This window comes from Suncus etruscus, chromosome 6 (assembly GCF_024139225.1).
Source record: "Suncus etruscus isolate mSunEtr1 chromosome 6, mSunEtr1.pri.cur, whole genome shotgun sequence".
Taxonomy (NCBI): domain Eukaryota; kingdom Metazoa; phylum Chordata; class Mammalia; order Eulipotyphla; family Soricidae; genus Suncus; species Suncus etruscus.
The window spans coordinates 7817502-7889590 of NC_064853.1; the positions used below are offsets into that span (position 1 = coordinate 7817502).

The window sequence follows — 72089 nt, forward strand, 5'->3', positions numbered from 1 at the left end:
TAGACACAGAATAGTCTCATTTATCTATGGATTTTAAGAAAAATAAAAGACATTATTGTAATAATGCCCAGAGACAATAGACATGAAGGTGAAGTACTGGTTCATGATATGAAGCTTACCACAAAGAATGGTGAGTGCAGTTAGAGAAATAACTACACTGATAACTATCATGACAATGTTAATGAGTGAGAGAAGTAGAATGCCTGTCTTGAATACAGACATTTGGGGAGGAGGAGGAAGATGGGGGCTATTGGTGGTGGGAATGTTGCACTGGTGAAGGGGGAGTGTTCCTTTTATGACTGAAACTCAACAAAAACATGTTTGTAATCATGGTGCTTAAATAAAGATATTATTCAAAAAATAGCACTCTCTGCTGGGTTGAGATTAGGTGAGTCTATTGAGCTGTGCTTGGATTTTGAGTCTGAGAGACAGTCATCAGCTCATCTTCAGCGTTCCTGTCATCTGTTATGTTAGTCTTGGCAGATGACAATTTCTCTAGTTTAATGACAGTGGTGGGCAGTGAATTATTAGCTTTTGGGTGGCTTTTATTTTGAATACATATCACCACTGACAAAGTGCTTTTACTTTTCAATGCTTTTCATAAAGTTTGTCCTGTACATGTCATAATACACGATACATAAAATAGGACCAGAATGCATAAAGCCTACTTATAGTAACACCAAACTACCTAGTATACATATTACTGCTTTTGTAAAGAACATAGTAAAGGAAGTGAAAAGGGTGATAAAGGACATAAAGAAAGGCCAAGATTATTTGTTCCAAAGCCAGGGCACTATCACAGCCTTGATTCAAAGGGGTATTATGGCCCATACCCAATGGGGAATCATCCACCTAGTTATCTACATGTTCCACCCAAGAATAATATCACTCACTATTGTTGTGGTTTCTTTTTAAAGAGCTGAAATATATCATTCCTCATGACTCAATACCAAAGAGAAAGGGGGACAGAAGTCTAGAATATGGCCTCTGCGGGAAATAATCCAAACCAAGCTGAGAAGACAAACAGATTGGGGAATGCTTCCACTATGTGGAACATGAGAGATCTGCTGGAATTGAAGTCTTTATTGAGAAAAATAGGACCACCCCATGGGTAGAGAACAGATTGAGAAAAAGAGCCTATACAAAGGTTCTTACTGCTTTTGTGAGATTTGACTATGTATAGAAGGAGCCATCTTTGATTACTGTGAAACCCAGTTAATCCAACAAATCCATCTTGTAATGGCATCTCTTCACTACATCAAAAATATCTTAGAGTCTGTTAGTGCGGATATCATGTAAAAAAAAGGGTACCCTCTGTTTCCTGAGTATATATTATGCAGTATATGGCATAAAAGTTCATGGCATAAGAGTACATGGCCAAAAGAGTTGCCTTTGTTATTGAAGCTCCTTATATTTGATGGCAGCATAAAAAATTATCTCTTTATTTGCAGTAACAGTGCAGCCAGAATGTTTTTTCTGGGCCACATCTAATTAAGGAAAAACAAAAATATTCCACTGTCTGCATGTTATTGCTCATTTGAGTCTTTGTTGTTTTGCTTAGATCCCAATCTCACTGTCCTTTGGTACAGACAAGGGATATCTATATGCTTCAACAGATAATGCATCTTCCAAACTGAAAAGCATGAACACAGAATTACCTTCAGATGCCCTCTGGCTGCCTGTGAAAACATTTCCTGACCAAAGGGATCAAGTGCAGAGGGAAAAATCCTTCCTTTGAGTGACCATCAGAAATCTGGCTTCTAGTCAAAACTTCAGGCTTACTATTTACCTCACATTATGTATATGATTTAACATATTTTTCAACACAAAAATTAAAGAAAATATAATGAAAGAGGAGAAAGCACATACCACTAAGCAAGCAAGTAGATCAAGATGAAAACATGGTTTGCACCCCAGAAGGTTTGGGCACTGCTTATCTCCACTTTACCTTAGACTTTTGCAGCTATCACTTCCTTATATTGGTTTAGCATTGGCCTAACACCAAAGAATGCAACCCAAAACTCTAATGCTTTAGCTTTCCTGGCTGAGACTTGCTATACTTGGGACTCTGTAGTATCCATCATGTGACTTTGATTTCTTTTCCTAAAAGTAATTAGTATTTAAAACGTTGACCACTCTTTATAATGCAAAGCTTAGTTTGATTTTTGTTAACACTAGTCTTAAATAACAAAAGCTCATCAGACATGACCCTGACAAGAAAAGATATTTCTGGAGATGGGTTTTAATGGGGGGATAGGCATGGTAGGGAAGCCAGTTGACTATTCAGTAAACCCTTGGCAGAGAGACAGTCAGTGTTAGAACTGAGGTCGTGACCAAGACAAGAATTCAATCAGAAAGAGAACCAGAGAAGACATGGGAAAGATGGGAGCTATAGAGTAGTAGAAATAACTAGTTCAGCCAACAGTTTTTCTAGAGAAGCCATCTGGGAAATGCAGCCAGCATCCAGGAGAAATGACCAGGTGAAAAACCACTCCCGCCAATGAATTAGGCGAAAAGCACCAGAACCATGTGGAAAAATGTGTAAAGCTGAGTCTAAATACCTTATTTGCATTGATTTTTTAACCCCGTGACCAACCTTAGTTCTTTCACATAAGTTAAGCTAGTATATGGGAAGTTTGCTGCTTCCTATACTTTTTGAATTCACATTCTCCTAGCAACATATTAAGAGTTATTTGGATCCTAGATAGTCTCCTACCTGATCTGGCTTAGTTAGTTGTGCAATTTGGCTTGGTCTCTTTGCTGTACTAGATTCTCCACTGCAGATATTGCTAGGGGCTCAGGCAACTTTTGCCATGAACTGGAAATCTTGTGGGATCCAAAGTACATTCTTACTTCAAACTGACAGATTTTAAGTACAATATGGAGAAATGGGCTCATAAGCAGCAAAGCTTTCTTAAAGTTGCCCAATTAATTTTTAGCCCTTAATATGCAGGCAGTTCACAGCATCTTGATCTCCTAGGTTCTTTTCTCACCCTGGGGAAGTATATTCAGATTCTGGGTCATCATCATCCGAAGTGCTATAATTTGTGTCATGCCTGAGAGGTGAATGTTTCTTTGGCTGCCTTCAGTTGTGTTAACTATGTTTTCTGGCTTTGGGTTGAGACTGGATTCTGGTTTCAACTGGGTAAATTCCTCTCCTTTGTGTTGGTATTGGCTCTATGGTGTGGAATTCTCCTGTGTAACATGTCTTGTTAAAACTGATTTAGTCGTTATCTCTGGAGAGGGGTATCTTTGTTGTAGACCTTGGCATATGTCAGGTTGAGAGTGGCATTTGTGATCAGGTTTAGTTTGATCTGATTTGGTTTACAAGTGGAGTGATGTCAGAGGGGCTGAAAGTGATGTTTTAAAGTAAATCAATTATTATTTTGTTGTCCTTTCTTATTGCAATTTGTAAGTAAATGTTCCATCATAACAATTATCATATAAATTAGTGTTTCCTTTTTATATTATACATTACACTTTACTTTTGCAAATAAGCAGCAAAGAAATGATTGGACATTTGATCCATAGTTGGATTAGGGCCTTGATCCACGAAGGAATCATTGCCTTGATCACATGATCACTATATAAATTAGCCAACATAACATATCTCAACTCTTTAGGGCACCAACTTCCAAAAGCTGCCTCCTGTCATAGGCTGAGCAGGCACTCTAAACCAGCATTCTCTTTTCCTTTTTTTTTGTGTTGACACTCCAAAGACTAGCTTTATTAAACATATACTGTTAACCTTTGAGGGCTCTACTCTTTTTCTCTTACATTTTTACAATATCTTTATTTAAACATCTTGATTACAAACATGATTGTGATTAGGTTCCAGTTATGTAAAGAACATCCCCCTTCACCAGTGCAACATTCCCACTACTAATGTCTCAAATCTCCCTCCACCCCACCTCACCCCCACCTGTCCTCTAGACAGGCTTTCCAGTTCCCTCATTCATTCACATGGTTATGATAGTTCCCAGTATAGTTATTTCTCTAACTGCACTCACCACTCTTTGTACACCAGCATTTTTTAACCACTGTGTCATGAGATATTACCTGGTGTGCCATGGCAAAATTTCCAATTTCATCCATAGCATGTGGCTTCGGCATGATTGGCCTATTTGTGAGCCGAAGCACATGTTATGGACTATAAAAATAAACAAACAAAAAAAGACAGAGAGAGACTAAGAGCTGTTGATGAAGAGCTACGTGTGTGTCTTTCTTCGATTCCTGCCAGAATATCAGCTTTGTGTTCAGCCAAACAGGCTCATGTTTTGCACTGAGTAAGTAAACAGACATATGAACAATTATAAAATACTTTGTTATTTTATAATAATTAAAAAATAATTTCTTTTCATTTATTTGATTCCTATTCAAGAGAATTACTTTATATATAGTCAATATAGGGACAGGGTTAATTTTTTTTTTTAACATTTTCTAATGGTGGTGCCTCGTAGTTTTTTTTACAAAAAAAGTGTGCCTTTGCACAAAAAAGGTTGAAAAACACTGCTCTGCACTACTCTAACAAAAAAAGCTTTTTCTGGAGACTGGTTTAATGGAGAAAAAGACAGAGTAGGGAAGCTAGGGCCCTTACAGTCAACTATTGGGCAGAGAGATGGAAAGAGAGAACTGAGGTTGGGACCAAGGCAATAATTCAATCTGACAGAGGACTAATGAGGAGAGGGGAAAGACAGGAGGAGCTACATAGAAGCAAAACCAGCTAGTCCAGCCAACAGGTTTTCCAGTGCAGCCATCTGGGAAATGCAGCCAGCATTCAGGGGAAAAAATACCAGGAGAAAAGCTAGGTGAAAAAACAGCTTCTGCACTCCAGTTGGGGGTTTTATACTCCTCGTGGTCAACAGCCTCTACATGACAGTTATGGGGGTCTTTTGAAAAGACCCCTTTTATGCAGTGTAACCCAATACAAAAGGATCCTTTTTAACAGATTTCTCTGCCCCTAAAAGTAAAGACCTCCCTTTTTGGCAGTTTAATGCAAGACCCAAACATAACCACTTCTCTAGGGTTGCAGTTTTCACACAGGCCACCTGGTTCAACGTGCTGTCCAGATGATGCATTGCTCTTTTTGCTTGTTTTGGGGGTTTTTTTGGAGGTGGGGTGGGGGGCAGTGCCACACCTTTTAGCACTCAGAGGTTACTCTTGGCTCTGTGCTCAGGAAGCATACCTGATAGGCTCAGGAAACCATATGAGATGCTTGGGGTTGAATTCGGATCCATCCTGGGTCAGTCGCATGCAAGACAAATGCCCTACAGCTGTGCTATCGCTCCGCCCCCTGAAGACGCATTGCTACTTGGGTGTTGTGGTATTTGTGATGCTACTTGGATAGCATCAGGGATAAGACACCACTCAACCATATCCAACAGAACTCAGGAGCCCCCTGGGGAAATTCAGGAGGCTATAGGCTATACAGTGCTTGGGTTTAACTGAGGACCTAGATACCGAACTTTGAACAATTTCCCTGTTCATCCCAATCATGGCGTTATAAAAAACAAAATTTTATTAGTAGTGCTGAAATTATTTTTTACATGCTCATGTAACCAATTATACTCATATCTTTCCAACAGTACATTATGAAAATTAATGTGGGTAGCTTGAAATGAGTGTTTTGTACCATAGAATCCTATAGAGGGTTAATTTTTATTTGTTATTTGTTTGTTTAATAGAAATAAGTTCCAGTTAGCACAATGACACAGGGTATAGCAATCAATACTTATCATACAGAAAGAAGATTGAACCTTGCAGGGAAGCTCCACTTAATATTAACTGACTCTGAGTCAATATCACTTCTGCATAAATGAAGGGACCATTTGGGATTCAATAGAATGAGGTTGGGCTGGATGCAAGGCATGAGCCAACCCCATTGTACTATTGCACTTAATCCTCAAAACATAATATTTAATGTGGGGCTGAAGTTATAGCACAGTGATAAGGCCTTTGCCTTGCACGCAGCCAACCCTGGTTCAAATTCCAGCATCCCATACATATGGTTCCCTGAGCCTGCCAGGAGCAACTTCTGAGAGCAGAGTCAGGAGTAACCCCTGAGTGCCACTGAGTGACCCAACATTAAATATTATGTTTTGAGGATTAAGTGCAATAGTACAATGGGGTTGGCACATGCCTTGCATCCAGCCCAACCTCATTCTATTGAATCCCAAATGGTCCCCTCATTTATGCAGAAGTGATGTTGAGTCAGAGTCAGTTAATATTAAGTGGTGCTTCCCTCCAAGCCTCAATCTTTTTTCTGTATAAGTATTGATTACTATACCCTGTGTCATTGTGCTAAATGAAATTCCTCCCTTCCTCCCTCTCTTCCTCCCTCCCTCCCTTCTTCCCTCCCTCCCTCCCTCTCTTCTTCTCTCCCTCTCTTCCTCCCTCCCTCTCTTCCTCCCTTCCTCCCTCCCTCCCTTCCTCCCTATCTCCCTCCCTTCCTTCCTATCTCCCTCCCTCCCTCTCTTCCTTCCTTCCTTCCTCCCTCCTTCCCTTCCTTCCTTTCTCCCTCCCTCCCTTCCTCCCTCCTCCCTCCCTCCCTTCCTCCCTCCTCCCTCCCTCCCTTCCTTCCTTCCTTCCTTCCTTCCTTCCTCCTTCCTTCCTTCCTTCCTTCCTTCCTTCCTTCCTTCCTTCCTTCCTTCCTTCCTTCCTTCCTTCCTTCCTTCCTTCCTCTCTCCCTCCCTCCCTTCCTCCCTCCCTCCCTTCCTTCCTTCCTTCCTTCCCTCCTTCCTTCCTTCCTCCTTCTCCCCTTCCTTCCTTCCTTCCTTCCTTCCTCTCTTCCTCTCTCTCCCTCCCTCCTCCCTTTCCCTCCCTCCCTTCCTTCCTTCCTTCCTTCCTTCCTTCCTTCCTTCCTTCCTTCCTTCCTTCCTTCCTTCCTTCCTTCCTTCCTTCCTTCCTTCCTTCCTTCCTTCCTTCCTTCCTTCTTTTTGGTAGGAAGAACACTTGATTGTCATCAGGACTTTCTCATGGCTGTAAATTCAGAGATCACCCAGGTGGTGCTCAGGGACTGTATGGGGTGCTCAAGATTGAACCTGGGTCACCACATGCAAGGCAATAAAAGCCTTTTATTTCTAGAAAAAAACTGAAAATTTCTTGGGAAACCAATCCAGTGCATGGGTGTCAGTGGGAGAAGACACTTACTTTGTATTCAGGCCTTATAATTAATTACAGGCCTTATAATTAATTACAAAGTCACTCAGGATCAAGAAGGCAAAGACAATAAATAGGAAAATACTTGTCTGGACAGTTTCATCTTCCCTAGAAGACTGCTAGGGTTGAGTCCTAGGACTGACTGCCATGGAGGAGCAGTGCAGAGAGTGGTGCCAGAGATGTTAATAGAGGGGTAGAGGCACTGTGGTAGGTGCTATGTTGTGATATCATGGCACCACTAAAACATACAATAACACTCTTGTAGACCAATGTAACCCCTGTAAAATAAAATGCTCACAAACAGTAAACATCAAGAACAAATATTTGTCTTTGCTAGCCTAATTCACAGGCAACAGCCAATACAAAATTCAATCACAAATGACTCTATGGGTCACTGAGTTCATAGTTTTTTTTTTATTTCAGAGAACATCATGGAAAGTACAAGAATTGTAGTTTTAAGAGATCAGAAAATGGTGAGTTGGGCAGCAACTGGCTAACTAAATGTAATTGGACCATCTACTGCTCAGCTAGTGGAAAGAGACATGTGATGAGCACAGCTGTTCTTCTCTGGGCCTAGGGTGCTTCTATGTAAAAGGGTTTCAAAATATTAACTTTACTCATGCTTTGGGTGTGGGGGCTCAAGTTTTCATCTTGTCAAAACGTTCCATTTCCTTCTCTATGTCAACTCCACTCATCACTCAGAACAAATGGAGTCATAGAGCACCATGTGATTTAAGCTGGGACTGTTGTGAACAAGGAAAGTCCATCAGAATGGATGTGGCTTTAGCAGAAGGGAAGCCCAGAGCTTCTCAAGAACCTGCTTTTAGGAGTGAGGGTAAAGGTAAGCAAAGGAATAGAGAACAGAGTGTGAAATGGTTGATGATATTGTTTGAGGTCCTAGTGCCAGCATTCCCCCAAATTTACAGACACTTCAGTCAAAATGCTCTTTCTTAAGTAGCACATTTGAACCAGTTCTATTTTATAAGATAAACAACTCTTAGTACACATTTTCTTCCACACATTGGCCTTCCATTTCCCGTGTTGACATGATCAAGTTTCATCACACTCACTATTGAGTTTCTGACTTCACTTTTGCCTTCCATTCAGCCTCAACTTCTCTGAGCACTCTAAATTAATTAAGAAATGCTAACTGAAAGTTTAAGTTTCAACCCAATTGGTAGAAAGACTATTTTACCTACCACTCTTACCAACCACTATGGAAAACCTACCCTTGCTCTCTTAAAAAGATCATGAATCAGAGCTCAGAGGCTAGAGGATAAGAGAATAAAGAGCACCAAGCATCTAGAGGGAGAAAATAAAATCAACATTTTTACTGCACTCTGCCAACTAGAACAACAGAGCCGGATAGGAAAGGACCCATGGGATTGTATCTGATACCCTTGTCATAGCCCATAGCTATGTTTTCTGTTTTATGCTTCTTCCTCCCTCTAAAGACTGTGATTACATTTCAAAGTTTATTCACCCACGAGGGACCCCAGTTAACCTGTGTTTTTCTAACAAGTGTAAGGCAAGGTCCCTCTCCACTGTTCATTTTAAGACACTTGTATTCTGTGATTCTAGAACCTGGGGCCACTAAGTAGGTCATGAAAATGCAAAAACTCAGCCTCAACCCAATTTACCTTCCCCAACATCAGTAACAGAACTCTCATATATGTAGCAGAGCATGGAGGAAACCACCCTTTATGTACCTTCAGTCAGAAGAACCAGGTCACAATCTCTTGATAAAATTAACCATGGCATTCATAATTCTCCGAGAGCATGGAAAGTACAAGAAGGGAATGTCAATCACGGCGAGTGCTCCATGGAAACCATCCTCCACGTGAAACCATGTCACTGGGATACCTAAGTCCTCTAGCCTCTTCTTGTACAGCAGCGAGTGGTCTCGGAAATAATCATACTCACAGCTCACAATGAAAGCTTCGGGCATCTGAGACATTACTTCATCCTCTTCCAACAGTGGGGACATGTTGAGCTCCAGCACAATGCGGGTCTCCTGATATGCCAAATCATTCAGGGGTGGTGCAGGCTTCTGGCAGTAACCCTTCTGCTTGAATCTCTCGGGGATGTTCTCATGGCCCAACCACTTCCTGTACTTCTCCCTGATTTGAGGGGGCATATTGGCACCTGTGATCATGTCTCTTTTCCAGGAGGGATCGATATTCAAATAGGCCATTAAATATTGGAGGGTAAAACTCCTAGTCACAAATGGGACGTTGTTCTGCTGATTGGCTGGTGACTGGAAATCAAGGCATTGAAGACCGGCATAGATGACCATTTGTGCACGGATCTTTGGAAGGTGGGGACTCTTCAAAAGCTGTTGACACATTACCACAGCCACTGACCCTCCAATGCTGTCACCTCCTACCACCACACGTGCTGGATCCACCCCAAATGAACTCAGAGACTTCAGAAATTGGACGGTGGCTGCCATGCAATCAGTGAATATTACTGGATACTTACAGTCAGGCATCTTGCGGTATCTGCCAAGGAAACCAGGGAAGTGCTTTATCCTCCTCATACCAGCTGAGAACCCCTCAAACTCACTCTCTGGGAGCCTCAGTATCTCCCCGTAATTTTCCTTTGGAATCTGGACAGGTAACATGAAGGGGACAATTAGGTGAATGGATGTAAATGCCTGGCACAGAGGCTTAGTCCCTCCTAATTGCTCTTCTCCTGGGGGACATGCTCCTTGAGGGGACAACAGTGGACACTGAGCTCTGCCAGCAACCTTAAACTATAGTGAGATCTCAAAAACAACCAAAATTTCAGAATTGTTAGATTTTGTCACCTGACTGTGTAGGGAAAGTTTCTTTGGTGAAATTGATTTGCCCATATTGGATTCCCATCAATTTTGCCATGCTAGGGGTCAGGTGTGGAAATTGAAGTAGCCCCAGAGACTAGTGGTTATTACAGAGTGTCCTACAAAGCAGCTGAGTCTGCCAGACAAGCTGTTTCTGACTAGTGTCCAGCAGGTGCCTGAGCTCCAGGCTTAGTTCAGGCCAGCCTGGTATTCACTGGGCTTTTTATTTTTGACCCACAGATGCTAGAACAAAGGCCTGAGAGAAAATGTTACTCCTTTCCATGCTGATAACAAATAAAGCTTTAAAAAAACTCAAGACTCTCTGAAGCTATGTACTATGTATGGTACACTTGCCTTTCACTCTGCTGACCAGGGTAGATCTGCAGCATCCCATATGGTTTCCAGATACTGTCTAAAGTGATTTTTAATAAAAAATCTGGGAATAAGCCCTGAGCACCTTTGGGTGTGTCCCAAAAACATGAAAATAAAAAAAAAAAGAAAAAGAAGACTAAGGTACTTACAGTCTCCACAGGGTCTTGAAAAACACTCTCCCTGTATGTGCTTAGGAACCAAGAACTGAAGAACTAAAGGTTCTTTCCAAGTCTAACTCATCTGGACATGCCGGTATATTTTTACTCTGCTCACCTGGAGGTTCGTCAAGAATTCTGGCAAATGTGCACTGATGCCCTGGAGCTTTTCTTATGCACAAGCACATCCTAGAACATGCAGGACAAAGGAGGCTGCAGGCTGCCCTCCCCTGGCATATTCCCTTTGAGTACCAGGATTGGGAGCTTTCTAGCTGGCTAGTTTGACAGATGTGGGAACCTGCCCCCCCCCCCCATGTGCATCAAGCTTGTTTTGGGTAGTGCAGCTGGGGGGTTGTTCCTGCATCAGATAGGAGACAGGGCAGCCCTCTGTGGTGTCTTAATTTCATGCATAGCCTGAGTACTACAGACTCTGCATGGAGAGAGTTGTTAGCAGTAACTGTGGAAGGGCGTTCTGTGTTATCCTCCAAAGCACCTAATGAGAAACTCTGCACTTGCTCTTTTGGATCAAGAGCACACCCTTTAGAGCCAACTTCCACTTGAGATCCATAAGCCCCACTTCTTTTTTGTGGAATGCAGCAGTTTGGCTGAATCCCAGGATAGACCTAGAGTTTCTCTCCTCCATATTGGCTTCTCCCTGTTTCTTCTCCTCCTGCAAGCCCATTCCTACTCCCATCAATCATCTATGTCAGAGTCTGATTTCTCCTCAGCTTCTCCCATTCACTCACCCAATGGATAGGACCACTGAGTCACTTTCCTTGCACAAATTAAGGCAGATGGCATGGTAGGTTTCTAGAAAACAAAACATTTGGGACATGTTCTAGAAAGGTAAGAGTTCTACTCCCACCCCCACCCCCACTGGCTGTCCATCACCACAGCCAGCGAGCACCAGCTAGGTTCTCAGATCTGTTGAACACCTCCTGCTTTTCTCTCTGGTGCTGATGAGACACTTTCTGGAAGCAAGATCTCAAGGGTTCTGCAATTCATATGATGCCTGTCTACAAATGAGTAGACTCATGGATGTTCATAATAACTTGGGCACAGAGTAACCTAATATGTACACGTCAAATACTATGTATACAAAAACAGGTGCACAGGTAGGGGCTGGGCAAGCAGCTCAATGGTCTGCCATGTCTGCTCAGCATGGGAGGCCTGGGTTTGCCTATATAACTGAGCACTGCCATGAGGAGTCTTTATATACTGTATTAATCAAGCTCTTGGCACTACTGGATGTGGGCCCAAGAAAAAATATGTGCACACATATGCTCCATGCAATATTTAAATAAACTTCTATCATATATTTTCAAAGAAATATATTAAGTGCATACCAATGTTTCACATATATATTCCACTTATATAAAAAATTAACTCATGCACTTCATCTGTATACTTCATTTGTCTATATGTGTCTTTGTGTGTATACTTCAGTTGTCACAAATTATCAGTATAAATGGTACATATTTGCATACTCTTATTCCACATATATTCATACAAATATACACACATTTTTGTATGTAATCCATATAGAAAAAGCTATCTTGAATGTTGCTACATAAAGGGTTCTAAGATATGTATCTAGAGAGTGAATGCATAGACCTTTCTCTTTGTTTTAATAAAGAGTTGGAAAGATTCCAAGTTACCTTTGCCACCTGAATCATCTGGCTCCCAATCCTGCCCAAGTATTATTGAAGCCTCTCAAACCCCAGGAGGACAGATTTTCATAGCCACAAGGATCTCACAGTATGATCATGAGATTGACCCAGGGAAATGCTGTCACTCACTCAGGCTCCCCACCAAGGCTCCACCTCCATGGTAGTACAAGATGCCAGTCCTGAGGGTGCTGCAGGAATTTCTGGGCTGGTACACCTTCACAGGGATTGTCCCAAAGCGCAGGTCTGTGACCACCACATCTGGGTCCTTCCTCAGGGGCGCCAGGTCATGTAAAAAACGGACAAACTTGCCCATGGAACAGATGTTCATCTTCTCCAAAATCTTACCCTGATGGTGATAGAAAATTCAAAATTGAGGGTTTTCAAGGGGGCTTCTTCAGAGTGACCATGGCCACTTTACTCTGTCTCCAGGGGAGCCTTGTGGTACCCTCATGATACCAGCACCAGAAACTTCCAAACCAATGTCCCCACATATCTTACACTCCATCCCTACACACCAGGCTTCAAAATCCTCACGGAGGTTACGGAGGGTTTCTCTGCTGGGATCACCTCTTACCCACATACAAGCCCTGCTCCACAGTTCTATGGACTTGACATGTCTTCCAGGGAAACCCTCTAACCAACAAATTACGGCAGTTCTCTTAAGAACTTGGCTGCCAATTTGAAGTGGTGGTGACTAAGGTGATGCTAAGATTCATAAAGGGCTTATTTAATTTTGAAGGATCAAGGATATGATGTCCATGAGAAATGAGATCACTGGGGATAGAAAAATTTAGTATAGTGAGAAGGGCAATTTCCTTCAAGTGATAGCCCTGAGTATGATACCCAGAATCACATATGGACCCCAAGTATCACAGGAGTAATTTTTAAATGCAGAGCCTGGAGTAACCTCTGAGTACCACCATGTGTGCCCCAAAACAAGCCAAAAGATGAATGAAAAAAAGAAATAAATTAAGAAAAAAAGAAAGAAAAACAGAAAAGAAAATTTTTTCTTTTGGGCCACACCCACTGATACTCAGAGGTTACTCCTGGCTATGTGCTCAGAAATCGCCTCTGGTTTTGGGGACCATATGGGATGCCTGGGATCGAAAGGCAGTCCGTCCTAGGCTAGAGCATCTGCTTGCAAGGCAGATGCCTTACCTCTAGTGACACCACTCTGGCCCCCGAAAGGAAAATTTTTTATTTGCCTTGGAAAACAGGACCCAGTAGTGCTCAGGGTTTTCTCCTAGCTCTGCTCTTAGAGCTGTGAACAAAGAGCCTTTTATGGTGCTAAGGATTGACCCAGGTCAACTACATGCAAAACATGTCCCACCACCACTGTACTCATTCTCTCCAACCCATCTTCTCTCTTCCCATTGGTCTTTCTTGAAATTCTTTCTCTATCTCAATCTTAGACTTAGATCTTTTGTGTCTCTGCATAGTTTTGAGGACCTGAAATAAAATATATGGGTTACAGAGAAAAACATTTTTGCTTGTATTTAATGTTGAGGCCATTGAAGTCTATAAAGATTTTACAATTGACTTGCTTTGATATGTGATCAACCTAGCATGTACCGGCTGAAATTATTTTTTCAATGGAAGGAAGATTAACCCAGGATGGTTTAGAGTCATATGTGGCCATGCTCATGGGTTATTCCAGACTTTGTACTCAGGTAATACATTTGGCAGAGCTCAAGTTCTGCTGTGGTTTGAACATGGAACAGCCATTTGCGAGACTAGTGCCCCACCTGCTGCAATATCTCTTTGGCTTTGAGTCTAAGGTCTTGATGCTATATGCAATTGCTGTTAAGGATCTAATAAATCCCCCAATACCCTTGGCCACTAATTTTTAGGACCTTCTTCCTCCCTGCTGCTTTGTCACTCTCATTAATATAAAATATAGCACTTTCACTAGGGAGGCCATCTATGAAACATCCCAAGTTGTCTATAACATCACCTGGAAGCAATCCTCTACCAAGAAAGACCCTACTGCTGCTCTGACATCTATCTACTCAAAAGAGTCTTCCCTTAACACTGAGAAGACTTAACAACAACAACGACCTGCTTAGTGGACAGGGATTTCTGCATTGCCCTTTAATTGTGAGTTGAAATTAGAGGACGCTCTGCACCATCCTGACTTCAATGTAGGATATACAGATTCCAGGATCTTCAATACAGAAACATGAGACCAACAACAGAGACTGTGTGAAAATAAAACTGTATTGGCACTACAGACAATGACCTGGATTGGACAAACTAGTTTGCCTGGAGCCTAGAGTTGGTCTTATGCCAAGAAACTTCAGGGGTAGGGTCTCCTTGTATTTAGGCCAACGCTTTTCCTTTCCATGTCCCACGTATTTTGGTGGGCCTATGCAAATGATAATTGCCACTCTAACACTGTTTTTTACTGTGCTCCTTTGACTCTAAACCTTAAAAAAACCCACTTAAACTTTTGAGGTTAACTTAAACTAATATGCATGTGCATGGAAATGTAAAAAACTACTATCCTTCAAGTTTAAGGAGTTACATAAATTTTATGGCTTTAGATTGCTTGGTGTATCGCTAAGAAATGTTATAATGTATAATCTGGGGGCTTGAGGGACAAAGTAATTGTACATGGTTTCTGTTTTATTTTTCTTAATGTTCTTTGACTGTAAGTTCAAAATTAAGGTGGCAGCAGGGGGATTTCTTCTGAGAACTCTGTTTTTGGGTGATTGTCCTTCCACTGTAACTTTACCTTGTCCTCTTTGCATCATTGTTCACATAATTAAAAATAAAAAAAAGAAATATGGCACTTTCCATCAGACAGGACTGAAAACAACTGTATTTGTTATTCTGAGTTTTGGACCACAGCTGGCTGTACTTGGGCAACAGTATCCCAGTACTTAGGTTTCCTGTTAGAGGTACTGAAGGAACACACAGTGCTAGGCATAGAAGCCAGAGTCTCACACCTGCAAGGCAAAAACTCTACCAGACTATGAAATGTGTGTCATGGTCAGAACAGATACATGAAGGAAGCTCCATCTTGTATAATCTGGGAGATGTGGCCTTAGGATTCTCCTTCTAACATATTCCTTCCTTGGAACACAGGGCACCCTACTTTCCAGAAAGGGGAGGCTAATGCAGGTGCTCTGTGGCCACTTTTTTTCTGCCTTTTGGAGCCCACACTACCTCATCCCTACCATTCCCTACCAGACATCATCAGACTTCCAGATCTCCAAAGCCACAGGGATGCACTGTCAAAGCCAACTTCTACCACTCTGATTCTCTCTTATCTCTTCCCAAAATGCTCTACACTATTTTGGGGGTGCAGGAATAGCAATGAGGTCAGAGATTATCACAAACCCTTGTTTCTACTCGATTTTCCAGTGCAGAGAATCTGTGAGGAAGCCCCAGGATTTGTTTTTGTATTTTGGAAATTATTAACCTTCTTGGAGCAACCCCAGAAATAGGTGGAGCCCACCAGGGCTTCCCAAAGGTGAGGATGCAGGTTTGAGCAGATATCATCAATCACTGTGGCTTGTCAACTGACACAAGAAGCATTAGACCTCTGTTTTCCTAATTCCTGTGCCTTCGAGGCCTCAGGAGAAGGGGACAAGGCAAACAGTGGAACTCACCCATGTAAACACCAGTTCATAGGTGCAGTAGAAAAGAAGAAGCTTCTTGGGGTGGCTGATGCCTGCCGGGATTTTCATTGGGATAAAATTCTTGAAGAACACCCACAGTGGAGCTCCCACAAAGAACACACAAGCCATTGAGAGGCTGGCCCAGAGTAGAAGGAGGCCCAACATGCTGTCTCCACCACAGGTGAGACTGGGTGAAGGCTGTGGCAGGTGCTGGCCTTTTAGAATCCCATCTGGCAGAAGCCAACCTCCATTTATACCTCCCATATACCAGAAGCCTTGCTCCTGCCCATATATGTCAGAGTCAGGTGATAACTTGCTTTAGGACGGGGCCTAACAGAAGAATAAATAACCTTTGCAACCTGAGCCAGCTGGGGAGAAAGCATTGGCATCCTTGTTGAGTATAGGCCCAGCCCCTCTAAATAACAGTCACACAATCAAGTACCTCAAGTCACCAATCAAGCCACACCTTTAGCACCCACCCTCTCCTCTCATAACAAAAGTTCTACCTCTCTCCATTCCACATTTTCTTTTCCTGACCATACTGAGGAAGTCCAGAACTTTGTACCTGCTGTTTTTGAACCTCAGCCAGGCTCAATTCTCCCCTCCCACACTTCTTTGCTCTTATTAAATTGGAGCCAACTTTCTACCATGTTTGGCTGTCTATGCCTCATGGACTTATATTGGTTCTAACTACATAACAGGACAGAAGGCTTGATCCCATGGTCCTGATTGAAGCTGGGATGCTAAAACACTTCCCACAAATGTCATAATATCAACAGTAACAGCCACTCAACAACTTTATTTTTGTTTAATAATGTCACACCTATAGGAACACACTAATTTAGATGCCAATCTGTAGTTGAAGTCACCCAATGTTAAGAAACAAATGAAATAACAGAATGGTCAGTTAGACACAAGAGCTACTATATTTTTTCCAATGACTTAATTACCTCTTTAGAGATGCAATGATTTTCACAGATTTTCTTGTTGCTGTATCTCCTTTTTGAGTTTTTTTATTTCCATTATTTTTATTTTAAATAATTTTTATTGTGACTAATGTGAATTAGATGTCTTTCACAGTTATATTTAAGGTACATAGTGACATATGTGTTGTCCTACTTTGACCACTGTTTCCAGCAGGCATCATATATCACCCCCATTCCTCCCTGGACTGCTTGAGTAACAGGTCCCCTTTGTGTATAGCTTGTTGTAGATTGGATTACCTTGATTCTGTTGTCATTGACTTTGGGTTTGGTGTTTAGGTCTGGTCATTTTTTTATTTCCACTCAATGTTCATATGACTGTTCCTGGTTCATCCACATTTTTCCCCTCAATGTATGATGCAGAACAAGATAATTTAAGTTCTGTGGTCCTGCTGGGAAAAAAAGTTGGGAGGAGCCTTCCAGAAGCTATATATAAATTTTAAAGAAGAAAGAAAAAGAAAAAAATCAAACCAAAACAAGCAATGGCAAAAAGCACAACTAAAAAAAATACAACACAACAAGAAGAAAGAAATAAAAAAGAAAATAAAGAAAAAGGAAGGGGGCTTGTGTGGTAAGGTTTCTGTATTTTTTTGGATAGGCACAGTAAGTATTAGAAAGGAAATTAGAAAGGGAATTCCCTTGGCCCAAAAGATACAGGGTTTCTTCACCCTTGAAGCAGAGGCTCTGGACATGCTCATTGTTGAACCCCAAAGTCTTTTTATAGTGTCAGGAAAAAATCTGTTTTGTGTGCTTGTCAAAATCAATCCTCTGTAATTAGAGATACTGGTATTTTCACAGGTCATAGGACAAAGTCTAGGATAAATTCTTTCTTTATGGATCCAGAAGTTCTGCTCCATCATGGTTGTTGTAGTCATTCTTCTGCAATTAGTGATCTTGGCTTTTGCTAAATCCTAGAAGGAGCCTAGGATAGAGTCTTTCCTTGTGTTTCCAGAAGTTCTGCTCAGTCATGGTTGTCAAAGTCAGACCTCTGGAATTAAAGATCTTGGTGTTTGCACAAATTGTAGGCTGAAGCCTAGGCTAGGGTCTTTCTTTTTGGTCCCAGTAAAAGTTCTGTTCATATGTGGTTGTCAAAGTAAGTATTCTGTAGTTAGTGATCTTGGTTTTTGCACAAATCAAATGATGAAGTGTCTTCTGATTTTATCTTATCGTTAGGTGATGAAGTAGGGCAACCTGCTCTTAGTTCAAGTTATTGCTGTTTCCTCATCATCAGGGTTCATACCAACCTGGTGCAAGTTGGTGCCAGAATGGTATTAGGCACTCCCCGGAGGGTGTTTGATTCCTGGTGCTTTTGCAGGGAACTGTGCCTGCTCTAAGGTTGGGATCTGGGGTTTGGAGTTGGTTGGTCATTGTCTGATCACATGGAGTTTAAATTGAGTCCCCATGACAATTGTTCAGGGTGGGTTTTATTTCTTCTCTTCATTTTTTCTTTTTTTTTCTTTCTATAATTTTAAAAATAATTGGATCTCACTTATCTGGAAACAAATGTATTACAATCAATTATGTCAACATGTGATACATGCTCTTTGAAAAAGTAAATTAAAAAAAGAAATCTTCCCATATCTGTATAAAAATATTGATATAACATGGGCACTGGAACTCTCACTTTACCCTATCTTCCAAATTCTAGGTTCTTTCACTTTTCTTCAGCAGATAAATATAGAGATACCCCATTTCTCTGTTTGTGATCCTAACTTACTTATTTCCTTTGCGATATCATCACTTGGTCAGTCTCAGCCTTCTTTTTTTTGGGGGGGGGGGTCACACGTTTGATGCTCAGGGGTTACTTTTGGCTATGCACTCAGAAATCACTCCTGTCTTGGGGAGACCATATGGGACACCGGGGGATCGAACCGCGGTCCGTCCTATGCTAGCACTTGCAAGGCAGACACCTTACCTCTAGCGCTACCTTCCCAGCCCCTGACTCAGCCTTCTTAACTTATTTCTAGTCCTGCCAAACTGCTGGCATTTCAGAAACGCTGAACACGTTATCTGGTGGGCATGAATTACTTGGGCCCCAGTGCTCATTTCCTTTATGCCCTGGTTCAAGGGCCAATTTGATCACCGAATTCCAAGTCCCAATCCCTCACTTTTATCTGTATTGGTCAGATGCCTTTGTGAGATTAATTGATTCATAATATAACAGTAGGGGGAAGGAGCCAAAGCCTATGATGTTTAGTTGACTATGAGTACAATTTTAAGTGAGAATACATGTGAGACTTGGGGAAAGACATCACCTAAAACAAAGTCACAAGCAGATACTTAGGACTGTCTTCCTCCAACATCTCTTACATTCTAAATTAGATTTCAGGGGCAGATCACACTGCTCACAAACTTATGTCAAATCTCTTGTTCACATTAATGAGTTGCCAAGGGTATCAAGGGTATTTTTGCAAGTTTTATTTATAATGCTGTTAATTAGAGTACCTTATATATAGAATTCCAACCCCACACCCCTGACAGGCTCGCGGGGAACCATATGAGATGCTCAGATTCGAACTACCATCCTTCTACATGCAAGGCAAATGCCCTACTATCTCCCTGCTATCTCTATGACCTCTATTTTGTTTACTGAGTTTTTCAGTCCTGTTATTTCAGTTTGGAGTTTTCTGATTTCTATCTTCATATCCTTTTTGTTCTTATTTGTAGTCTGTACAACTCAAGCTATGAGTTCTTTAAGCTCTATGAGCATCCTCCATATTTCTCAGATAAGCTCCTTATCTGAGAGGCTAACTAGGTGGTTGGTACTTTTTGAGTCATTAGAGCTGCCATCTTAATTCTCTACACATGCTGCTGAATGCATTTTTTTCTCACTCACTGTTTATAGTGTGGTTTATATTACATGTGGTGTGGTTCATGCGCTAGAAAATGCACTAGCCAGAAACTCTTCTGGCTCCACCCTTCGTGGGCAAAGACAGCCTACTTTAGTGATGGGCCCTGAAGAGATTATGTTTGCTGGGATCTTCTTTGGCTGCCTCATGAAGGAAAGCAGGAAACCAGGCAGGGAGCAAAAAAGCAGACCTTATAAATTTCCTTTTTTGTATAAAGTGCTATTTTTAATATAAAAAAATTCACCCTCTCCTTCTGTCCCCAAATGTGCTTCTAAGAAACTGCCACCCAGGGAATCTTTTTGCTTCTATACTCACACTAGATATGGGAGTGAAGCTCTGATGTCCCAGTTTGCATTCAGTGTTCTTTCGGTCTCACTGGACTTCTTGTGTCTGAAGTCTCCTTTTTCACTCTCTACTATTCTAGACATGATCTGTCTATTCCCAATTTTTAAGCAGTGCCCATTCTTGACCATTATTTTATGGAGCATCTTTCATTCCTGGTTCTATCCCTGGAACCATATATGGTCTCCTGAGCACATACTAGAACCTCACATTTGGAAAACTAGACAGAATGTCCCCAACCCTTGTGCTCAGAGGTGATATAACAGGGGAGGAAAGCCCCTGGACTCCTTAGTTCTGCACTTTATATATATATATATATATATATATATATATATATATATATATATATATATATATATATATATATATATATATATATATATATAAGCACAAGCATTCAAAGCACCAGTGAATCAGTGCACATTTCACAGCATTCTTGCCACACCTCCAGGTGAGTGGTGTGAAAAATACCAGCTTGTACAGATGAGGTGGACTTGAAAAGATGCACCAAGAACCTTCAGTTCTTGTCTCCTAACCACATGCATGGAGAGTGTTTGTGAAGACTCTGTGGAGTCCAAAAGTGATTTCAGTCATTTTTAAAAAACCTTTTTATCTTTGAATTTTGAGTCACACCCAAGTGTGCTGAAGGCTTATTCCCAGGTCAGTAATCACTTTAGACAGCATCTTGGAACCATAAGGGATACTGCATATCTATCAGCATAGTGCAAGTCAATTGCTCTCTACCCACAGTACTATGGCTCAAGTCCCAGAGTCTTGAGTTTCTTTCTTATAGAAAGAAGTAACATTTCCCCCCCTCAGGTCTTTGTTCTAGTATCTCTTGGTCAAAGGGAATCCCATCATATACCAGGCTGGTTTGAGCTAAAACTGGAGCTCAGGGACCTGCTGGACACTAGTCAGAAATAGCTTGAAAATGTCAAGGAAGGAGGCAGGGAGGAGGCAGTGGAGAGAGAGGGTGGACTGAAGGATACAAAGGAACATTGGTTAGGGGTATCTGGTACTTTTTGGTATAAAGGTGAGGTAAGTATTTATTAAAACCATAAGAGCCAACACTATGGTAAATATCTGACTCAGGTTATAATAATGAAATGAATAAAAACAATGATATAGATTCATTGAGGAGAAATGACACTAGTTAGGAACTATGGTTCATGTTGTAGGGATGCTGTCATAAATTGGGTTGTTGAGTTGGAACTCTATATATAGGGAGCTCTGTAATTAACAGCATTATAAATCATGGTTCCTAACAACAAAAATAACTTACAAAAAATGCCCTTGATACACTTGACAAGTCATTAGTTTCAAGCAGGAATTTGAGATAAGTTTGGGAGCTGTCCCTGAAATCTAGTTTGAAATGTGAGACGCTGCCTTTTGACCTTGTTTTAGGTTACTCTTACCCCAATTCTCACCTGAATTCTCTCTAAAGATGGTGCTCATGGTCAAATAAACATCATAGGCTTTGGCTCCTTTCCCCTAGCAGGGGTCTCAAACTCAATTTACCTGGGGGCCGCAGGAGACAAAGTCGGGGTGATCTTTGAGTGCAAAGTCAGTAGTAAGCCTTGAACATTGGGGGGTGTGACTCAAACAACTAAAACAAAACAAAACAAAAAAAAGATTCCTCTAGGGCAGGGCCACAAAATGTTGTACAGAGGGCCGTTTGCGGCCTGCGAGCCGCGAGTTTGAGACCCCTGCTAGGGGGAAGGAGCTAAAGCCTATGATATTTATTTGACCATGAGCATCATCTTTTTTTATAATTATCTTTATTTAAACACCGTGATTACAAATATGATTATAGTTGTATGATTACAGTCATGTAAAGAACACCCCCCTTCACCAGTGCAACATTCCCACTACCAATTTCCCAGATCTCCCTCCTCCCCACCCCCCACCCCTGTACTCGAGGCAGGCTTTCTACTTCCCTCATTCATTCACATTGTTATGATAGTTTTCAGTGTAGTCATCTCTCCAACTGCACTCATCACTCTATGTGATGAGCTTCATGTCATGAGCTGCACCAACCAGCCCTCATCTCTCTTGTCTCTGAGATACAGTTAAAAATGTCTTTCATTTTTCTAAAAACCCATAGATGAGTGAAACCATTCTGTGTCTTTCTCTCTCCCTCTGACTTACTTCACTCAGCATAATAGATTCCATGTACATCCATGTATAGGAAAATTTCATGACTTCATCTCTCCTGATGGCTGCAGAGTATTCCATTGTGTATATGTACCACAGTTTCTTTAGTCATTCATCTGTTGAAGGGCATCTTGGTTGTTTCCAGAGTCTGGCTATTATAAATAGCTCTGCAATGAATATAGGTGTAAGGAGGGGATTTTTGTATTGTATTTCTGTGTTCCTCAGGTATATTCCTAGGAGTGGTATAGCTGGATTGCATGGAAGCTCAATTTCCAGTTTGTGAAGGAATCTCCATATCGCTTTTCATAAAGGTTGTACTAGACGGCATTCCCACCAGCAGTGAAAAAGAGTTCCTTTCTCTCCACATCCCCACCAGCACTGCTTTTTTTCCTTTTTTGTGATGTGTGCCAATCTCAGTGGCGTGAGGTGGTACCTCATAGTAGTTTTGATTTGCATCTCCCTGACGATTAGTGATGTTGAGTATCTTTTCATGTGCCTTTTGGCCATTTGTCTTTCTTCTTTTTCAAAGTGTTCATTTCTTCTCCCCATTTTTTGATGGGGTTAGATGTTTTTTTCTTGTATAGTTCTGTCAGTACCTTGTAAATTTTGGATATTAGTCCTTTATCTGATGAGTATTGGGTGACTAATTTCTCCCACTCAGTGGGTGGCCTTTGTATTCTGGGCACTATCTCCTTTAAGATGCAGAAGCTTCTCAGCTTAATATAGTCCCATCTGTTTATCTCTTCTTCCACTTGTTTGGAGAGTGCTGTCTCCTCCTTAAAGATGCCTTTAGTCTCAATGTCGTGGAGTGTTTCACCTACATGTTGTTCTATATACCTTATAGTTTCAGATATGATATCAAGGTCTTTAATCCATTTGGATTTTACCTTTGTACATGGTGTTAGCTGGGGGTCTGAGTTCACTTTTATGCAAGTGGCTAACCAGTTGTGCCAACACCACTTGTTAAATAGGCTTTCCTTGCTCTATTTAGGACTTCTTGCTCCTTTATAAAAAACTAGGTGGTTATATGTCTGAGGAACATTCTCTGAGTACTCAAGCCTATTCCATTGATCTGAGGGTCTGTATTTATTCCAATACCATGCTGTTTTTATAACTATTGCTTTGTAATACAGCTTAAAATTGGGGAAAGTAATGCCTCCCATATTCCTTTTTTCAAGGAGAGCTTTAGGTATTCGAGGTTGTTTATTGTTCCAAATGAATTTCAGAAGTGTTTGATCCACTTCTTTGAAGAATATCATGGGTATCTTTAGAGGAATCGCGTTAAGTCTGTACAATGCTTTTGGAAGTATTGCCATTTTAATGATGTTGATCCTGCCAATCTATGAGCAGGGTATGTGGTTCCATTTCCGCGTGTCCTCTCTTATTTCTTGGAGCAGTGTTTTATAGTTTTCTTTGTATAGATCCTTCACATCTTTAGTTAGGTTGACTCCAAGATATTTGAGTTTGTGTGGCACTAATGTGAATGGGATTGTTCTCTTAATGTCCATTTCTTTTCTATTATTATTACTGTATAAAAAGGCCATTGATTTTTGTGTGTTAATTTTGTAGCCTGCCACTTTGCTATATGAATCTATTATTTCTAGAAGCTTTTTGGTAGAGTCTTTAGTGTTTTCTAAGTAGAGTATCTTGTCATCTGCAAACAGTGAGAGCTTGACTTTTTCTTTTCCTATCTGGATTCCCTTGAAATCTTTTTTTCGCCTAATCGCCATAGCAGGTACTTCCAGTACTATGTTGAATAGGAGTGGTGAGAGAGGACAGCCTTGTCTTGTACCAGAATTTAGAGGGAAGGCTTTTAGTTTTTCTCCATTGAGGACAATATTTGCCTCTGGCTTGTGGTAGATGGCCTTAACTATATTGAGAAAGGTTCCTTTTATTCCTATCTTGCTGAGAGTTTTCATCAAGAATGAGTGTTGAACCTTATCAAATGCTTTTTCTGCGTCTATTGATATGACCTTGTAATTTTATTTTTCTTGTTGTTTATGTTGATAGATTTATGGACGTGAAACCATTCTTGCATTTCTGGGATGAAACCTACTTGATCAAATTGAATGATCTTCTTGATGAGGTACTGGATCCTGCTCGCCAGGATTTTGTTGAGGATCTTTGCATCTGTGTTCATCAGGGATATTGTTCTGTAATTTTCTTTTTTGGCAGCATCTCTATCTGGTTTTGGTATTAAAGTGATGTTGGCTTCATAGATGAGCACCATCTTAATAGAGAATTCAGGTTATTTCACCAGGGCATCTGTTCAATACAGATGAAAGTGGAAAAGTAGGACTTGACATTCAGTGATCAAATTGGCCTCTGAACCAGAGCATAAAGAAATCAGAAAATGAGCACTGGATTCAAGTAGTTCATGCCTACTAGATAAAGGGTTCAGCATTTCTGAAATGCCAGCAGTCAAGGCAGGAATAGGAAGAAGTTTAAAATGCTGAGTGTGACCAGGGGTTGATCTCCCAAAGGAGATAAGTAACAAAGGATCACAGAAAGAGAACTAGGGTGTCTGTACATGGGTCTGCTGAAGGAAAGTGAAAAGGAAAAGGAAAGTGAAAGAACTTAGCATTTGGAAGGTGGGACAAGATGAGAATTCCTGGACCCATGTCATATCTGTTTTTATAAATATATGGAAATATTTATTTTTTTAATTTACTTTATTTAAAGAAAAAGTATCACACATCGACACAATTGATTATAATGCATTTGTTTCCAGATAAGTGAAATTAAATTATTTTAAGAATCATAGAAAATAATAAAGGAAAGTGGAAGAATTAAAGAATAAAAGGAAAAGAGAGAAGTACAGTGACAAGCAAATACCTGAAAATCATTGTATTTTTAAATAGGTGATTAAGTCATTGGCAGAAATTTAGTAGGCTCTTGTTCAGTTATTTACTTTTTTCTGAACATTAAGTGACTTCATTTACATATTTGCATCTAAATTGTTGTGCCCTATAGGTGTGACAGTATTAAACACATATGAAGTGGTTGATTGACTGTTACTGTTAATACTGTGACTTTTGTGGAAAGTTTTTTACGCAGCCAAGCCTCAATCAGGACCATGGGATCAAACCTCCTGTCTATTATGTAGTTTAGAGCCAAGATAAGTCCCTGAGGCAGAGACGGCCACACTTGGTGAAGAGTTGGCTCCAAGAGTTGGCATGGCAGCACCAGAGCAGAGAGGTGTGGGAGGGGAGAATTGAGGCTCAGGAATAGCAGGTGCAAAGGTCCTAAACCTTCTGTGTATAGTCAGGAAGGGCAAATGTAGAAGTCCAGGGTGGAGAAGTAGAAGTTTTGTTATGAGAAGAGAGGGTGGGTGCTAGAGGTGTGACTTGACTGGTGACTTGAGGTGCTTGATTTTTAATGACTTTCAGCTTATTTGAAAGGGCTGGGCCAGGATTCAACAAGGATGCAAATACTTCCTCCCAAACTGGGCTAGGGTGCAAAGGTCATTTTCTCTGTAGGGCCCCATCCTAGAACAAGTGCTCAACTGACTCTGATTCATCTAGGCAGGGGCAGGACCAAGACTTCTGGGAGATGGGAGGTATAAGTGGAGGTTGGCTGCTGCCAGATGGGAATCCCAAATGGCTAGCATTTGCCTCAGCTTCATCCCAGCCTCAACCTTGTTGGAGACAGCATGTTGGGCCTCCTTCTAATCTGGGCTGGCCTCTCAGTGGCTTGTGTGTTCTTTGTGGGGGCTCTGTGGGTATTCTTCAGTCATTTCTTCCTCGTTGATATTCCACCAGGAATCTTTGCCTTTTTCAATTCATCTTTGAGCTGCTGTTAACATGGGTAAGTCCCACTGTTTGCCTTGTCCCCTTCTCCTGAGGATTCAGGGGAACAGGAAAACACAGGCCCAAAAGGTTCTTGTGTCAGCTGACTATACACAGTGTTTGATGGTATCTGCTCAATCCTGCATCCTCACCCTTGGGAAATATTGTAGGGATCTACCTATTTCTAGGGTTGCTCCAAGGATGCTAATAATTTACAAAATGCAAAAACAAGTCCTGTGTCTTCCTCACAGATTCTTTGAAAGGAGGAGAGAGGACCAAATTGGCAAAAGACTGTTTTAACAGTGCAGCCCTGTGGCTTTAAAACTTTGGCATTTGTTAATGTCTGGTAGAGAATGGTAGGGATGAAGTAGTGTGGATTCCAAAAGACAGAGGAAAGTGGCCCCAGAGAGCACCTGTTTTAGCAATTCTTTCTTGGAAAGCAAGGTGCTTTGTGTCTCAGGGAGAAATCTGGTAGGAGGGGAATCCTACTCCAGTTCTGCTTATGAAAGTTGGAGCTTAATTCTTCCAGTTGTCCTGACCTTGACATAGTCTGGTTCCCAATAGAGTGACTCAGTTTCCTCATCTTTAGGAGAGGGGCAAGCACAGCCTTAAGTCAGTGGCATTTGGTAGTTAAACATGAGTTAAAACTTTTGTTCATTGTTTATAGTTGGGAAGGACAGGATGAGAGCCTCACCCTTCTTATTTCCTAGGATCTATTATTTGCTGGCTTTTCTCCATAAAGACACTATCTGTAAATCCTATGTAATAATCTGAAAGTCAACCATAGGTAAAATCAATGTTAATCATGAATTCTGCATTCAGAAATTTGGTGTCTCCTAACAGGAGGGAGAAGATGATAACTAATAAACAATCATGCCTCCCAATGCTCAGATTACTTGAAGGGGTGTCAAGTGTTGTGCAGAGAATTAAGCAGGCATCTGAGTTTTCTGTAACCCAAAGGTGAAAAAAGTTTAAGAAGCCCATAAATTTGGAAGGTGTCAACCTCCCCCCATATATGGTACGGTAGTAGTGCATTTGCCTTGCAAGTGTGAGGCTCTGGCTTCCATGCCCAGAACAGTGTGTTCCTTCTAGTACCTCCTGCAGGAACTCTAAGTACTAAGCCAGGGTTTCCCACATACAACCAGCTGTGTTCCAAAACTCAGAAAAACAGTCACAGTTGTCTTAATTTCTGTCTGATTGAAAGTGCTATATTCCATTATAATGAAGGCGACAAAGCAACACGGAGGAAGCAGGTTTTGAAAATTAGTAGCCAGGGATATCAGGGGCTTTATCAGATTCTTAGCAGCAATAGCAGATAGAATCAAGTATTTTGAACTCAGAGCCAAAGCTATTACAGCACATAGGGCTCTTGCATTGCACATGGCTGTTCTATGTTCAAACCACAGCAGAACTTAGGCTCTGCCAAATGTATTACCTGAGTACAGAGTCAGGAATAAACCATGAGCATGGCCATGTGTGGCCTTAAACCAAACTGGGCTCATCCATTGAAAGAGTAATATCAGCCCAAGCTAGGTTGGTCACATATCGAAGTGAGTCGGGTGTATGGAATCTTCATAGACTTGAATGACCTCAACATTAAATACAAGCAAAAAGGCTCTCCTCTGTAACACAAATATTTTTTATTTCAGGTCATCAAAATCATGCAGGGACACAAAAGACATAAGTGAATTGAGCTCAAGAAAGAGTTTCAAGGAAGTCCAATGGCAAAAGAAAACTTATGTTGGAGAGAGAGTACAGGGTTGATGGGACATTTTTTTGCATGTGGTTGGCCTGGGTTAAGTCCTTAGCACCTCCAATGGCTCTTTGGTCACTTCTCTGAGAGCAGAGCTAGAAGGAATCCTGAGCACTGCTGGGTGTGCTTTTCCAAAGCATATAAAATACAGAATGCCTTGAGGGAGATGCATCTGACAAGCTAGACACCTAGAAAGGTCCTATTCCTCAGAGCCAATATGATCAGAGGCGATATGCTAGGGAAAGGAAAGACTCTGGCCTCCTTAGTCCTGCACTTCCTAGGATGCCCTTGTGCATCGGAAAAGTTCCAGCGCAGCATCACACATTTCCCACCATTCTTGACACCCTTCCAAGTGAATGGAATGAAAAATACTGGCATGTCCAGTTGAGGTAGACTTTGAAAAAAGTCTCAACCTTCAGTTTTTGTCTCCTAACCACGTGCAGGAAGTGTTTGTCAAGATCCTGTGGAGTTCATAGGTGGTTTCAGTCTTTCTTTTTTAACCTTTTTTTTTTGGGGGGGGGGCTATATCCAATGGTTCTCAGGGCTTATTCCCAATCAGTGCTCAGGCATCACTTTAGACAGCATCTGGAAATTATATGGAATGCTGCAGTTTACCCTGGTCAGCAGAGTGCAAGGCAAGTGCTCTACCCACTGTATTATGGCTTCAGTTCCAGAGAGTCTTGACTTTCTTAAGGTTTTATTTGTAATCAGTATAGAAAGGAGTAACATTTTTCCTTCAGGCCTTTGTCCTAGCGTCTCTTGGTCAAAGGGAAGTCCCTCCAATACTAGGCTGGCTTGAACTAAGACTGGAGTTCAGGAACTTGCTGGGCACTAGTCAGAAATGGCTTGTCATGCAGACTCAGCTGCTCTAGAGGACACTCTGTGATAACTACTACACCCTGGGGCTACTGCAGTTTCCACACCTGAACCATAGCATGGCAGAATTGAAAAGAATCCAATATGAGTGAATCAAATTCACAAAAGAACCTCCCCCCACAGTCAGGTAGCAAACTCAAACAATTCTGAAACTTAGGTTGTTTTATGAGATTTCACTGTGGTTGTAGGTTGCTGGCAGAGCTCAGCCTCCATTGTTGTTCCGTCATGGGGCATGCTCCTCCCCATGAGAAGAGCAATAGGAGAGACTAAGCCTCTTTGCCAGGCATTCACATTCATTCACATTATTACACTCCTGCCCCCTTTATATTAACTGTCCAGCTTGAAAGGGAAGTCATGGAGAGAACTCGAGGCTCACAGAGATTGGGTACATGTGATTGGAAGGCTCACAACTGGGGTAAGTATGATAAAGTATTTCCCCCGGGTTCCTTGACAGATACAGAAGATGCCTAAGTATAACTAACCAGTAATGTTCACTGATTTCATCCACTTTCTGAAGTGCATTTGGGGTGGATCCAGCCTGAGTGGTCGTCTGTGTTGACAGCATTGGCAGTGGCTGTCATGATGTGTCAACATCTTTTGAAGTGTTCCCATCTTCCAAATATCCATGTACAAATGGTCATTTATGCTGATCTCCATGGCCTCGATTTCCAGTCTCCATCAAATCAACATCCCATTAGTGTCTAGGAATTTTGCCATGTATTGTTTAATGACCTACTTAAATATTGACCCCTCCTGGAAAAGAGGCATGATCACAGGTGCCAATCTGCCCCCTGAAATCAGGGAGAAATACAGGAAAAGGTTGAGCCATGAGAACATCTCCAAGAAATTCAAACAGAAGGGTTACCACCAGAAGCCTGTACCACCCTTGAAATGCCAAAATGATTTGGCATATCAGGAGATGCACCTGTGCTGGATATTATCGTAATGTGACCACTGTTGGTAGAGGATGAAGTGATCTCTCAAATGCCTGACGCTTTCATTGTGAGCTGATTATTTGAGTATCATTATTTCCAGGACCACATGCTGCTGTACAAGAAGAGGCTGGGGGACTTGGATATCTCAGTGACTTGGTTACATGTGGAGGATGGTTTCCATGGATCACTCATCTTGATTAACATTACCTTTTGGTATACTTTCCATGCTCTTGGAGAATTATGAATTATGAATGCTATAGTTGATTTTATCAAGAGATTGTGTCCTGGTTCTTCTGACTGCAGGTACATAAAAGGTGGGTTCCTCCATGCTCTGCTACATATATAGAAGTTCTTTTGTTAAGTTAGGGAAGGTAAATTGGGGTAAGGCTGGGTGTTCAAGTTTTCATGTCCTACCTGGTGGCCCCAGGTTCTAGAATCAAGGAATGCAAGTGTCTGATGTCTTAAAATGAACAGTGAAGAGGGACCTTGCCTTGCACTTGTTGAAAAAATCTTGAGTTAACCTGGGTTCCCCCAGGGGTGAATGAACTTCAAAATGCAATCACAGTGGTTCTTAAACAACGGCCTGTGGGCCACATATTGTATTTGTTTCCATTTTGTTTCTTCACTTCAAAATAAGATATACGCAGTGTGCATAGGAATTTGTTCATAGTATTTGTTTTTTACTATAGTCTGGCCCCCCAGCAGTCTGAGGGACAATAAACTGGCTCCCTGTTTGAAAAGTTTGAGGACCACTGCTAGAGGGAGAAAGAGAGCCAAAAAACAGAAATACCCACTTGGCTGGGCCATGGGCTATGACAAATGTATCACATATAATCTTATGGACCCTTTCTTATCTGGCTCTGATGCTCGAATTGGAAGAGTGGGGTCGATATGTTGATTTCATTTTCCCTTCAGATGCTTGGTGGTCATTTTCCTCTTGTCCTCCAGCCTCTGAGCTCTGAATCATGATCTAGAATTTTTAAGAGAACAAGTGTAGGCTTATCGTGGTGGTGGGTTAGAGTGGCAGGTAAAATATTCTTTCTACCATTTGGATTTAATATTAGACTTCCAGCTAGGGTTTCTATATTAGCTTAGAGTGCTCAGAGAAGTAAAGGCTGAATAGAAGGCACGAGTGAAGTCAGAAACTCAATAGCGGGCCGGGAGAGATAGCACAACTGGTAGGGCATTTGCTTTGCAGACAAACACAGGACACAGGACGGAAGGTGGTTCAAATCCCAGCATCCCATATGGTCCCCTGAGCCTTCCAGGAGTGATTTCTGAGTGCAGAGCCAGAAGTAACTCCTGTGTGCCACTGGATGTGACCCAAGAACAAAACAAAATAAAACAGAAAAAACAAAAAACAAACAAAAAAAAACAAAAAAACCCCACCAAAACAACCAACCAAACAAACAAACAAAAAACTCAATAGCAGTTTGATGAAACTACATCCTGTTAACACTGGAAAATGGAAGGCCAATATGTGGAAGAAAATGAGTATTGAGAGCTATTTATCTTATGAGATGGACCTGGCTCAAATATCCTATTTAAGGAAGAGAATTTTTGGTATAGGTGTCTGTAAATTTGGGGGCTTAATCAGGGATGTTGGCTTTAGAAACCCAAACAATAATATCAACCTTCTGTTCTCTACCCCTTTGCTTACCTTAACTCTCACTCATAAAAGCAGGTTCTTGAGCAGCTCTGGGCTTCCCCTCTGCTAACGCCACATCAATTCTGTTGGACTTGCCTCATTCACAACAGTCCCAGCTGAAATCACATGGAACTCTATGACTCCTTTTATTCTGAGTGGTGAGTGGAGTTGACACAGAAAAGGAAATGGAATGTTTTGACTAGATGAAAACTTGAGCCCCCACACCCAAAGCATGAGTAAAGTTAATATTTTGAAACCCTCTTTACATAGAAGCACTCTAGGCCCAGAGAAGAACAGCTGTGCTCATCAAATGTCTCTTTCCATTAGCTGAGCAGGTGTGGTTCAAGTCCACTTAGTTGGCTGGTTGCTGCCCAACTCACATAATCTTGCAACTCCTTACCTCTTAGAGCTGCAACTCTTGTCTTTTCTATGATTATGTCTGAAATAAAAATTTTTGTACTCAGTGGCCCATAGAGTCATTTCTGGTTGAATTAGGCATTCAGGCTGGCAGAACAAATAATGTTTTTGATGTTTATTGTCTGTGAACATTTTATTTTATTGGGAGTAAATTGGTCTACAAAAGTCTTACTGTTGCCTTCCTGGGAGCCGGGAGTCAGGCAGGAGGAGGTTTGGCAGGCCCACGCCATGCCGGTGGCCTGCTTGGCCAGGCCTAGGGGGGGTGCGGGATTTGGGTAACCCCAGCACCCCTCTGCCGCCTTGCTCCAGATCTCCAGGGCTTCCCCGGGCCACACCCCTGGGCAAGCCGGTGAGTTGGGTCCCTTGGTGGAGCTTGAAGGACCCTAGGCCTTCCCCCACTATCCATGCGGCTCCTTAGGGAGGGTCTGGGTGGGGCTCTGAACTTCTGTTCTCCCAGCTTCTTGAAGGATCTCTCCTTCCTGGGAGCCGGGAGTCAGGCAGGAGGAGGTTTGGCAGGCCCACGCCATGCCGGAGGCCTGCTTGGCCAGGCCTAGGGGGGGTGCGGGATTTGGGTAACCCCAGCACCCCTCTGCCGCCTTGCTCCAGATCTCCAGGGCTTCCCCGGGCCACACCCCTGGGCAAGCCGGTGAGTTGGGTCCCTTGGTGGAGCTTGAAGGACCCTAGGCCTTCCCCCACTATCCATGCGGCTCCTTAGGGAGGGTCTGGGTGGGGCTCTGAACTTCTGTTCTCCCAGCTTCTTGAAGGATCTCTCCTTCCTGGGAGCCGGGAGTCAGGCAGGAGGAGGTTTGGCAGGCCCACGCCATGCCGGAGGCCTGCTTGGCCAGGCCTAGGGGGGGTGCGGGATTTGGGTAACCCCAGCACCCCTCTGCCGCCTTGCTCCAGATCTCCAGGGCTTCCCCGGGCCACACCCCTGGGCAAGCCGGTGAGTTGGGTCCCTTGGTGGAGCTTGAAGGACCCTAGGCCTTCCCCCACTATCCATGCGGCTCCTTAGGGAGGGTCTGGGTGGGGCTCTGAACTTCTGTTCTCCCAGCTTCTTGAAGGATCTCTCCTTCCTGGGAGCCGGGAGTCAGGCAGGAGGAGGTTTGGCAGGCCCACGCCATGCCGGAGGCCTGCTTGGCCAGGCCTAGGGGGGGTGCGGGATTTGGGTAACCCCAGCACCCCTCTGCCGCCTTGCTCCAGATCTCCAGGGCTTCCCCGGGCCACACCCCTGGGCAAGCCGGTGAGTTGGGTCCCTTGGTGGAGCTTGAAGGACCCTAGGCCTTCCCCCACTATCCATGCGGCTCCTTAGGGAGGGTCTGGGTGGGGCTCTGAACTTCTGTTCTCCCAGCTTCTTGAAGGATCTCTCCTTCCTGGGAGCCGGGAGTCAGGCAGGAGGAGGTTTGGCAGGCCCACGCCATGCCGGAGGCCTGCTTGGCCAGGCCTAGGGGGGGGGCGGGATGTGGGTAACCCCAGCACCCCTCTGCCGCCTTGCTCCAGATCTCCAGGGCTTCCCCGGGCCACACCCCTGGGCAAGCCGGTGAGTTGGGTCCCTTGGTGGAGCTTGAAGGACCCTAGGCCTTCCCCCACTATCCATGCGGCTCCTTAGGGAGGGTCTGGGTGGGGCTCTGAACTTCTGTTCTCCCAGCTTCTTGAAGGATCTCTCCTTCCTGGGAGCCGGGAGTCAGGCAGGAGGAGGTTTGGCAGGCCCACGCCATGCCGGAGGCCTGCTTGGCCAGGCCTAGGGGGGGTGCGGGATTTGGGTAACCCCAGCACCCCTCTGCCGCCTTGCTCCAGATCTCCAGGGCTTCCCCGGGCCACACCCCTGGGCAAGCCGGTGAGTTGGGTCCCTTGGTGGAGCTTGAAGGACCCTAGGCCTTCCCCCACTATCCATGCGGCTCCTTAGGGAGGGTCTGGGTGGGGCTCTGAACTTCTGTTCTCCCAGCTTCTTGAAGGATCTCTCCTTCCTGGGAGCCGGGAGTCAGGCAGGAGGAGGTTTGGCTGGCACTGGTAATCTCTGTCCAGTCTACATTTTCAAAATCGCGTGGGGGCTATTGCCCCCGCGCGCACAAGAAACATTAATAGTACTCTCACAAGAAACATTACTAGTACTCACTATCATTGAATTATGTTTTTATGTATGCAGAATGTCCATTTTGTACTCTGCCCTTTTGCATACCCCTTCATAAGTTCATATTTCTCTTTAACTTCTTTAACTCCTATCATCATTACTCCTTTTTTACCCTTTCTAACTTAAGTACTCTTGAGTCCTAATTCACAGACCAAAGTGGTGCCCTAGAGTTAACACCCACACAACTATTTTAAAAGGCATAAAAAGGACACATATCTTTTCAACATTTTATGCGTGTTTTCTTTGACGGCTATAACTTTTGCTAAATACTTTCTTATACAGTGATGATCCCCCCCCATTTTTTTTTATCTTCTCTTTGTGAACTACTCAATATGGAATTTGGTGTGAAAGAATCCCTCAGTTTAATACTTATGTTTGAACCAAGTCATGGGTCTTGTTGGAAATGTTCTTATGCCCCCATATATCTGATAGCACCACGTGGCTTTATATCTTGTTTGCGTAGGCACACTGACATGGGAAAATACTATACATACCAATAAGTTCTTATCTAATAGAAAGGGGAACACACAAATCTTGTAGTACAATGAGACCTTACACCCTGAACATTGACATAAAGACCTGGCACAGGCCTCAGAAGAATGGACATTCTCCATTTACCCCTTGATCTACAGAAGACATTTACAAAACATCCAAGGTTGTATATAACATCACCCGGAGGCATTCCTGTACCAGGGACGACCCTACAGCTGCTCTGACATCGATCTACTCAAAAGAGACATCCCTTAGCACTGAGAAGACAACAAGAACAATGACCTGTTTACTGGACAGGGCTTGCTGTATTGCCCATTTATGGTGAGGTTTGTCTATAACATCACCTGGAAGCAATCCTCTACCACGGAAGACCCTACCACTGCTCAGACATCGTCCTGCTCAAAAGAGACTTCCTTTAACACTGAGAAGACTTAACAACAACAACAACCTGCTTATAGGACAGGGCTTCCTGCATTCCCCTTTCATGGTGAAGTGAAACGAGAAGGCACTCCTCATCATGACTTCAATGTAGGACATGCAGATTCCAGAATCTTTAATACAGAAACATGAGACCAACAACAGAGACTCTGTGATAAGTGTGTTGGCGCTACGGACAATGTCTTGGAGCGAACGATAACTTTCCTGAGGCCTAGAGCTGGTCTTATGCCGGGAAACTTCAGGGGTAGGATCTCTTTGTATTTAGGCCAAGGCTATTCCTTTCCATGCCTCTCATATTTTGGTGGGCCTATGCAAACAACAATTGCCACTCTAACACCGTTTTTACTGTGCTCCTTTGACTCTAATCCTTAAAACACACCCACTTAAAATTTGAGGTTAACTTAAGCTAATATGCATGTACATGGAAATGTAAAAAACACTATGCCTCTAATGTTTAAGGAGTTACGTAAGCTTGATGGCTTTAGATTGCCTTGTGTGCTGTTAAGAAATATTATAATGTGCTACAATCTGGGGACTTGAGGGAAAAAGTAATTGCACATGGATTCTGTTTTATTTATCTTAACTTTTTTTGGTGAAAATTCAAAGTTAAGATATCAGCAAGGGGACTTCTTCTGATAATTATGTTATGGGTGATTGTCCTTCCACTGTAACTTTACCTTATCCTCTTTCTTTGCATCTTTTGTTCTCATAATTCATAATAAAAAATTATAAAAAAAAAAAAAAAAAAAAAAAAAAAAAAAAAAAGTCTTACTGTTGGTATGCTTTAGCTCTGCCATGATACCACAACACAGCACCTACCACAGTGCCTCTACCCTTCTATTACCGTTTCTGGGAGTCCTCTCTTCACTGCTCCTTCCATGGCAGTTCTTCCTAGGACTCAAGTCTAATAGCCAAAGCCCAGGAAAGACAAAACTGTCCAGACAGGTGTTTTCCTATTTATCTTCTTGATTTGAATGACTTTGTAATTGATTTTAAGGCCTAAGAATACAAAGTGAGTATTTTCTCCCACTAACACCCGTGCACCCAGGTTGTTTTCCCAAGAAATTTCTACATCTTTTCTGGAAATAATGACCCATACGGTACTTGCCTTGCATGTGGTGACTCAGGTTCAATCTCAGGCACCCGATATAAGCACCCCTTAGTACTACCTGAATGATCTCTGAATTCACAGCCACGAGTATGTCCTGATGAGAGCCAGGTGTGTTCCTCCCAAAATGAAAAAAATAGAATTTATATTTATTTACTATAATTGTTTTTTTATTAAAACCAGATATCAAAGAAATGTGAAAAATTGTAATTCTTTTCAGTAAATATTTTGTTTTAAGGATTCAGTGCGATAGGACAGTGGGTTTGGCATTTGCCTAACATGCAGCCCAACCTCATTCCATCCCTTGAGCCCCATATGTTTCCCTAATTTATCCAGGAGTGATTTTTGAGCTCTGAGTCAGTTAATATCAAGTGGAACTTTCCTCCAAATCTCAATCTTCTTTCTGTATAATAAATATTGTTTACTCTACCCAGTGTCATTGTAGTAAATGGCGTTCATTTTTATTAAACAAACAAATAACAAAAATCAATCCTCTATACAATACTATGGTACAAAACACACATTAAAGCCACACACATTTTCATAATGTGTTGTTGGGAAGATATGAGTATAATTGTTTCTATGAGCAGGTACAAAATATTTCCAGTAGCACTAATAAAATTAATTTCTTTTATAAAGCCATGATAGGGATGGACAGAGAGATTGTTTAAAGTTCAGGTATGTAGGTCTTCAATTAAACCCCAGCACCATATAGTCTTCTGAATTTTCTCTGAAGGTGCATAAATTCGTCTGGGTGCGGTCATATGGTATCTGATCCCTGATCACCAGAGTACCATAGTACCCAAGTAGCATCACAAATACCACAGTACCCAAGTAGCAATGCATATCTAGGGTAGGAGTGATAGCACAGTGGTAGGGTATTTGCATAGCATGTAGCTTACCCAAGACGGACCTAGATTCAATCTCTGGCAACCCATATGGCCCCCCAAGCCTGCCAGGAGTGATTTCAGAGTGCAGAGACAGGAGTAACCTCTGAGTGTCACTGGGTGTGGCTACACTCTCCCCCAATCCCCCAAAACAAACAAATAAATCAATGTAACATCTGGACCTCACGTTGATCCATGTGGCCTGTGTGAAAATCACAATCCTAGTGAAGTTGGTTATGTTTGGGTATTGCATTATACTGCCATAAAGGGAGTTTCCTTTTAAGGACAGATAAATTTGTTAAAGAAAAATAAAAGACCCTATTGTATTTGGTTACACTGCATAAAATGGGTCTTTCCCTTTAAGGGTGGAGAAATCTGTTAAAAAATGATCCCTTTGTAACTGTCATGTAGAGGCTATTGAACATGGGGTAGGGGGTTATAAAAAAAACCCCAGCTGGAGTGCAGGATCGGCCTTTTTTAAAATTATAAAATCTTTATTTAAGCACCATAATTACAATCATGATTGTAGTTGGGTTTCAGTCATAAACAGAGTACCCCCTTCACCGGAGCAATATTCCCACCACTGATGCCATGATCTTCCTCCTCCCTACCCCTGCCTGTATTCGAGACAGGCATTCTACTTCTTTCATTCATTAACTTTGTCATGTTAGTTGTTAGTGTAGTTATTTCCCTAATAGCATTCACTACTCTTGGGGGTGAGCTTCATATTGTGGGCCAGTCCTTTCGGTCCTTCACTCTATTGTCTCTGGGATTATTACAATAATGTCTTTACTTTTTTTTTAAAAAACACATAGATGAGTGATCAGCTTTTTCACCTAGCTTTTCAACTGGCAGTTTCTCCTGAAGCTGACTGCATTTCCTGGATAGCTACACTGGAAAACCTGTTGGCTGGACTAGCTGTTTTGGCTACCATGTAGCTCCTTCCGTTTTTTTTTCCCCTTACTCTCTGGTCCTCTATCTGACTGAATTCTTGCCTTGGTCACAACCTCAGTTCTCTCTTTCCATCTCTCTGCCCAAGGCCCCTAGTGTCCCTACTCTGCCTTTTTCTCCATTAAACCAGTCTACAGAAAAACCCTTCTTTATAAAGTAGTAGAATGCCTTCTCAGCCTAAGGCAGGAGGTAGCTTTTGGCAATTGGTGCCTAAAAAAGTTGAACGATGTTATACTGGCTAATTTATATAGTGATCCTGTGATCAAGGCAATGATTCCTTCATGGATCAGGACCCTAATCTCACTATGGATTAAATGTCTAATTATTTCCTTGCTGTCTAATTACAAAAGTAATGTATAATGTGTAATATAAAGGAAACACTAATTTGTATGGTGATTGTGATAATGTTATGCTGGAGCATTTACTTACAAATTTCAATAAAAATGAACAATAAAATAATAAATGATTACTTAAAAACATCACCATCAGTCCCTCTGACATCACCCCACTTGTAAATTAAACCAGACCAAATAAAATCTCATCACAAATGCCATTCTCTCAGCCTGACATGCGCCAATTCCTGGAATAAAGTTACCCCTATCCAGAGGTAGCAGCTAAAACAATTTTTTGGGCCACACCCTGTGACGCTCAGGGGTTACTCCTGGCTATGCGCTCAGAAGTTGCTCCTGGCTTCTTGGGGGACCATATGGGACGCCGGGGGATCAAACCGCGGTCCGTCCTAGGCTAGCGCAGGCAAGGCAGGCACCTTACCTCCAGCGCCACCGCCCGGCCCCAGCTAAAACAATTTTAATGGAAGATAATGCACAGGTGAATTTTACAGAGCCAATACCAACACAAGGGAGAGGAATTTTTCCAGTTGAAATCAGGGCTCGATCTCAAATCAAACCAAAGCTAGAATACATGGTTAGCACAACTGGTGGCAGCCAGAGAAACATTCATCTTTCAGGCATGACACAAATTCTAGCACTTCAGATGATGATGATCCAATTAGTACACATTGAGACTCAGAGTCTTAAAATACTTCCCCAAAGTGAGATCAGAACTTAACAGATCAATGTGTTGTGAACTGACTTATCTCAAGTGCTAAAAATTAATTCATTGGGCAACTTGAAGAAAGCGTGTGCTGCCTATGAACCCACTTCTCCAAATTGTACTTAATATCTGTCAATTTTGAGTAAAAATGAACTTTGACCACACAAAATTTTCAGTTCATGGCCAAGGTTGCATGAGCTCCTAGCAATATCTAGTACAGAATATCTAGTGGAGAATCTGGTACAGCAATGAGATCAAGCCAAATTGCATAATTTAGGCAGATCTGGCAGAAGATTGCCTGAGATCAAATTACTTTTAACATGTTGGTAGGAGAATATGAATTCAAAAAAGGAAGAAAATGAAGAAAACTACCATGTACTTGCTTAACCTATGTGCAAGATCTTGGGTTGGGAACATGGTAAAAAATATCGATACAAATAAGGTTTTTAGAGTCAGCATTACAAAATCTTCCAGGTAGTTACAGTACTTTTTATCTATTTAATTCACAGGAGTGTTTTTTCACCTGGCTATTTGTCCTGGATGCTGGTTGCATTTATAAAACTGCTTTGCTAAAAAAAAAAAAAAAAAAAAACACAACAAAAAAACAACTGCTGGTCTATTTCTACTACTCTATAGCTCCCATCTTTTTCCTCTCTTCTTTGGTCTGCTCTCTGATTAAATCCTTGTCTTGGTCACAACCTCAATTCTAACTCTTACTGTCTCTCTGTCAAGGGGTTGGTTGTATAGTCAACTGGCTTCCCTACACTGCCTGCTGTTTACCCATTAAGCCCAGTCTCCAGAAAAATCCTTTCTTGATAGAGTCATGCCTGCTCAGCCTTTGGTAGAATTGGCTTTTGGCATTTGAATCTAGTGTGTACAAAAATCAAGGTAACCTTTGCTTTATGAAGAGTGGACGAAAGCTGTAAATACTAATTATTCTGAGAGAAAAATATATGACTCACATGATTTATACTATAGAAAGAGTCAACTACAGAAATAGTCTCAACTATAGAAAGTCTCAGTTGGGAAAGCTAAGCATTAGAGTTGAGGGATGAATCCTTTGGTGCTAGGCCAATGCTAAACCAATGGAAGGAAGCAATAGCTGCAAAGGCCAAGATGAAGTGGAGATAAGCATCCTTTCAACATTCTGAGGTTCAGAACATATTTGTCCTGACCTACTTGCTTAGTGAATTTGCTTTATTCTCTTTCATTAATCTTTTCTTTAATTTTTCATGTTGGAAATATGTTAAATTATAGATATGTTGTGAGGTAGATATTAAACCTGAATTTTTGCTAGAGCCCACATTTTTGATGGCCACTCAAAGGAAGAATATTTTTTCTCTGTAGTTGATCTCTTTGGTTAGAGGATGCTTCCACAGAAGCCAGATGGCATCTGGAGGTAATTCTGTGTCCCATTCTTTTAAGTTTGGAGGGTGCATTATTTATTGAAGCACATAGATATCTCTTATCTGTATTAACAAACAGTGATGGTGAGACTGGGATCTATCCAAAGCAAAAATGACTCAAATGAGCAATAATATGCAGATAATGGTGGGAATAGCATTGTTTTTCTTTAATTAGATGTGGTCCAGAGAAACTTTCTGGGTGCACTGTTACTTTAGAACAAAAATTAAGCTTTTGTTCTGCCATGAAATATAAGGTGATTCAACATCAAATGCAAACTCTTTTTTTTTTGTTCATTTGTTTGTTTTTGAGTCACACCCGGAAGTACTCAGGGGTTACTCTTGGCTCTGTGCTCAGAAATCACCCCTGGCAGGCTCACAGGACCATATGGGATGCCAGAATTCAAACCACCATCTGTTCTGTGTTGGTTGCGTTCAAGGCAAACACCTTACCACTTTACTATTGTTCCGGCCCAAATACAAACTCTTTTTGTATGCCATATTCTTCATAGGATATACCTAAGAAACAGAGGGTAATTCTGCCTTAAAGTATCTCCACATTAACACCTCTAGGACAGTTTTTAGTGTATTGAAGAGATGCCATTACAAGCTTGGAATTGTTGGAATAACTGGGGTTCACCCTAATCAAAGATGGCTCCTTCTTTATATAGTTAAATTCCATAAGAGCAGTAATGACATAATAAGAATAAGCTCTTTAGACCAACGTGTTCTCTACCCGTAGGGTGGTCCTATTCTTCTCAATAAAGACTTCAGCTTCAACAGATCTCTCATGCTCCACATAGTGGAAGCATTTCCCAATCTGTTCATATCCTCAGTTTGGTTTGGATTATTTTCTACAGAGTTCCTATTCTATTCTAGAAAGAGCTCTTTCCCTTTAGTATTGAGTCATGAGGAATGATATATTTCAGGCGCTTCGAGCAGAAACCGTAACAATAGTGGGTAATATGATTCTTGGGTGGAACATGTAGATAACTAGGTGGATAATTCCCCATTGGGTAAAGTCTTGGATCAAGACTATGATGCTGTCCTGGCTTTGGAACAAGAGATATTGACCTTTCTTTATGTCCCTTACCATCTTTTTCACAACCTTTACTATACCCTTATAGGAGTATAATATGAACAATATGTATACTAGGCAGTTTGGTATTGTTACAAGTAGGCTTTATGAATTGTGGTCCAATTTTATAAATTGTATATTACTTCATGAACAAACTAAACTTTCTAAAATTTCTTCCACATTGGAACAAAAAAGCATGTTCCCAGTGATGACATGTGTTTTAAAAAAAAAACCACCCAAAAGCCAATAATTCACTGCCACCATTAGTATTAAACCCGAGAAGTTGTCATTAGCTAAGACTAATACACCAGAGAAAAGGAACACTGAAAATGAGCTGACTTCTGTCTCTCAGACTCAGAGTCTGAACATGGTTCAATGGCCCCACCTCTCCATTGCATCCCAGCAGAGTGTGCTGAAGATGCAGCTCCTGTGCCTCATTCTATCAGGAAGATAATCAACACCCATTCATGTGGGTGTGAATATGGCCTCACCCAGTCAATTAAAAAAAATCTATTTACAGTAATGAGCCAATGTCAGCATTTTTTAAAAATAAATTTCCTTACTAACTGAAGAGAGGTTGGAATTTGGACCCCTCAGGATTTTTACACAACTGCTAATACTTGCAGTGGAGGATGCGGCTCAGTAATGAAGCTAAAACTAAGTGTCACACTGTAGGTCTTTTTGGAAGGATGAATTCGGGGCTTCAGTTGCGTTATGTACTTCTTTGGGGGGAGAGACCTTATACTAATGCCCACAGACAGGCAACTCTACCACGTGTTATTTTAGAGCTTGTCCATGAGGTGGCACTGCTTACTTGGGAAAAGATTGATGGTGCTACTGATTTTTTTTCTTTTCTTTTTTTTAATTTTGTAGAACATATGATTTTTTTTTTATTTTGATCATAGTGGTTTACATATTGTTGACAATAATATTTAGGTACATATTTACATAAAATCAGGGGGGATTTTCATCACCAATTTGTCCTCCCTACACCTCCGTTTTTGTCCTGTCTCCCATTTTAAATGTGGCTTTTTAAAGATTTTTCAAGGCACTTCAGAACTATATGCAGAATTCCTGGGTAAAACGTCAATGTTATACAGAGACAATTTAGAGGTAAGGAAGCATAGAAGCACCCGATAAAAACATTAGCTTTTGAGAATGCCAATGAAGGTTGCCAGGTGACCTTGTGCACTTCAGAGAACAGGAGTATGTACTGACATTCCTACAAATTTGTGGAAATGTAGGATTCATTGATCATAAGGTTCATGTCAATGCTATGCGGGCCTATTCTGTAGGGAGACTGGCTCGAAGAATTGAGATAGATCAGACTATTATTCTATCAAATACAGAGCCTCCTTCAATAAACCACTTTTAAGGGGACATCAGAACATTGTTCAAGATGTGGTCATGAAAACCATTGGGCAAAAGACTTCTATTCTTTTTGTGTCATATCTTTAGAAACTGGAGAAGAGGTCAACCCCAAGCTTCATGATATCAGGAGAGATGCTTTAACTGTGGTAAACAGGTGCATTTTCACTGAGACTGCAGAATTTCTTCTAGATCTGCCTAACTGAGATTAAATACTAATAGTCCAGTCTTGGGAAAATGGGCAAGGGGTCGATCTTAGTCCCCACAGAATCAGGGGATGTTTTCTTATGTGATCCCCCTCCCTAGCCAGGCCAATAGAGCTCTGATCAATAGCTTCACTGCAACCTGCTACTGTAGGAAGTTGCACTTTGGATATCTTTTGCCCTGAAACAGTAACCATAACACTAACAAAATGCCACTATAAATTAAAATCTGGCATAAAGGGGCCGATTCCACCAAGATTTGTGGGCCACTGTAAATTAAAATCTGGCATAAAGGGGCCGATTCCACCAAAATCTGTGGGCATGCTCATGGGGAGATGCAGTATAACTATTAAGGGAATTACAGTTCATATGGTGATAGTATTTTATAATCCTGTGGGAGAAAAAATTATTGTCATCTCGGTGTCAACTGTTTGGAGTTCTGAAAAGAAAGTGCTACTTGGCCGACTTATGTTACTTCCTCTTTCCATGATACTTCTGTAATCCTAGGATTGGAGGCTTTGGTTGAACCTACCCCACATGTCTGAAAATTCCCTAAATTTACACAGGCAAAGCACCCACTGAGATTAATTCTTGAGATTCATGATAATAAATTTAAAAGTATGCTTGGTACGTGTACAGATGTTTCTATCGTCTTCTTGCAACACTGGGCCCGTTATTGAGCCTTGCAAAACATAGCCTATTGCCTAAAAATAATAGGTGCTATGCCTTTCTCCTCTGTCAGACTCAGTGTCAAACAACTAAAATGCCTTGTCTCAGAAGGAAAACTAGCCACTTTTGCGCCAAACATAGCTCCTATATCTCTGAATCTTTGGGAACAAAATCTACATATCAGTGGTGTGCTGAATATCATATCCCTCACTCATCCCCCTCTCTGGCCACTAATTCAGTAGCTTTCCTTTTTAATTGGGGCTGCTGTGGTTCAGTGCCCTCCAAACCTCCACATTTAGTGGGAATACCACAATGCTGTGTGGATGTAGCAGTGGCCCCTTGATAAAATAAAATTAAAGGTGCTAATAGTCTTGTTAGAGAAACACATTAAATTGGGACATTTGAAACCTGTTTTTCAAAAGGAAACTCTTTTTTTAAATAAACAAAAGAGTTATGGCTACTGGCAGCTGTTAAGTGATTTTAAAAATGTTCATTATACTGTGGTTCCCATGAATGCTTTACTACCAGTTCTGCCCACTCCAGAAGAGATACCTAAAATAAATAAAGTTTGTTTTTAATAGACATAAAGGATTGCTTTTATAATTTATTCATACACCCAGAGGACCACAAAATCTTTGCATTCTTCATTTCCACTTTTAATAACACGTTCCCATGCTGCAATTTCAAAGGATTGATTTAACTCAAGAAATGACCAACTTACTTCCCATGTGTCAATATTTTGTTGATATGGTTTTATGCCCAACTGACACAAGGGTTCCTCTGCATATATTATGCACTATATGGATATATTTTTTTTAGTTTTTTTTTTGGGGGGGGGGATGCCGGGATTTGAACCACCATCCTTCTTCCACCAAGGCAAATGCCCTACTGCTGTGCTAAATCTTCGGCCCCACTATATGGATATTTTGATAGCATGTTCTAAACAATGGAGAGCCTTAGGGTTTATCTGATGATGCCATGTCAAGTTTTCTGGCAGATGCTTAAAAAATTGCCACAGAAAAAAAATCAGACACTGTCCCCATATGAATAATTGGGCTATGTCCTAAAGTGAACTAAGATGCATCCCAAGAAAATATTAATTTATCAGAAAAATTTCAGAACGATAATAATTTTCAAAAACTGATGGGAGAGGTTGCTTTCTTTCTTTCTTTTTTCTTTTTTTTAATTTAAACACCTTGATTACATACATGATTGTGTTTGGGTTTCAGTCATGTAAAGAACACCACCCATCACCAGTGCAACATTCCCATCACCAATGTCCCAAATTTCCCTCCTCCCCACCCGACCCCCGCCTGTACTCTAAACAGGCTCTCCATTTCCCTCATACATTCTCATTATTAGGACAGTTCAAAATGTAGTTATTTCTCTAACTAAACTCATCACTCTTTGTGGTGAGCTTCCTGAGGTGAGCTGGAACTTCCAGCTCTTTTCTCTTTTGTGTCTGAAAATTATTATTGCAAGAATGTCTTTCATTTTTCTTAAAACCCATAGATGAGTGAGACCATTCTGCATTTCTCTCTCTCTCTCTGACTTATTTCACTCAGCATAATAGATTCCGTGTACACCCATGTATAGGAAAATTTCATGACTTCATCTCTCCTGACAGCTGCATAATATTCCATTGTGTATATGTACCACAGTTTCTTTAGCCATTTGTCTGTTGAAGGGCATCTGGGTTGTTTCCAGAGTCTTGAAATGGTAAATAGTGCTGCAATGAATATAGGTGTAAGGAAGGGGTTTTTGTATTGTATTTTTGTGTTCCTAGGGTATATTCCTAGGAGTGGTATAGCTGGATCGTATGGGAGCTCGATTTCCAGTTTTTGGAGGAATCTTCATATCGCTTTCCATAAAGGTTGAACTAGATGGCATTCCCACCTGCAGTGGATAAGAGTTCCTTTCTCTCCATATCCCCGCCAACACTGTTTATTCTCATTCTTTGTGATGTGTGCCATTCTCTGTGGTGTGAGGTGGTATCTCATCGTTGTTTTGATTTGCATCTTCCTGATGATTAGTGATGTGGAGCATTTTTTCATGTGTCTTTTGGCCCTTTGTATTTCTTCTTTGTCAAAGTGTCTGTTCATTTCTTCTCCCCATTTTTTGATGGGATTAGATGTTTTTTTTTTCTTGTAAAGTTCTGTCAGTGCCTTGTATATTTTGGAGATTGGCCCCTTATCTGATGGGTATTGGGTGAATAGTTTCTCCCACTCAATGTGTGGCTCTTGTATCCTGGGCACTATTTACTCTGAGGTGCAGAAGCTTCTCAGCTTAATATATTCCCATCTGTTAATCTCTGCTTTCACTTCCTTGGAGAGTGCAGTTTCCTCCTTGAATATGCCGTAATGTCCTGGAGTGTTTTACCTATGTGTTGTTCTATATATCTTATGGTTTTGGGTTTGATATTGAGGTCTTTAATCCATTTAGATTTACCTTCATACATGATGTTAGCTGGGGTCTAAGTTCAATTTCTTGCAAGTGGCTATCCAGTTGTGCCAACACCACTTGTTGAAGAGGCTTTCCAGGCTCCATTTAGAATTCCCTGCTCCTTTATCAAAAATTAGGTGATTGTATGTCTGGGGAACATTTTCTGAGTATTCAAGCCTATTCCACTGATCTGAGGGCCTGTCCTTATTCCAATACCATGCTGTTTTGATAACTATTGCTTTGTAGTACAGTTTAAAGTTGGGGAAAGTAATTCCTCCCATACTCTTTTTCCCAATGATTGCTTTAGCTATTCTAGGGTGTTTATTGTTACAAATGAATTTCAAAAGTGCCTGATCCACTTCTTTGAAGAATGTCATGGCTATCTTTAGAGGGATAGCATTAAATCTGTATAATGCCTTGGGGAGTATTGCCATTTTGATGATGTTAATCCTGTCAATCCATGAGCAGGGTATGCGTTTCCATTTCCGTGTGTCCTCTCTTATTTCTTGGAGCAGAGTTTTATAGTTTTCTTTGTGTAAGTCCTTCACATTTTTAGTCAAGTTGATTCCAAGATATTTGAGTTTGTGTGGCACTATTGTGAATGGGGTTGTTTTCTTAATGTCCATTTCATCCTTATTACTATTGGTATATAGAAAGGCCATTGATTTTTGTGAGTTAATTTTGTAGCCTGCCACCTTGCTATATGAGTCTATTGTTTCTAGAAGCTTTTTGGTCGAGTCTTTAGGGTTTTCTAAGTAGAGTATCATGTCATCTGCAAACAGTGAGAGCTTGACTTCTTCCTTTCCTATCTGGATTCCCTTGATATCTTTTTCTTGCCTAATCGCTATATCAAGTACTTCCAGTGCTATGTTGAATAGGGTGGTGAGAGAGGACAGCCTTGTCTTATCCCAGAATTTAGAGGGAAGGCTTTTAGTTTTTCTCCATTGATGATAATATTTGCCACTGGCTTGTGGTAGATGGCCTTAACTATATTGAAAAAGGTTTCTTCCATTCCCATCTTGCTGAGAGTTTTGATCAATAATGGGTGTTGGACCTTATCAAATGCTTTCTCTGCATCTATTGATATGATCATGTGGTTTTTATTTTTCTTGTTGTTGATGTTGTGTATTATGTTGATAGATTTACGGATGTTAAACCAGCCTTGCATTCCTGGGATGAAACCTACTTGATCGTATTGGATGATCTTCTTAATGAGGCATTGAATCCTATTTGCCAGGATTTTGTTGAGGATCTTTGCATCTGCATTCATCAGCGATATTGGTCTGCAATTTTCTTTTTTTGTAGCATCTCTGTCTGGTTTAGGTATTAAGGTGATGTTGGCTTCATAAAAACAATTTGGAAGTGTTTCCATTTGTTCAATTTCATGAAAGAGACTTGCCAGGATTGGTAGTAGATCCTCTTGGAAAGTTTGAAAGAATTCATTAGTGAATCCACCTGGGTCTGGGCTTTTGTTTTTGGGCAGACATTTGATTACCGTCTTAATTTCATCAATGGTGATGGGGGTGTTTAGATATGCTACATCCTCTTCCTTCAACTGTGGAAGATTATAAGAGTCCAAGAATTTATCCATTTCTTCCAGGTTCTCATTTTTCATGGCGTAGAGTTTCTCAAAGTAGTTTCTGATTACCCTTTGAATCTCTGTCATATCAGTAGTGATCTCTCCTTTTTCATTCCTAATACGAGTTATCAAGTTTCTCTCTTTTCTTTGTTAGGTTTGCCAGTGGTCTATCAATCTTGTTTATTTTTTCAAAGAACCAACTTCTGCTTTCGTTGATCTTTCGGATTGTTTTTTGGGTTTCCACTTCGTTGATTTCTGCTCTCAGCTTTGTTATTTCCTTCTGTCTCCCTATTTTTGGGTCCTTTTGTTGAGCACTTTCTAGTTTTATTAGCTGGGTCATTAAGCTACTCAGGTAAGCTCCTTCTTCCTTCCTGATGTGTGCTTGCAAAGCTATAAATTTTCCTCTCAGTAATGCTTTTGCTGTGTCCCATAAGTTCTGATAGTTTGTGTCTTTATTGTCATTTGTTTCCAGGAAACTTTTGATTTCCTCCTTGATTTCATCTCGGACCCACTGGTTATTGAGCATGAGGCTGTTTAACTTCCAGGTGTTAAAATTTTTCTTCTGCGTCCCTTTGGAATTCACAAATAATTTCAGTGTCTTTTGGTCAGCGAAGGTAGTCTGCAAAATTTCTATCTTCCTGATATTATGGAGGTATGTTTTATGTGCCAGCATGTAGTCTATCCTGGAGAATGTCCCATGTACATTGGAGAAGAATGTGTACCCAGGTTTCTGGGGATGGAGTGTCCTATATATATCCACTAGATCTCTTTCTTCAATTCCTCTCCTCAGGTCTAGTATATTCTTGTTGGGTTTCAGTCTGGTTTACCTATCCAGTGTTGACAAAGCCGTGTTGAGGTCCCCCACAATTATTGTGTTGTTATTGATATTATTTTTCAGATTTGTCAACAGTTGTATTAACTATTTTGCTGGCCCCTCATTCGGTGCATATATGTTTAGGAGATTTATTTCTTCCTGCTCTACATACCCCTTGATTAATATAAAATGTCCATCTTTGTCCCTTACAACCTTCCTGAGTATAAGTTTGCATTATCTGATATTAGTATGGCCACTCCAGCTTTTTTTGGGTGTTGTTTACTTGGATAATATTTCTCCAGCCTTTTATTTTGAGTCTATGTTTGTTCTGACTATTCAGGTGCATTTCTTGTAGGCAGCAGAAGGTTGGATTGAGTTTTTTGATTTATTTAGCCACTCTGTGTCTCTTTATTGGTGCATTTAGTCCATTGACGTTGAGAGAAAGAATTGTCCTGGGATTTAATATCATCTTTATATCGAAATTTGGTGTGTCTTTTGGTTAGTCTTGTCTTAAATTAGGTATTTCAGTTCTTCTCTTAAGACCGGTTTCGTGTCTGTAAAGTTTCTGAGCTGTTTTTTGTCTGTGAAACCATGAATTCTTCCATCAAACCGGAAAGTGAGTTTTGCTGGGTATTATATTCTAGGTGAAGCATTCATTTCATTCAGTCTTGTCAAAATATCCCACCACTGCTTTCTGGCATTGAGTGTTTCTGGTGACAGGTTTGCTGTAAATCTCAAGGATGCTTGCTTGAACGTAATTTCCCCTTTTGATCTTGCTGTTTTCAGAATTCTGTCTCTATCTGTGGGATTTGTCATTGTGACTAGGATGTGTCTTGGGGTATTTTTTCTGGGGTCTCTTTTGGTTGGTACTCTTTGAGCATGCAGGATTTGATAACATATATTCTTTAGCTCTGGAAGTTTCTCTTTAATGATGTTCTTGACCGTTGATTCTTCCTGGAAATTTTCTTCCTGGGTCTCTTGGATTCCAATGATTCTTAAGTTGTTTTTGTTGATCTTATCATAGACTTCTATTTTCATCTGTTCCCATTCTTTGACTAATTTTTCCATTGTATGTTCATTTGCTTTAAGTTTTTTTTCCAATCTCTCCTGCTGTATGGAATTTTTATGTATCTCATCTTCCACAGCACCAAGTCTATTCTCAGTTCTGATACCCTGTCCCAGAGCTTATCCATTTTGTCATTCACTTCGTTTACTGACTTTTTCAGGCCTGTTAGTTGACATGTTATTTCAGTTTGGAGTTTTGTGATTTCTGTCTTCATATTTTCTTGGTTCTTATTAGTGTTCTCTTCAACTCAATCCATGGTTTCTTTGAGTTCGTTGAGGATCTTCCATATTGCTAGTCTAAAGTCCTTATCTGAGAGGTTGATTAGTTGGTTGGTCATTATCTGGTCATCAGAAATGTCATCTTCATTCTCTATGTCTGATGCTGGCCTGCGTTGTTTCCCAATTGTCACATTTGTATTGTGGGTTTTTCTACGTGTTGTGGTGGTATTCATTGGCTATATAATGCAGGTAGCACACTCCTCTGGCTCAGCCCTTTCTGGATGGACTGACTTGCCTCTAATGGAGGGGAGTCCTTTATGGATGAAGCCTCACAATGGATCAAATCTTAGGCTTGAGCATGCAACAGAGAAGACAGTCCGGAGAAAAATGCTTGGTTCTGTGATCCAGCACAGTTCTTAGTGTGATTTTTTTCTTCTTGTTGCGATGATGTTCTTTTCTTAGAAATAGCGCATGGCTGTGTAGCAAAGCGGAGCCAAAGTGCTTAGGCCAAAGTGCTTAAGCCAAAGTGCTTAGGCCAAAGTGCTTAAGCCAAAGTGCTTAGGCCAAAGTGCTTAAGCCAAAGTGCTTAGGCCCACTCCTAAGAGGTTCACGCAAGAGGACAGTAGACAGACATACACAGGCAGCACTCACAGTCAGGCCCCACTGGGAAGGTGTAGTTTTGTGGATTTTTTCAGCCTGATGTCACAAACAGGGGACCCGGCTTCTGCAAAGCCTAGCAGGTTTTTATGTTCTGGAGTCCCGCCCTGGAAATGGCTTCTGGGAGAGTGAGTTTTCCGGAGCCTCTTTTTAGCCCACTCCCAAGAGGTTCACACAAGAGGACAGTAGACAGACATACACAGGTAGCACTCACAGTTTTCACAGTCGGACCCACTGGGCAGGCGTAGTTTCGTGGATTTTCCCAGCCTCATGTCTCAAACAGGTGACCTGGCTTCTGCAAAGCCTAGCCGGTTTTCATGTTCTGGAGTCCCGCCCTGGAAATGGCCTCTGGGAGAGCTAGTTTTCTGGAGCTTCTTTTCTACCCACTCCCAAGAGGTTCACGCAAGAGGACAGTAGGCAGACATACACAGGTATCACTCACAGTTTTTCACAGTCAGGCCCCACTGGGCAGGCATAGTTTCGTGGATTTTCCCAGCCTGATGTCACAAACAGGGGACCCAGCTTCTGCAAAGCCTAGCTGGTTTTTATGTTCTCGGTTTCTTTCTTTCTTTCTTTCTTTCTTTCTTTCTTTCTTTCTTTCTTTCTTTCTTTCTTTCTTTCTTTCTTTCTTTCTTTCTTTCTTTCTTTCTTTCTTTCTTTCTTTCTTTCTTTCTTTCTTTCTTTCTTTCTTTCTTTCTTTCTTTCTTTCTTCCTTCCTTCCTTCCTTCCTTCCTTCCTTCCTTCCTTCCTTCCTTCCTTCCTTCCTTCCTTCCTTCCTTCCTTCCTTCCTTCTTTCTTTCTTTCTTTCTTTCTTTCTTTCTTTCTTTCTTTCTTTCTTTCTTTCTTTCTTTCTTTCTTTCTTTCCTTCTTTCTTTCTCTCTCTCTCTCTTTCTTTCTTTCTTTCTTTCTTTCTTTCTTTCTTTCTTTCTTTCTTTCTTTATTCTTTCTTTCTTTCTTTCTTTCTTTCTCTCTTTCTTTCTCTCTCTCTCTCTTTCTTTCTTTCTATCTTTCTTTCTTTATTTCTTTCTTTCTTTCTTTCTTTCTTTCTTTCTTTCTTTCTTTCTTTCTTTCTTTCTTTCTTTCTTTCTTTCTTTCTTATTTTCTTTCTCTCTCTTCCGTCCTTCTTTCTTTCTCTCTCTCTTCCTTCCTTCCTTCCTTTCTTCCTTCCTTCCTTCCTTTCTTTCTTTCTTTCTTTCTTTCTTTCTTTCTTTCTTTCTTTCTTTCTTTCTTTCTTTCTTTCTTTCTTTCTTTCTTTCTTTCTTTCTTTCTTTCTTTCTTTCTTTCTCTCTTTCTTCCTTTCTCTCTTTCTTCCTTTCTCTCTTTCTCTGTCTTTTCATTCTTTCTTTCTTTCTCTCTCTTCCTTCCTTCTTTCTTTTTCTCTTTCTTTCTTTCTCTCTCTTTCTTTCTTCCTTTCTTTCTCTTTCTTTCTTCCTTTCTCTCTCTTTCTTCTTTCTCTCTTTCTCTCTTTTCATTCATTCATTCATTCTTTCTCTCTTCCTTCTTTCTTTCTCTTTCTTTCTCTCTTCCTTCCTTCCTTCTTTCTTCCTTTCTTTCTCTCTTTCTCTCTTTCTTTCTCTTTCTCTCTTTCTCTCGCTTTCTTTCTTTCTTTCTTTCTTTCTTTCTTTCTTTCTTTCTTTCTTTCTTTCTTTCTTTCTTTCTTTCTTTCTTTCTTTCTTTCTTTCTTTCTTTCTTTCTTTCTTTCTTTCCTTCCTTCCTTCCTTTTTCTTTCTTTTTATTTTTTCCTTCCTTCCTTTTTTTAATTTTTTGGCTTGTTTTTGGGTCACACAGATTGGTACTCCAGGGTTACTCCTGACTTTGCATTTTACAAATTACACTTGTGGCACTTGGGAAACCATATGTGATTCTGGGGATCAAACTCAGTGCCACTTGAAGGCAATGCCCTCCCTACTGTATATCTATCACTCTAGCCTAAGTGATCTCATTTATCAGGGACATTATATTCTTGATCCCTCAGAGTTAACTCAGCCCTTTAAGAATTATAACATCAACATAGTCACCACCACTTCAAATTGACAGCTAAGTGATAGAGAGAGCCACCATAATTTGGTGGTTAGAGGGTCTCCCTGGAAAACAGTCATGTCCAGAGAGCAAGGGAGAGGGTCTGTATGAAGGAACCCTCCATGGGGATTCGGAAGCCTGGTTTGTGGACCATACCAGAAGGCTCCTCTGGGGAGCAAGTACAGTGGCCACAGTCACTCTGGAGAAGCCCCCATGAAAACCCTCAATTATGAATTTCCTGTCACCATAAGGGTAAGATTTTGGAGAAGATGAACATCTGTCCCGTGGGCCTGTTTGTCCATTTTGTACATGACCTGGCGCCCCTGAAAAAGGACCCAGATGTGGTGGTCACAGACCTGCTCTTCGGGACAATCCCTGTGAAATTGTACCAGCCCAGGAGTTCCTGTAGCACCCCCAGGACTGGCATCTTGTTCTACCATGGTGGAGGGGGCATGGTAGGGAGCCTGAGTAAGTGACAGCATTCTCTTGGGTTTAACCCCCATGGGTTTTCCTCATTACTGTGAGATCCTTGTGACCATGAGGTTCTGTTCTCCTGGGGTCTGAGCGGCTCCATTAGGACTTGAGCAGGGCTGGAGCCATAGATGATTCAGTTGTCAAATGTCACTTGGTATCTTTCCAACTCTTTCTTGAAACAAAGAGAAAGATCTATGCATGCACACTCTAAGTACACATTATAGATCCCTTTAAGTATGCACACATGCAGGATAGTTTCTTCTATATGGATTGCATGCAATGCTCTGAGCATATTCGGATATATGAGAAATATACACACAGATATATGTGGAATTAGTGTATGCAAATATAAACCATTTATGCTGATAGATTTGTTGTGACAAATGAAATGTACATATGAAGATACATATACACACATGAAGTATACATATAAAGTGTATAAATTAATATTTTAATAATATGAATATAATTGGAATATTTGCACGCAAATATGATATAATATACATGTTTATCTGAATATGTGCACGGTGTTGCAAGTCAGCCCCTGAAGAGGTTGACTGATGGAGGGATGGAGGATGAGGCCTTTCTCCTCCAGCTCGGACCACACGTCTGTTACCCTGTTCAGTTGGCGGTTCTGAGGTGAATGCGGCGGGAAGAAAGCCAATAGGCAGTCAGGCTTCCGAAGAAAACAGCTCTTTATTCAGTGAAGAGGCTGAAGCACCACAGAGAAAAGCAGGGAGGTGCTCAGCAGATCTGAGAACCTAGCTGGCGCTGGCAGTAGAGGTGATCGGCTAGTAGTGGGGAGCACTCCGGCCTTTCTAGAGCATGTCCCAAATGTTTTGTTTTCCAGAAACCTACCATGGCATCTGCCTTAATTTGTGCAAGGAGAGTGGCTCAGTGGTCCTATCAGTTGGGTGAGTGAAGGGGAGAAGAGGCTGTGGGAAAGTCAGCCTGACATGGACAATTGATGGCTGTGGAGGGCTGGCTGGGAGTGGAAGGAACAGTGTGGAAGAGATGGGTGAGGGGGACTCAAGGTCCATACTGGGAATCAACCAAACTGATGCATTCCACACTAGAGGAAATGGGGCTTATGCTTCCCAAATGAAAGTCACCTTGAAAGGGCTTGTTCTTGGTCCAAAAGAGCAGGCTCAGAATTTCTCATTAGGTGTTTTGGGGATAACACAGAATACCCCTCCGCAGTTAGTGCTAGCAGCACCTCTCTCTATGCAGGTCTGTGGTTCTCAGGCTGTGCGTGGGAGGGAGACAGAGCAGGAACTGCCTCCGGAACAGCGCTCCAGCTGCACTCACCTGAAACATATATATGGGTGGAGGAGAAACCCACATCTGACAAGCTAGACACCTAGAAAGGCCCCATTCCTCAGAGCCAATATGCTCAGAGGTGATATGCCAGGGTAGGGCAAAACTCTGGCCTCCTTAGTCCTGCACTTCCTAGGACATCAGGAAAGCTCCAGTGCAGCAACAGACATTTCCCAGCATTTTTTGACGCACCTTCAGGTGAGTGGAGTGAAAAATACTGGCATGTTCAGTTGAGGGAGACTTGGAAAAATGTCTCAACCTTCAATTCTTGACTCCTAACCATGTGCAGGGAGTGTTTGTCAAGACCCTCTGGAGTCCATAGGGGGTTTCCGTCTTCTTTTTAACCTTATTTTCTTTTGGCTTTTGGATCACACACAATGGTGCTAAGGGCTAATTACCAACTCTGTACTCAGGAATCACTTGAGATAGCATCTGGGAACCATATTGGATACTGCAGTTCTGGTAGGCAGTGTGCAAGGCAAGTGCTGTACCCACTGTACTATGACTCCAGTCCCAGAGAATCTTGACTTTCTTGAGTTTATTTGTGATCAGCATTGAAAGGAGTAACATTTTTCCTCAGACTTTCTGTCTAGCATCTCTTGGTGAAAGGGAAGGCCCAGCAGATACCAGGCTAGCCTGAGCTAAGACTAGGCCTCAGGGACTTGCTTGGCTATAATCATAAATGACTTGTTTCACAGACTCAGCTGCTCTAGAGGACATTCTGTAATAATTACTACTTCCTGAGGCTTCTTCAGTTTCCAAACCAGCCCACAGCATGGCAGAATTTATAAGAATCCAATATGGGTGAATCCAGTTCACTAAGAACCTCCCTCCTCCGCACAGTCAGGTGTAAAACTAAAACAGTTCTGCAAGTTAGTTTGATTGATAAGATCTCTCTGTGATTGAAGGTTTCTGGCAAAGCTCAGTGTTCATCACTGTCCACTCATGGGACATGGTCCCTATGAGAAAGCAAGTAGGAGGGACTAAGCTTCTGTGCCAAGCATTCATGTCCATTCACCTCATTACAGCCCTGTCCCCTTCATGCTACTTGTCCAGATTCATAGGGAAGTTATGGGGAGAAATTGGGGCTCACAGAGTCTGTGCACAAGTGATTTGGGGGCTCTCAGCTGGGATGAGGAAAATAAAGTATTTCTCCTAGTTTCCTTGGCAGATACCACAAATGCCTGCATTTAAATATCCAGTAATATTCACTGATTGCATGGCAGGCACCGTCCACTTCCTGAAGTCTCTGAGTGCATTTGGGGTGGATCCAGCCCGAGTGGTGGTCTGTGGTGACAGCATTGGAGGGTCAGCAGCTGTTGTGGTGTGTCAACATCTTTTGAAATGTCCCCACCTTCCAAAGATCCGTGCACAAATGGTCATCTATGCTAGTCTTCATGGCCTTGATTTCCAGTCACCATCAAATCAACAGTACAATACCCCATTATTGCCTAGAAATTTTATCATGTATTGTTTAATGACCTATATGAATATTGATCCCTCCTGGAAGAGAGACATAATTACAGGTACCAATATGCCCCCTGAAATCAGGGAAAAGTACAGGAAATGGTTGGGCCATGAAAATATCCCTGAGAGATTCAAGCAGAGTGGTTACCGCCAGAAACCTGTGCCACCCCTGAATGATTTGGCACATCAGGAGACTCGCCTTTTTCTGGAGCCCACCATGTGCCCACTGGTGGCAGAGGATGAAGCAATGTCTCAGATGCCTGAAGCTTTCATTGTGTGCTGTGAGTATAATTATTTCCGGGACCACATGCTGCTGTACAAGAAGAGGTTGGAGGACTTGGGTGTCCCAGTGACGTGGTTGTATGTGGAGGATGGTTTTCATGGAGCACTCCCTACAGGAAATCTTAGCTTCTTTAATTTTCCCTGTTACCAGAAAATTATGAACAGCATGGTTGATTTTATCAAGAGACTGTAACTCATTTCTTCCAAATGCAGGGTGGGTTCCTCCATGTTGTGCAGCACATATGGAGTTCTGTTGCTGATGCTGGAAAAGATAAATTTGGGTGAGGCTGGATGTTCACATTTTAATGACCTACCTGTTGGCTCCAGGTTCTAGAAATACTGAATGCAGATACCTGATGTCTTAAAAAGAACAGTGGAGAAGGTGCTTGCCTTGTTTGAAAAACTGGAGTTAATTGGGGACCCTCTGGGTAAATAAACTTTGAAAAAGAGAGAGAGAGAGAGAGAAAGAGAGAGAGAGAGAGAAAGAGAAAGAGAGAGAGAGAAATAGTAATATCCACTTGGGCTTTTCTGCCCAAGACAGCCATGAAGATGCCATCAAAGACAATCTCCAGAGCCCAAACTCGGAGAGACATTATAAAAAGACTGCTGCCTTGCTCCTTGTCTTTTTCCACCCAGTAAGGTGGAGCCAGAGGAGTGCAGCTGCATGCGTCTTCTTACCCAAGAACCCAGCACAGCACATAGTAAAAACCTCTATACAAGTGTTGCAGTGGGAAAACAGTGCATGACAACACCACACGTAGAGAATGAAGATGACCTGAAAAGGAGTTTAGAGTACTAATATGAAGGATACTCAAAGAACTCAAAGCAAGCACAGATTGTTCTGAACAGACCATAATGACAGAACTTACAACTGAAATAAGAGGTCTGAAAAACTCAGTAGATGAAATGAACACCTCAATAAAAAGCCTCTCCAAAAGGAGGGCTGAGGATGGGGGTTGTGAGCCAGAGGATGAGATACAGAACAGCTCCATACAGCAAGAGAGATGGGAAATGAACCTTAAAGCAAATGATCAGACAATGAATAAATTACTCAAAAAATGTGAGCAGATGAAAATAGAAGTATTTGATAAATTCAACAGAAACAACATAGGAATCATTGAAGTCTCAGCGATTCAGGAAAATAATATTAAGAAGAAGAGTTGGAGGAAGTGTGAGAACAAGAGGAGGAGGAAGAAAAAGAAGAGGAAGGAGAATAAGAATAAAAAGAAAAAAGGAAGAAGAGGAAGAAAAACCGAGGAGGAGGAAGAAGAGAAAGAAAAAAGGAAGAAGAAAAAGAAGAGGAAGGAGAGGAGAAAGAGAAAGAAGGAAAAGAAGAAAACGAGGGGCCGGCGAGGTGGCGCTAGAGGTAAGGTGTCTGCCTTGCAAGCGCTAGCCAAGGAAAGACCGCGGTTCAATCCCCTGGCATCCCATATGGTCCCCCAAAGCCTGGGCAATTTCTGAACACTTAGCTAGGAGTAACCCCTGAGCATCAAACAGGTGTGATCAGAAAAACCAAAAAGAAAAAAGAAGAAGAAGAAGAAGAAGAAGAAGGAGAAGAAGAAGAGGAAGAAGAAGAAGAAGAAGAAAACGAAGACAAGGAAAAAGGAAGAAGGGGAAGAAAAGGAAGAAGAAAATGAAGAAGAGGAGTAGAAAGAAAAAGAAGAGGAAGAAGTAGAAGGGGAAAAGGAAGAAAAAGAGGAAGAAGAGGAGGAAGAAGAAGAGTAAGAGGAAAAAGAAGAAAAAAGAGAAGGAAAAAAGGAAAATGGAAATTTCTTTGCTTGTAATAGTGTCTTTGTTTAAGCAGCATGATTATAAACATATCTGTAGTTGGATTTCAGTTAAAAATATAAACAAAGGGCCATAGAGATAGAATAGGGGTTAAGGTCCTTGTCTTGCATGTGTCTGACCTACACATACACTACTTGGGATCTCCTGGGCACTGCTATAAGTGATCCCTCAGTACAGAGGGGAAAAAAAGAAAAGAAAAGAAATATCCACTTGGCTGGGCCATGGGCTATGACAAGGGTATCAGATATAATCCTATGGGCCCTTTCCTGTCTGGCTGTGTTGTTTTTATTAGTAGAGTCGTGTGGAAATATTGATTTTATTCTCCCTCTCAAGCTGTCTCGTGCTCTTTTACCTCTTGTCCTCAAGTCTATGAGCTCTGAATCATGATCTAGAATGTTTAAGAGAACAAGGGTAGGTTTTCAATGGGGCTGGGTAAGAGTGGCATGAAAAAATAGTTTTTCTCCAAATTTGGGTCAAACTTAGACTTCCAGTTAGGGTTTCCAAATTAACTTAGAGTGCTCAGAGAAGTTGAGGCTGAATGGAAGACAAGAGTGAAATCAGAAACTCAATAGCAAGTTGTGAAACTTGATCATGTTAACACTGGTAAATAGAAGACCAATGTGTGGAAGATGGATATTGAGAGCTATTAATCTTAAAAGATAGACCGTGATCAAATGTCCTGTTTAAGAAAGAAGTGCATGTAAATTTGGAGTCTTAACCAGGGATGTTGGCACTAGGAACTCAAACAGTATCATCAACCATCTTCTACTCTTTTCACTAACCCTTTTCTTACCTTTACCCTCACTCCTAAAAACTGGTCCTTTTGCAGCTCTGTGCTTTCTGTCTGCTAAAGCCACATTCATTCTGATGTACTTGCCTCATTCACAGTAGTACCATCAGAAATCACACGGAGCTCTATGACTCCTTTTTTGAAGATTAAAATCAAGTGTAATATGATCTGAAATCTCATAACATTTTTAAAACATTATGCTTTCTTACCACTGCATAGTAATATTTAACATAGTATTCTTATTTATGAAGGATATACTACATAGTAAATTTTAGCAGAAAGTGCTCTGGGTTCATTAGATAAAAGCTTTTGGTACCTATTTTTCTTCATTATTTTTCTCAAATCTAGTAGTTTTTGTTCTATTTATTTTAAGGACTACTTTTTAGAATTGTATAAAAAGGAATAGAAGTGGAGATCTTTGAGTTTTAAATTCTTTGAATTTCAATCAAGGCAATCTTTTCATCATAGGGTCAGTTTGTGATTATATCAATGTATATACTTTTCTGGCTTCACCTGGTATCTTAGTTTTGGGTTTGTCTCTATCCTCACTTCACTTTTCAGATTCAGTGATATCAATTTGGCATTTTTCAGTAAAGACCCTAACAACTCTTGCTGTTCTAAGTTGCTTTCCAGGAATAAGGTGAATCTACACACATAACATGACAACATCTAAAATAGAAAATAATCAAATATATCCATTTTACTATGTAATAAAAGTTCAACTTTCTAGTATGGTAAATTTTATGATTGTCTAACCTAATATGTATTTGTTCTTTGATTAATGATAGAGACATTAATCTGATATTAGACTGTTTTCCAAGCATCTTAAAACATGTATTATAATGCTAAGTATATAGTTTTCACAATTATATCTTATTTTAGGTGCTAACATTTTAAATTATTTTTTCTATGAGAAGCATATAGAGTATGCTAACTCATTTACTTAAAATTGTATAATTTACAATGCAGATTTTATGAATTCTCTAGAGAATTCATAAAATAGAATTCATAAAATGATTCTTTATTGAAAATTTAAAACTCTTGCATTTTAGTGTACTACTCAATTTTTTTTATTGTAACAGCTTCCTTTTATTGTTTTTTTAAATAATATCTTTATTTATGACTCCTTTTGTTCTAAGTGGCAAGTGTAGTTGACACAGACAAGGAAATGGAATGTTTTGACTAGTTGAAAACATGAGCCCCACCCACAAAACATGAGTAAAGTTAGTATTTTTAAACCCTCTTTACTCGTGAGCCCTTTGGGGCCCAGAGAACTACTATGCTCATCACATGTCTCTTTCCATTAGTTGACCATTGGATGGCCTAAAACCAGTTGCTGCCCAAGTCACCATTTCTTGTAACTCCCTGATCTCTTAGAATTGCAACCCTTGTCTTTTCCATGATGATATCTAAAATAAAAACTTTTAACTCAGTGGCACATAGAGTCATTTCTGATTGAATTAGGTATTCAGGCTAGCAGAGACAAATATTTGTTCTTGATGTTTACAGTCCGTGTACATTTTATTTTACTGGGGGTAATTTTGGTCTAAGAGTCTTACTTTTGATATGTGCTAACGGTGCCATGATACCACAACACAGCACATATAACAATGCCCGTACATTTCTATTACCATCTCTGAGGACCCTCTATGCACTGCTCATTTCATGATAATCATTTCTAGGACTCAATTATAGCAACCAAAGCCCAGGTAAGATAAAAATTTCCAGGCAGGTGTTTTCCTATATATTTTCTTTGCCTTCTTAATTCTGAATAATTTTGGAATTGACTATAAGGCCTGGTAATACAAAGTAAGTGTCTTCTCCCACTAACTGCCATTCACCTAGATTATTTTTTCAAGAAATTTCCATGTCTTTTCTAGAAATAACAGCCCATAAAACACTTGCCAGGTTACCCAGGTTCAATCTCAGGCACCCCATATAGATCCATGAGCACAACCTATGGTGATCTCTGAATTCACAGGCATGAGTAAGTTCTCATGACAGTCAGGTGTAATCCCAAAAACACAAAAACAAAATTGAAAATCTAGAACTATTTATTTAGAATATTTTTATTACACCAGATATCAAAGAGTTGTGCAAAACCTTAATTCTTCTCATTAAATATTTTGTTTTCAGGATTCAGAATGATAGTATAGTGGGGTGGGCATTTGCCTTGCGTGTAGCGCAACCTCTAACTTCATTTCAACCCCAGAATCCTATATGGTCCACTGACTTCTCCAGAAGTGATTTCTGAGCTTAAGTCATTTAATATTAAGTCTACTTTCTCTCTACATCTCAATCTTCTTTCTGCACAATAAATATTGATTACTATGTCCAGTGTCTTTGTGGTAAATGACATTTATTTTTATTAAACAAATAAATAAAAATCAACACTCTATATGGTTCTATGGTACAAAAACACTCATTTGAATCCACACACATTAATTTTCAGAATGTGCTGTTGGGAAGATATGTGTATAATTGGTTCTATGAGCAGGTACAAAATAATTCTAGAACCTTTCATACAATTCATTTTTTATAAAGTTATTGATGGGTATGTACAGGGAGATTAGGTAGATTGTTCAGTGTTCAAGTATCTAGGTGTTCATTTAAATTCCAGCACTATATAGCTCCCTGAATTTCTCCTGGAGGCTCCTGAGTTCTCCTGGGTGTGATTATGTGGTGTCTGATCCCTGATCACTACAGTACCACAGCACCCAAATAGCATCAAAATTGCCACAGCACTCAAGAAGCAATGCATCATCTGGACTCCATGTTGAAACTTGTGACCTGTTTGAAAACCACATATCTAGAGAAGTGGTTATGTTTGGGTCTTGCATTTCAGTGCCATATATAGTGTTTTTTCTTCTAAGGGCAGAGAAATCTGTTAAAAAGAATCCTCTTCAAAATAAAAATTATTATAAATAAAAAGATCCTCTTGTATTGGGTTACACTGAATAAAACGGGGTCTTTCCCTTTAAAGGTTAGAGAAATCTGTTTAAAAAGGACCCCCTTGTAACTGCCATGTAGAGGCTGTTGACTATGATTAGGGGTATAAAAACCCCAGATGGAGTGAAGGAGTACCTTTTTCACCTAGCTTATCACCTGGCTGTTTCTCCTGGATACTGGCTGCATTTCCAGAATGGCTACACTTGAAAATACGTTGGCTGGACTAGTTGTTTTTGCTACCTTGTAGCTCCTTCTGTCTTTTCCCCTCTTCTCTCTGATCCTCTGTCTGATTGAATCCTTGCCTAGGACAACCTATTTTCTCTCTCTCCATCTCTCTGCCCATAGGTTGCCTGTAAGGTCCCTAGCTTCCCTACTCTGCCCATTTATCCAAAAAAGCCTTTACTTGTCATATTAGTAGAGTGTCTGTTCAGCCTATAGTGGAAGGTGGCTTTTGGCTGTTGGCTCCTAAAACATGTGACTAATTCATATAGTGATCCTGTGACTAAGGCAATGATTTCTTCATAGATCAAGGCCCTAATAACACTATGGATCAAATGCCTAATCATTTCTTGGCTTTTTAATTATGAAAGTGATGGAAGTGATGTAAATGAAACACTAATTTATATGGTGATTGTGACGATGTTATGCTGGAGCATTTACAAACTGCAATAAGAATGGACAACAAAATAAGAATTGATTTACTTAAAAACATCACCTTCATGGGGCCGGCGAGATAGCATGGAAGTAAGGTGTTTACCTTTCATAGAGAAGTGCAACCCCCTAGGACCCTGCCCGCAGGGTGGACTGAGGATCACGAAGTAATTCGTGGGTCACGAGCAGGATCCGACCTAAAAAGGAGGAAAGAGGCTGAGAAATAAATGAGCTCAAGGCAAGCTGGCTGATCAAGAGCTGAATTTATTAAGGCAAGACAAGCTTATATAATTCTACAGCATAAGGAAGTGGCTTTCAGTACTTTTCCATGGTATAGAAAAGTAGGGGGGTCGTGCAGGATGGACTTTCCAGTTTTACAACATACCACCCTTATATCGCATAGACTTATATCGCACAGACATTCTTTCACAATGGTAGCTTAACAGGATGTGATCTTATCTTAGCAACTCGGGCAATTTACTGGAACATCTTGTGACTTGTTTGGTTAACATTTCTTTTAGGTCCAGGGGGGTAAATGCCACAGTGGCCGCCTGTCAGGTACACAGGCCTTATGTTTCAGGCATCAGAGACTCGATTTTGCTCTCTAGCTCTAACCGCCTCCAACAGTTCTTCCGTTTCTCTAAAATAAAGAGAGGAGAGAGTAGTGGGTGGAGTGCCTGTCTTAGGTTACTTGGTGTGCTTCCAGGTTTGAACATGACAATTTGTTGTTTCCAATAGAGTATGCAGTGCCGGCGAGAAAGGTTTAGAGAGTCATGTTTGCTCCAAACACTGGCACCAAGCTATCCCCGTCTTAATCACTTCCACAGCCGAGAGAGAAGTGAACGCTTGCATTTAGCAATGTGCTCAAAATTCCTCAAAGTCTAGGTGGTGGGATGCACCATCTCTTAGAGGATCGTTTTCTAGAGAGCGGGGTTCATGCTGGGTGAGCTGTTGATAGTGGACTCTGACTGAGCGTTTGGTAGCCTCATCGACCTGATTCTTAACAAAACTGGTAAAGTGGCGAAACACCCATGGACCAAAAGAAATGAGCAAGAGAAATCCTACAAACAGTTCTAGCAAACTAGGCAACAATGTTGACAACTAGGGAGAGGTTGAAAACCAGTTTTTGTACCAAGATTCATCTTTATCTATCTTTTTTTTGTTTCTTCCATGCTTTGTTCTACTCTTCTAATACTATCTCTGACTAAACCTGATTTATCTTTAAAAAAGCAACATTCTTACTATAAAGCAGCACATGTCCCCCCTCCTACAGAAAGGCAAGATTTAAGCCGCAGTGATTTTGCTATACTACTTTTGCTAAAGAGCGAACAGTTTGTTCCAAATAATCTAAACCTCTTTTAAGTTCCTCAACATCTCTAACAACAGTTCTAGTTAAAGCATTAACAGAGGGGCCGGGAAGGTGGCGCTGGAGGTAAGGTGTCTGCCTTGAAAGCGCTAGCGTAGGACGGACTGTGGTTTGATCCCCCGGCATCCCATATGGTCCCCCCAAGCCAGGGGCGATTTCTGAGCGCATAGCCAGGAGTAACCCCTGAGCGTCAAATGGGTGTGGCCCAAAAACCAAAAAAAAAAAAAAAAGTATTAACAGATTCTTGAGTATGAACCAATGAATAACTTCCTGTGCCTGCACCAGTAACACCCAGGCCTAACAATAAGGCTAGGGTGAGAGCAGTGACTGGTTCCCTCCTGCGGTGGGAGAGAGACACAGAGTTATCTTTAAGGGGTAATAAATCAGTTTTTGGTCTAACAGTCAATTTAGGCATTAAAACAACCAAAACACAGTAGTCCTTGGACTCAAGAAACAAATGTGAAACAATGTGGGGAGATAAACCAGTGGAACAGGCAAAAAACGTCAAATTGGGGGCAATTATAAACTGAATGGAGGAATTAACAACAAGAGTTTGATTACAAATTTCAATAACGGGAATAGGGGGAAGCATATTGGGTCCCAAAAGGCAAAGTTCAATTCCCACCACTTGTTTCAAAGTCATGCCATGGCGTTGAGGCTCCATACCCCATCTCAGAAGATTGGTATTGTTGGTGAAGTGAGGCAGTCCGAAGGCAGCAATTCCTTTATAGAATGGTGGGATGGGTGAATAGCAGATTCAACAGTGTTCATAGCTGATTCCGGAGAGTACCTGGGCGGAGGCGATGACCATCTGCAGGATGAGGTCCGAGGTGGAAACCGGACCAACAGGTTTGATGGTTAATCTAGGCATTGACAAAGCTAAAACACAATAATCATGATAAGGAAGAAACATTTCAGTAACAATATGGGGAGAAAGTCCAGTGGAGCAAACAAAATAAGTGGAGTTGGGGGCTTCAATGAAAATGGAAGAGTTGTTAACCACAATGGCTTGATTGCAAATGTCTGATAGTTGGACAGGGGGTGCATATATGGTCTGAGTAAGCAAAGTCCGACGCCCATGACCTGTCTTAAAGTTAAGCCGACTCAGCTCCCCAGTGGAGGTCAGCAGGATCGTTGGTAGCAGTGGGCATGCTGAAGGTTCATAGAAGGGCTGCCAGGCAGAGTATCAAATCCAACATTTCCCTTAGGCAGAGTCAGTCAGAAACAGGTCTGGCAGGAATGGTGGGCTGAAGGACTGGAATGGTGGGTGGGTTTAAGGTGGATGAAGTCAGGACTGCGGGAGGCTAAGGAAACTGCTTGGCAGGAGGCAAAATGGTTACTTGGGTTTTTTTTTTTACAATAAAATTTTCCATGAATTTAATTCTTCATATAAAAAATAGGAATTTACTTAGTCTTCTGGCCTTGGTTTACAGGCAGAAGACACTAGCAATTTACATTACACAAATTATTTTCGAATACCATGGGAATGCCTTCTGACTTCTGTCAGACTTCAGCATTCAAAAAATTTTATAATTAACAATCGCCAATTTTTCAAAAACTTTTAAACTGAACCTAAATTATTTTTTTAAACTTCTTAGTTATTATCTTAAAGCTAGATGCCTCTCTCTCTAGCCACATATCCATATTTTTCTGGCCTTAACTTACACATAGCAGGAAAGCTGGGTGATTGCAAAGTCCAGAAATTCTCCAGGGAAAATTTATTCCCGATGGCCATTGAGAAATCTGGGGTTTACCATACCATACACCTTCTGCCATGTTCTCAGAAGGACAAAGCCAGCTTAACACATAATTTTAAGTTGCAGGATGTCAGTCTGTCAGATGACCATACTGAACCAGATTGAAAAAAATTAATTGAAATTTTAAAAATGGATAAGGCTTTGAAAATTGTATTTATAATGAAATGTAGAGATAACAAATAAACAGACAAAACAAAACAACACTAAATACAACATTGTATACTAGTGGCCACTTTCATTCATCACAACACACACATGAACAGACAAAAGAATCGATCCAAAACTTGCATTAGAAAAATTGACTCAGGTAAAATTGGACAAGCGCTTTTAAATATTTAGCCAGCATGTTTGTAAAAAAAAAATTGTAGAAAACTTTTTCAGTTTTTAGAAGTACTTAATGTAGATGGAGTGGAACTTTGCTGAAAATAAAAGTTTAAGGTTTAGATTTAGCACAAAACATTTTTAAAACAATCCTAATTTGAAGTTTAGAACATTAAGTAAAATGGTTAGTAAGCAGTTAAAAAAATTTAAGTAAAATGGTTAATGAGCACTGTAGAAGGAGTCCCCAGTCTGAAGTATATCATCTGCTGTAAATGAACGGGTTTCCTTTAAATTAGTTTCACAGTAGAACAGTAAGACAGCTGCAATAAAGTGTTAAAATTTTTATGATTAAACACAAGAGCATAAATTATGATTATTAAAGGTATAGAAAACTGACTTAAGAAAACAAACAACTGTTCCTAATTTGAAGACTTCAAGTGAATAATTTGTAAAAAATATTATATACCAAATTAACAAAATGTTTAGATCATTATAAAATATAGTTAAAGACATCTGATGCATTTCCACACCTAGAGCTTAAGACCAAAATTATATTTGATACTTGTTGTCAACCTGCTTATAAAATTTAGTTACTTTTATAATATTAATTAACAATATTATTTTAAAAAAAACTAACCACAACATTTTCCATATACTCTTAAGATCAAAAATAATTTTATAATAGAAATATAAAAGATTCAAATTTTTTTAACATTTGTGTCCTTTCAAATTTTAAAACACCGAAAGTTTTTTTTTTTTTTTTTTTGGCTGATCAAGGTCTATATTGGATGGTGGACAGGAATATTTTTGGGGAGTTTAGGGATCAAATCCTGATTGTAGGGAGAGGGGCTGCCCTAGCAGGGTACTGCCTGTGATCATAGGAGGCAGCTTCATCCTCCAATATTTGAACATTTTGAGGATCAAGAGTTTCATCTGCCAGAGGAGCATTAGCAAGGATAGAATAAAAACCTTTAGAGAGATATATGGGACTTGAGCAGTCATTTAACAAAAGATTGAGCGATCGGCAAGGCTGCTTGCTCTGGATTGACTGCGAGAGGCAGCATCAATATGCGCTTCAACTTTCTTAAGGATTTCCTTTTTTAAAGGGATCAGAATCTGCATCAGTGATTACTTGTCCTAAAATATTCCAATAGAACTGCATGACCTTCTTATCCTCTTCTTTTCCATATTTTTCAAAATATTCTAATTCTTTACCAAAATTTTATGAGATCTTTCTTTTTGATTTTAACATTTCTTTCAGCCAGTGCCTTTTTAATGTTTTTTACAAAGGTTTCCTCTTTACTTATAGTGGTCCCTATCTTCAAAGGGACTATATATATCTTTACTTATAGTGGTCCCCATTTTTCTGGGACTATGGGATGGCGGCGACTTTAGTAGCTACTATTAGGCTAACCTATCTGCACCCTGCCCAAATTTGGGTCTTACCGGTGTCTTATGATCAGGCTCTTGAGACTCGCTCACGCATTGCCTTCCGGTCGGTGGTCCGTGTCTCATGCCCCTCATTTGGGCGCCACTTGCGACCCCCTAGAACCCGATGGTTCCCTGAGCCTGACGGGGGCGATTTCTGAGCATAGCGCCAGAAGTAGTCCCTGAGTGCTGCTGGGTGTGACCCAAAAACAAAAATGAAAACCAAAAAAACAAACAACAACAACAACAAAAACATCACCTTCAGTTACTTTAATGCCACCCCACTTATAAATCAAACCAGACCAAACCAAATCTCATTGCAAATGTTATTCATTCCCCTTTCCCCTTGGTGTTGAGGCATGAGGTATTCTCTACATCTCTATACTTGAACGAAAGCGTCAACAATAGTGGGTGAAATGATTTATGGGTGAACCAAATGTATAATTAGGTGGATAATTCCCCATTGGGTAATGGCCATAATACCCCTTAGGATTAAGTTTATGATAGTGTCCTGGCTTTGGAACAAGAAACATTGGCCTTTCTTTATGTTCCTTACCACCATTTTTAGGTTCTTTACCATGTTCTTTACAGGAAGAGTAATGTGTATACAAGGCAGTTTGATTTTACTATTAATAGGATTTATGCATTCTAATCCTTCTTTATGTATCCTGTATTTTGGAAGTTACAAGCCAAACTTCCAAAATATCTTTCATATTGGAACAGAAAAGCACCTTCCCAGTAGTGACACGTGTTCAAACTAAAAGCCACCCAAAAGCCAGTAAATCATCACACACCACTGGCAATAAATTACAGAAATTACCATATGCCAAGACTAATATATCAGATAAAAGGAATGCTGAAAATTATCTGGTTACAGTCTCTTCACACTCAGAGGCTGAAAACAACTCATGGCTCCCACTCTTTTCCACTGCATTTCAGCAGAGAGTGCTAGAGAAGCAGCTCCTCTGCTCCTGCCCATCAGGAGAATAATCAACCCCCCCCATTCATTGTGGGTGTAAATATGGCCTCGCTCAGTCAATTCATAAAAGTCTATTCATAGTACAGGTCGATTTCAGAGTTTTGTATTGATTTCCTTACTAAATGGAGCAAGGTTGGTATTTGGACCCCTCAGGATTTTTTATCTTTTTGTTTGTTTGTTTGTTTTGTTTTTCGGCCACATCCGTTTGATGCTCAGGGGTTACTCCTGCTAAGCACTCAGAAATTGCCCCTGGCTTGGAGGGGACCATCTGGGACGCCGGGGAATCGAACCGCGGTCCTTCTATGGCTAGCGCTTGCAAGGCAGACACCTTACCTCTAGCGCCACCTCACGGGCCCCCCTCAGGATTTTTTATACAATTGTTAATACATGCAGTGGGAGGGTGTGGCTCAGTGATGAAGCTAAAACCAAACTTCACACTGTAGGTCATTCTGGAAGAATGATTTCAGGGGTTCAGTAGGTTTATGTACTTTTATTTGGGGTGGTGGCCTTATGCTGACAGACACAAGCAACTCTACCTCCTGTTATTTAGAGCTTGTCCATGAGGTGGCGCTGTGAAGTTGGGAAAAAATTGATGGTGCTGTTGAATTTAAAGGTAGTTTTTAAAAAAGATTTTCATTTTTCCCTAGGAATGCTTTAGTATTCGAGGGTGTTTATTGTTCCAGATGAACTTCATAAGTGTTTGATCCACTTCTTTGAAGAATGTCACGGGTATTTTTAAGGGATCACATTAAATCTGTATAATGCTTTGGGGAGTATTGTCATTTTAATGATGTTAATTCTGCCAATCCATGAGCAGGGTATGTGTTTCCATTTCCGTGTATCCTCTCTTATTTTTTGGAGCAGGGCTTTATAGTTTTCTCTGTATAGGTCCTTCACATCTTTGTGAAGTTGACTCCAAGATATTGGAGTTTGTGTGGCACTATTGTGAATGGGATTGCCTTCTTGACTTCCTTCTTTTCCTTATTATTATTGGTGTATAAAAAGGCCATTGATTTCTGTGTGTTAATTTTGTAGCCTGCCACCTTGCTATATGAGTCTATTGTTTCTAGAAGCTTTTTGGTAGAGTCTTTAGGGTTTTCTAAGTACAGTATCATGTCGTCTGCAAACAATGAGAACTTGACTTCTTCCTTTCCTATCTGGATTCCCTTGATATCTTTTTCTTGCCTGATCACTATAGCAAGAACTTCCAGTACTATGTTGAAGAGGAGCGGTGAGAGCGGACAGTCTTGTCTTGTACCAGAATTTAGAGGAAAGCCTTTTAGTTTTTCTCCATTGAAGATAATATTTGCCATTGGCTTGTGGTAGATGGCTTCAACTATATTGAGAAAGGTTCCTTCCATTCCCATCTTAATGAGAGTTTTGATCAAGAATGGGTGTTAGACCTTATCAAATGTTTTCTCTGCATCTATTGATATAATCATGTGATTTTTATTTTTCTTCTTGTTGATGTTGTGTATTATGTTGATGAATTTATGGATGTTAAACCATCCTTGCATTCCTGGGATAAAACCTACTTGGTCATAGTGTATGATCTTCTTGATGATGCATTGGATCCTATTTGCCAGGATTTTGTTGAAAATCTTTGCATCAGCATTCATCAGGGATATTGGTCTGTAATTTTCTTTTTTGGCAGCATCTCTGTCTGGTTTTGGTATGAAGGTGATGTTGACTTCATAAACACCCTCGAATAGCTAAAGCACTCCTAAGGAAAAGGAAAATGGAAGGCATTACTTTCCCCAACTTTAAACTGTATTACAAAGCAATAGTTATCAAAACAGCATGGTATTGGAATAAAGACAGACGCTCAGATCAGTGGAATAGGCTTGGGTTCTCAGACATTGTCCCCCAGACATACAATTACCTAATTTTTGACAAAGGAGCAAGAAATACTAAATGGAGCAAAGAAAGTCTTTTCAACAAGTGGTGCTGGCAGAACTGGTTAGTCACTTGCAAAAAAGTGAACATAGACCCGCAGTTAACATCAAGTATGAAGGTAAAATCCAAATGGATTAAAGACCTTGATATCAGACCTGATACCATAAGGTATATAGAACAACATGTTGGTAAAACACTCCATGACATTGAGACTAAAGGCATCTTCAAGGAGGAAAATGCACTTTCCAAACAAGTGAAAGCAGAGATCAACAGATGGGAATACATTAAACTGAGAAGCTTCTGCACCTCAAAAGAAATAGTGCCCAGGTTACAAGAGTCACCCACCAAGTGGGAGAAACTATTCACCCAACACCCATGAGATAAGGGGCTAATATCCAAAATATACAGGGCACTGACAGAACTATACAAGAAAAAACATATAATCCCATAAAAAATGGGGAGAAGAAATGAACAGACACTTTGATAAAAAAGAAATACAAATGGCCAAAAGGCACATGCAAAAATGCTCCTCGTCACTAATCATCAGGGAGATGCAAGTCAAGACAATGATGAGATACCACCTCACACCACAGAGATTGGCGCACATCACAAAGAATGAGAACAATCAGTGCTGGCGGGGATGTGGAGAGAAAGGAACTCTTATCCACTGCTGGTGGGAATGCCATCTAGTCCAACCTCTTTGGAAAACGATATGGAGATTCCTCCAAAATCTGTAAATTGAACTCCCATTCAACCCAGCTATTCCACTCCTAGAACTCCTAGAATACAAGAATACAATAAAAAAAAAAACCCTTCCTCACACCTATATTTATTGCAGCACTATTCACAATAGCCAGGCTCTGGAAACAACCAAGATGCCCTTCAACAGACGAAAGGCTAAAGAAACAGTGGTACATATACATAATGGAATATTATGCAGCCGTCAGGAGATAAGAAGTCATGAAATTTTCCTATACATGGATGTACATGGAATCTATCATGCTGAATGAAACAAGTCAGGGAAAATGAGAGGTGCAGAATAGTCTCACTCATCTATGGGTTTTAAGAAAAATAAAAGTCATTTTTGCAACAATCCTCAGAGACAATGAGAGGAGGGCTGGAACTTCCAGCTCACTTCATGAAGTGGTGAGTGAAGTTATAGAAATAACTACACAGATTACTACCATAAACATGCGAATGAATGAGGAAACTGGAAAGCCTGTTTGAAGTACAGGTGGGGGTGGGGTGGGATGGAGGGAGATTTGGGACATTGGTGGTAGGAATGTTGCACTGGTGATGGGGGTGTTCTTTACATGACCGAAACCTAATCACAATCATATATGTAATCAATATGTTTAAATAAAGAAAAAAAAGAAAAGAAAAGAAAAGAAAATATTTTCAAGCACGTCAGAGTCAAATGCAGAGTTCCTGAGTAAACTGACATAGTCTATCCAGATACAATTTAGAGGTATAGAAGCACAGCAGAATCTATAAAAATATTAGCCTTTGAGATTGCCAATAAAGGCTGCTAGACAATCTTGTGCCCTTCAGAGTAAAGGAGGATATAAAGGCATTTCTAGGGCTTGTGGAAATATAGGATTCATTGATTATAAGGTTTATGTCAATGCTATGGAAGTTTATTTTCTATAGAGACAGAAATGGTAAAATTGGGATTCATCAGGCTATTGTTTCAAAGAATACAGAACCTCCCACAATACCCCTTTTTTAAGGGGACACCCCGGATCTTGCCCAAGGTGTGGGCAAGAGACTGCCATTTATTTTTTGTTATGTCTTGAGAAACTGAAGAAGAGCCCAACCTCAAGCTTCATGAGTTTAGGAGAAATGTTTTAACTGTGGCAAACTGATAATTTTCTCAGAGACTGCAGGATTCCTCCTGGACCTGCCTCCTTAAGACCAAATCCTAATAGTCCAGTCTCAGAAAAATGTACAAGGATACATCCTTAGCTCTCACAGAATAAGGGGACGTTCTTTTATAAGATCTCCCACCCCAGACTGAGCCAATAGAGTTGTAATCAATTACTTGCTGCAACCTGCTACTTTAGGAAGTTGCACCTTGGATATCCTCTGCCCTGAGACAATAACCATAACACCAATCCAGTGCCCCTGTATATTAAAATATGTCATAAAGAGGCCAATCCCACCAGGCACTATGGGCATGCTCATGAGAAAATGCAGGCTATTAAGGAAATTACCATTCATATGTAGATAATACATTATGATAATGAGGGAGAAATAAAAATTATCATTTCTGTGTCAACTATTTGAAGTTTTGAGAAGTTTTGCCCAGCATCTGCTACTTCCCCTTTTTGTGCCTGACCATTCTGACATTTTAGGATTGGAGGCTTTGGTTGCACCAATTCCCATGCCTCTGACAATCTACTGTTGGCCTCTATGTCTAAACTTTCACAAGCATAGTGCCCATTGAGATTAACCCTTGAGATTCATGACATAAATTTAAAGGTGTATTTGATACAGGCAAAGCTATT

At 40.8% G+C, this 72089-nt stretch overlaps 1 protein-coding gene and 1 pseudogene across 1 annotated transcript; one reads left to right on the top strand and one right to left on the bottom strand.

Annotated features, from left to right (window-relative positions):
* Positions 1 to 8887: 8887 nt before the first annotated feature.
* LOC126011547 (arylacetamide deacetylase-like 3) lies at positions 8888 to 15964 on the bottom strand. The gene is made up of 4 exons (XM_049775355.1): positions 15791 to 15964; positions 12306 to 12522; positions 11253 to 11316; positions 8888 to 9659 (listed from the first exon to the last, which is right to left on the bottom strand). Exons 1-4 carry the CDS (start codon positions 15962 to 15964, stop codon positions 8888 to 8890), a joined length of 1227 nt encoding a protein of 408 aa, XP_049631312.1.
* A 24948-nt stretch (positions 15965 to 40912) lies between these two features.
* LOC126011627 (arylacetamide deacetylase-like 3) lies at positions 40913 to 55850 on the top strand (annotated as a pseudogene).
* Positions 55851 to 72089: the final 16239 nt, after the last annotated feature.

Coding starts and splice junctions, on each gene's coding strand:
- LOC126011547 (XM_049775355.1), bottom strand. CDS start 15,964: ATGTTGGGCCTCCTTCTACTCTGGGCCAGCCTCTCAATGGCTTGTGTG. Junction 11,317..12,305: donor AGCCTTGGTGGGGAGCCTGA/GTGAGTGACAGC, acceptor TTTGTTTTCTAG/AAACCTACCATGCCATCTGC. Junction 9,660..11,252: donor TCAGTGGTCCTATCCATTGG/GTGAGTGAATGG, acceptor TTTCCTTGGCAG/ATACCGCAAGATGCCTGACT.